Source organism: Schistocerca gregaria, chromosome 1 (genome assembly GCF_023897955.1).
Source record: "Schistocerca gregaria isolate iqSchGreg1 chromosome 1, iqSchGreg1.2, whole genome shotgun sequence".
Classification (NCBI taxonomy): Eukaryota; Metazoa; Arthropoda; class Insecta; order Orthoptera; family Acrididae; genus Schistocerca; species Schistocerca gregaria.
This window is the reverse complement of record NC_064920.1, coordinates 1,014,510,904-1,014,582,992: the sequence shown is the minus strand read 5'-3', so window position 1 is coordinate 1,014,582,992 and position 72,089 is coordinate 1,014,510,904.

Here is a 72,089-nt window from a genome sequence, read left to right as displayed (position 1 = left end):
TGATATTATGAAATTTGATCCCCCTTTACATCAAGCCTGGAGTGGTACGCAGATTACAGTGCTCAAGAAGAGCAAATGTTTGAAGGGACAGCATGAAATACAGCTGTCCATCTCCTTTTTGTGGAAAACCACTTTTTTCTTAAAGTATGAACATGAAATCTGTGATCTGGAGAGCTGATTGGCGTTCCAAGTCGCTACCACCCAGAACCTCTTTGAGCATGTCTTGCAGTGGTCACACTGCGAAAGATGGTTATCCAGGCTTTTGACTAATTGCAACATTTATGTGAATAGCAGTGCGTGAGATAATGTCACAAATAAGTAAACAGAGCTTACCCCACTAACTAAGAATAAATTAATTTCAGCATTCATCGTGTATAATACACAATGTTACATGAACTTGTACCTGTCAGTTTCTGAAGGAGCACAATACTGGCAAAAGGCAACAATTTCAAATCACATTATTATATAACTTAGACTTCCAGTGGGAGTGTAGGCAGTAATCACGTATATTACAAACATTATTACCCTAAAATCTTGTATACAGACTGCTCAAACATCGGATACCATACAATGTAATACGCAGGAACTGTCATATACCTTCCAAAAACAGAAGAAATAGTTCCATATAACACTGGTGTTATGTTACTACACTGGCTCGATATAACCATGGACAATGGAAGATATAGAATTTTTTATAGTAAACAACCATTGGTACATTTTTGCAACCACTAATACCTGTATGAAAATGTCAAACAAAATGTTCATTCAGAAAGTAACAGTATAAATTACACAAAAGGAAAGACAATTCGAGATTCTGTTATAGTATAAACCTACTATTTAAATTATGGGCGCTGTATCACTAAAGCTACTTAAATAATGAGTTAATTCGCAGGTACCATTAGCCTGGAGATCGAGCACTATTTTCTCTAAAGCATATAGACAGCCAAGCAAATGTAAATGGTGAACAATATTGTAATTATATGCTTCTTGCTCATTTAAGAGAATATAACTAACGGAAAAAATCAGAAATGTACTTGGTTAAGTTTAGGACTACAGTGAAGTTTTTCATAAGTTTTATGTTAAAAACTTTTATCCATTTAGATAATTCGGAGCTGTTGTTCGACAATACATGAACATTTGAATGGTAGTCTCTAAAGAGATATAATTTTCACCGACAATAACACTTTGAAGTGTTGTTATCATACAGTCTAAAACACAGTTACTAATCAGTTATATAGTGCTTGGATCTTTGGCCATAGTCCATTTAATTACAAACATTAATAACCTAAAACTCAGTAGGCGAATGGCTTCTCACATACCAAACAATGTCAAAATATTTTTATTTTTTACTTGATCTATTCCTCATCTATTTAGTTGATATCACATGTATATTACATACTTCGTTTTTATTGGAAGTCTTTCCATGATGACGGTAGATATGAACCAAAACTGCTAAAGAATAAAGAATAATTTGACTTGTAAATAATAGATTTCAGCTATCAGTCGTCCTTTGGAATGTAATACAGCTGCATATTGTATCTACCACATAATACGTTTATTGTTTGTATAAAAGGCAACATGTATTTCAGGCCACTGATGATGCTTCCCAAATAACAAAAAGCGAAACGAGTGGGGCAATAAACAAACTGCCTTCATTAAGTAGCATAGACGCTACATACCTCCACGAATTTAGAGCAAATAAGGAAGAGGGAAAACAAAAACAAAATGAAGATAATGTAAATGGTTTATGACTGTGATTTAAGTTCTTACTGTAACATGATCTTGGATTGATTTTTTCTCAGTTTGTGTAACTTATGCTTCACATTCTGAGTGAGCATTTTGTTCTGATCTTTTGATTCAATATTTGTCTTTGTACAAATGTACCAATGGTTACCTATTAGTAAAATTTGAATTCTTAACAGTGACCATGCTTATAGTGTGCCAGTTCAGCAACACAATACCAACGCCAAATAAGACTATTTGTTCTGCATTCAGTAACATGTACTACAATTCCTGCAGATTACTTATCCTATGTTGTATGATACCAAGTTTAAGTCAACTGTCTATTGAGTTTTTGGTTAATCAATGTTTGTAATATAAATGATTAATGCCCACATCTAATTTATATGGCTACTGATAAGCACTAATGGCCTTAGTTGTACAATAATACGATTTTAATGGTTACCATTTATCAATATTATGCTCCTTTAGAAATTAACAGGTATAAGTTATGCAACTTCATACACTACACACAATGTATGATTAAATTATTTTGTTCTTAATAAGTGCGCTTAGCCTTACTTCTTTAATTTTGATGTAACCTCATAGTGGCACTTTATACATAAATCATGTATTTATCTGACGTCTATGTTAGAGATTATTGACTGATTGTTTACTAAGGTTTTGTCTTGACATTTACGATTTATGTAACATTAGAGACTTCTTGGTGGAAACTACACTTCTTATCAGATGTAAGCGAGTATATTATACTTTAGATGTTCCATTACTTGTGAGGATAACTCTCTGAGTGATAATTTCTCGTGTTTTCAGGAATACTATATGGCTTCACACTGTGTAACATTGATACATTGTATAAGATGTTATTCAAAGATGTACCTATATTATTTCCACTTCTCTCTTTTCTGACAGTATATGTCTTTGTGTATAATTACATCGAATATGTTAGGCAGTACTTTGCATTGTATTCTTTTAAATTCTTATGTATGCACACGATTTTTGAAGTTCTCTGTTTAAATTATATCAGTCCTCACACCATTTCTTTCATTCTCTGTTGTAAGTTAGTGTGGGTCCAGTTTTATACTGTTTAGGTTCATGGTGTATTACTCATGTTTAAGTAGGCATCTTGTAACAGTGATGATTTTCAGTTCGTCTATAGCAAAGGTGAATTGCTTAGCCATCTGATGTACTGCTTTTGCAAGTACTTTCACATAATTACTTGACCTATTTTGTAAAACTGTTTACTTGATCTTATGTGTACATTATAGAGGGTGTTACAAAAAGGTAGGGCCAAACTTTCAGGAAACATTCCTCACACACAAATAAAGAAAAGATGTTATGTGGACATGTGTCCGGAAACGCCTAATTTCCGTGTTAGAGCTGATTTTAGTTTCGTCAGTATGTAGTGTACTGCCTCCATTCACCGCCAGTTGGCAAAATTGAAGGAAGTTAATGTTGACTTCGGTGCTTGTGTTGACATGCGACTCATTTCTCTACAGTACATCAGTACGTAGCATCAATAAGTTAGTGTTCATCACGAACGTGGTTCTGTAGTCAGTGCAATGTTTACAAATGCGGAGTTGGCAGATGCCCATTTGATGTATGGATTAGCACCGGACAATAGCCGTGGCGCGGTACGTTTGTATCGAGAACGAAGGTGTCCCGACAGGAAGACGTTCGAAGCAATTGATCGGCGTCTTAGGGAGCACGGAACATTCTAGCCTATGACTCGCGACTGGGGAAGACCTAGAATGACGAGGACACCTGCAATGGACGAGGCAATTCTTCGTGCAGTTGACGATAACCCTAATGTCAGCGTCAGAGAAGTTGCTGCTGTACAAGGTAACGTTGACCACGTCACTGTATGAAGAGTGCTACGGGAGAACCAGTTGTTTCCGTACCATGTACAGCGTGTGCAGGCACTATCAGCAGCTGATTGGCCTCCACGGGTACACTTCTGCGAATGGTTCATCCAACAATGTGTCAATCCTCATTCCAGTGCAAATGTTCTCTTTACGGATGAGGCTTCATTCCAACATGATCAAATAGTGAATTTTCACAATCAACATGTGTGGGCTGACGAGTTCCGCATGCAATTGTGCAATCACGTCATCAACGCAGATTTTCTGTGAACGTTTGGGCAGGCATTGTTTGTGATGTCTTGATTGGGCCCCATGTTATTTCACCAACGCTCAATGGAGCACGTTGTCATGATTTCATACGGGACGCTCTACCTGTGCTGCTAGAACATGTGACTTTACAAGTACGACACAACATGTGGTTCATGCACGATGGAGTTCCTGCACATTACAGTCGAGTGTTCGTACGCTTCTCAATAACAGATTCGGTGACCGATGGACTGGTAGAGGCGGACCAATTCCATGGCCTCCACGCTCTCCTGACCTCAACACTCTTGACTTTCATTTACGGGGGCATTTGAAAACTCTTGTCTACGCAACCCCGGTACCAAATGTAGGGACTCTTCGTGCTCGTATTGTGGACGGCTGTGATACAATACTCCATTCTCCAAGGCTGCATCGGCGCATCAGTGATTCCTTGCGACGGAGGGTGGATGCATGTATCCTCGCTAACGGAGGACATTTTGAACATTTGCTGTAACAAAGTGTTTGAAGTCACGCTGGTACATTCTGTTGCTGTGTTTCCATTCCATGATTAATGTGATTTGCAGGGAAGTAATAAAATGAGATCTAACATGGAAAGCAATCGTTTCCGGACATATGTCCGCATAACATATTTTCTTTCTTTGTGTGTGAGGAATGTTTCCTGAAAGTTTGGCCGTGCCTTTTTGTAACACCCTGTATATTACATTTTTGTTGATAGTCTTTCTGTGATGATGTTTGCTACGGGCCAAACCGGTAAATCATAAAAAATAATTCATAGAGATGATGACTAAAGTGCAGTTATTAAAGTTACTGGCAGCTGTAACAAGTAACCTCCCTAATATGTTAATGAGCTGTCATTATTTGGAGACCCACAGCTGAATCTGGCATGTAAATACAATCTCAGTCATAAGTCAGCATGTACTGCAGTAACCTGTGTTTTCTTTCCTTTTCTCAATGAGAAAATGGAGGTCTGTCTGCCAGTAAACATCACTGTCATATCACACAAAATGCTCAGCTGAGCCTTATGCTTGCATGCATACTACATTTTGTATAAGACTGATAAACAAAAATCTTGATCATGATATAGGTGGGATGTCCTTCTAAAATCTACCTTCAGAGACTTTACGAAAAGTACTCGATACTACCCTCGCATGCGCAACAGCTTTAACTGATTTCGATTATGTGTTAACATAAATTGTGCGTTACCTTAAATTTACAACTCTTTCTGGACGTTAGCGTAAATTTCGATCGTAAATCTCCATGCGTCGTAGTCTGTGCTCATGTTCATCATGGGAAATGGACCAATTGCAGAAGACGTAGTAAATCATAGTCCTACCTCCCACGTAACCATTCGTCTTCTTTTCACTGTGGGCATTCGGCTGAAATGAGTAATCGTCGATGCTGTAAAGAGATTTCTTTATACAATAAGACGAGTAACTCTCTTGTCAAATATAACTAATTATTAATGAAGATGGTGGGATATTAAAGCAGTTGGCAGAGGACTATGAAGCGTAACTAAATACAAGAGCAGAATTGAATACTTCAGATGCAAGTATTTTCTGAATCTATTGAAAACAGTAGCCATAAATCGTATGTTTTGAAGATATTCTGTGTAAATCTGCTTGGAAGATTACAAAAGATCTAATTTGCACAGCAGCATGACACTCCTACATTTCACGAAGAATCAAAACATCCTTTCTGGGCAAAGATCACCAATGTTGGCCTTCAAGGGAAAATTTTATTTTACTCTTAGGATCATGTACTGCTCGGCACCAGAGAAGTTCCAATAAAAATAAAACAAAGAAATCAGTAAGAAGATGATCATCTTCGAAACTAGCTGCACGAACTCCGCTTTACTCCTAAATGTTTTGTGAAGCTATCTGGTCACCTTCTATAATGTTTTCGTATCTCCTGGCTACGTGTAGAGAACATCCTTGAGTCATCTACTACCAGCTGCCCTGATTATATGTCCCACTCATCGCCATTTCATTTTCGTGGCAGTCATTATCACGTCTTCAGTTTTTTCCTCTGTTATCAATTTGTTTCCCTTTCTCCCATAGCAAATCTAGACATACAACTTCCCATCACTCACTCAGCAGCTCTCCGATTTTGAATGAATTTCTGATTGGAAGTCAATGTACATAATTATGGAAACAGCTTTCAGCCTTGAAAAAATGAAGATTTTTACTGTAACAAGCACATATGTTTCGGTGAAGTTTCACCATCCTCAGGTGTACGTTGAATTTTCTTAACATTACATGATGATGTTTGTGTAGTTATCTGTTATTTGTATCGCGGCTGATATTTTGCTTCAGTTTCTTCGTCTACAGATTTTGTTGTTTCCACGTTGGCGTGCTTGTGTGGAGACTACTTGATAACACACACTGTGTCACAATTTGCGAGATATGCATCTCTTACGCCGCGCAAATGACAGACAGTTGCACAAACATCCGTATACAACATTAATAAAATAAAATAAATCCCCTGAAAACGGTGAAATTTCAGCAAAATGTGTATTGGTGATAAACGAGAAAATTGCGTTTGCTCACGGTAGAACCTTATTTCCATGATTATGTACAGAAAGCAAGCATGGACAAAATATAAGTTTCAACCACAAAATGAAAATGTCTTACTACCATAAATCTAAAGTATCTGGTATCTGTCTGTCACATATACACCAGACGTTGAAATTTACAAAAAGAACTTCAGAATATTTTTACTTTTCCGTTTGTTTATGTTGCAGACCATCCAGTCTTCAAGGCGTCGAAAAGTAACCAACTGGTTGTGTGTCTGCGTTGTTAATTTACAGTATTTTGTCCTCGGTTTGTTAATGATTCATTACTTGAATCTCATTACAGTTACTTTTCAAGCCCTCTTTCAGACTTTTACAACTAATGTGTTGAATGTATTGTCGAGGTTTACAGGCCTCATCAACCAAACGAGATATGCTCGGATACGTTCAGCTTTTATTTCTTTTGCTCCTTTTCCCAGCGCAACGACCTGAAATCTACCTCTGTAACTGTACAGAATAATTTTGGTGATACAGAATCTCCTTGGCTGACTTATTTTTCAATACTGAATTTACCACTATGGTATAAAGACCAACGGATGCTGTATCACTGAGTTATAACAAAATAATAGACATAGGCAGTATGAATTTATTTATGTAATTATCAGGTTCTGTGGGGCCATGTAAACCAAAGCTTCTTGATCATAGAACTATTTAGTACATAGTTTACTGAATGTTAATTAGAAAATGTATAAACCAAAATTAATTAAGAATAATAAAACATGAAAAATTTATGAAAGAAAATAATTGTAAATATCGCTTTACAGAGGAATGTTTTTAAGTACTGCAAGAAACTCCTGTAAATATTAGAAGTAGTGCGCCACAAACTAATACCTCAATTATATTTGAAGACATGGGCTTTATCAGTCCATTTTTTTTCGGTTATGCTGGAAGCTTATTGAAAATTAAAGCTCTAGAATATTGCATATCTTTCTATACAATGCTCAAGGAGGTGTTATCCAAGTGCATATCGTTTACCCGTCTAGTATTCACTGAATTAATGCTGGAGTTTGTTCTGAATGAGTTAATATTGTCAACAATAAACCCCATGATGGGCTATATGTACAGGAACGACCGAATAATAATTCCGTGACACTTGAACAGTGACCTACACGAAGTTCTAGAGCTGACACCACTGATCAATCTGACCATGCATTCCTAGACAAAACATATTCTTGGTGAGTAAATGTGTTGCCCCAAAAGACAGTATAACACCGTACTCACAATAAACGCATGTGTCACAAAAAGAGCGATAATTTTTGTGCCATCAGTCGTATTTCGTGGACGACCATTGACAGACAATAAAAAAAAAAGTGAAGGTTCCAAAACAGAACCGTGTGGCACCTGTCGCTGTGGTAAGCGGTGGAAGCGTGTACTGAAGTTCTGTATCCACCTGACCCTTTTCGGCCAAGCCCACAGCACACGTGCAGCGGCCTACACACGTTGTGGCTGTTGAGGTGCGCGGCATGTCGTCAAAGCGAAGGCAGCCGCTCCAGCTACTGACTGTCAGCGGTGATAGATCCGCCTGATAGCCTATCTCTTATCGACGGCAATAAATAACCCTGCTGTCAGCGAGCAGCAAATTAACACGTGGAAGTCTTGCTACAAAGTGAACTACAGCTCCTAGTTGTTGGTGGGCTTCCACATCAGCAAGTTACTTTCTAAGAAAAAAAAAAACGTAAATACTTTTCCGGTTTGAATGTATATCCCTCCATCAAACACTTCTAGATGTATCGTTGCTTTACTACGCTGTCCACCAGATAAAAGACAAACTAAGAAATGCGTTTTGGCATTTAATCATACAAATTAGTAAAACACAAACGTATGCAATTGACGAAGCATAGCCTCGTTTAGCAGATATTTTGAAAAGTCTGTAGCCGAATTCACAGAAATGTGGAAGCATAGTATATTATATAGCCTCTTCATACTTTAACAAGGATACAAATACGAAGGTGCGACGAAGCTTCGAACTTCATCTTTCATTTGCGCTACTATTTGGAGCAAAGTACATTTATGTCAGCTTATAAAATGGTTTTGGAACGGGCCTTTACTGTGAGTAGGAACTTCGTTTCTGGTGCTTGGTTCATTGATTCATCTTTGCGTTTCAGTACGCCTGTTTCACATTCGAACCGTAGGGCTACAGCTGCCGAATGTGTAGTACAATTTAAGCTGTGTTTCCCTTTTCCCCAGTTTTCTGCATAATGTGGCAGATATTTTAAAACGAAAAATCGTTATTTTCTCAGTGTTCTGGTCTTATTTTCTGAAGGTGTTGCACAAAACCCCCCCATGAACCATGGACCTTGCCGTTGGTGGGGAGGCTTGCGTGCCTCAGCGATACAGATGGCCGTACCGTAGGTGCAACCACAACGGAGGGGTATCTGTTGAGAGGCTAGACAAACGTGTGGTTCCTGAAGAGGGGCAGCAGCCTTTTCAGTAGTTGCAGGGGCAACAGTCTGGATGATTGACTGATCTGGCCTTGCAACATTAACCAAAACGGCCTTGCTGTGCTGGTACTGCGAACGGATGAAAGCAAGGGGAAACTACAGCCGTAATTTTTCCCGAGGACATGCAGCTTTACTGTATGATTAAATGATGATGGCATCCTCTTGGGTAAAATATTCCGGAGGTAAAATAGTCCCCCATTCGGATCTCCGGGCGAGGACTACTCAGGAGGATGTCGTATCAGGAGGAAGAAAACTGGCGTTCTACGGATCGGAGTGTGGAATGTCAGATCCCTTAATCGGGCAGGTAGGTTAGAAAATTTAAAAAGGGAAATGGATAGGTTAAAGTTAGATATAGTGGGAATTAGTGAAGTTCGGTGGCAGGAGGAACAAGACTTCTGGTCAGGTGACTACAGGGTTATAAACACAAAATCAAATAGGGGTAATGCAGGAGTAGGTTTAATAATGAATAGGAAAATAGGAGTGCGATAAGCTACTACAAACAGCGTAGTGAACGCATTATTGTGGCCAAGATAGATTCGAAGCCCACACCTACTACAGTAGTACAAGTTTATATGCCAACTAGCTCTGCAGATGATGAAGAAATTGAAGAAATGTACGATGAAATAAAAGAAATTATTCAGATAGTGAAGGGAGACGAAAATTTAATAGTAATGGGTGACTGGAATTTGAGTGTAGGAAAAGGGAGAGAAGGAAACATAGTAGGTGAATATGGATTGGGGCTAAGAAATGAAAGAGGAAGCCGTCTAGTAGAATTTTGCACAGAGCACAACTTAATCATAGCTAACACTTGGTTTAAGAATCATGAAAGAAGGTTGTATACGTGGAAGAACCCTGGAGATACTAAAAGGTATCAAATAGATTATATAATGGCAAGACAGAGATTTAGGAACCAGGTTTTAAGTTGTAAGACATTTCCAGGGGCAGATGTGGACTCTGACCACAATCTATTGGTTATGATCTGTAGATTAAAACTGAAGAAACTGCAAAAAGGTGGGAAATTAAGGAGATGGGACCTGGATAACCTGAAAGAACCAGAGGTTGTACAGAGTTTCAGGGAGAGCATAAGGGAACAATTGACAGGAATAGGGGAAATAAATACAGTAGAAGAAGAATGGGTAGCTCTGAGGGATGAAATAGTGAAGGCAGCAGAGGATAAAGTAGGTAAAAAGATGAGGGCTGCTAGAAATCCTTGGGTAACAGAAGAAATATTGAATTTAATTGATGAAAGGAGAAAATAGAAAAATGCAGTAAATGAAGCAGGCAAAAAGGAATACAAACGTCTAAAAAATGAGATCAACAGGAAGTGCAAAATGGCTAAGCAGGGATGGCTAGAGGACAAATGTAAGGGTGTAGAAGCTTATCTCACTAGGGGTAAGATAGATACTGCCTACAGGAAAATTAAAGAGACCTTTGGAGGGAAGAGAACCACGTGTATGAATATCAAGAGCTCAGATGGCAACCCAGTTCTAAGCAAAGAAAGGAAGGCAGAAAGGTGGAAGGAGTATATAGAAGGTTTATACAAGGGTGATGTACTTGAGGACAATATTATGGAAATGGAAGAGGATGTAGGTGAAGACGAAATGGGAGATACGATACTGCGTGAAGAGTTTGACAGAGCACTGAAAGACCTGAGTCGAAACAAGGCCCCCGGAGTAGACAACATTCCATTAGAACTACTGACGACCTTGGGAGAGCCAGTCATGACAAAACTCTACCAGCTGGTGAGCAAGATGTATGAGACAGGCGAAATACCCTCAGACTTAAAGAAGAATATAATAATTCCAATCCCAAAGAAAGCAGGTGCTGACAGATGTGAAAATTACCGAACTATCAGTTTAATAAGTCACAGCTGCAAAATACTAACGCGAATTCTTTACAGACGAATGGAAAAACTGGTAGATGCGGACCTCGGGGAGGATCAGTTTGGATTCCGTCGAAATGTTGGAACACGTGAGGCAATACTGACCTTACGACTTATCTTAGAAGAAAGATTAAGAAAAGGCAAACCTACATTTCTAGCATTTGTAGACAATGTTGACTGCAATACTCTTTTTCAAATTCTAAAGGTGGCAGGGGTAAAATACAGGGAGCGAAAGGCTATTTACAATTTGTACAGAAACCAGATGGCAGTCATAAGAGTCGAGGGGCATGAAAGGGAAGCAGTGGTTGGGAAAGGAGTGAGACAGGGTTGTAGCCTCTCCCCGATGTTATTCAGTCTGTATATTGAGCAAGCAGTAAAGGAAACAAAAGAAAAATTTGGAGTAGGTATTAAAATTCATGGAGACGAAGTAAAAACTTTGAGGTTCGCCGATGACATTGTAATTCTGTCAGAAACGGCAAAGAACTTGGAAGAGCAGTTGAACGGAATGGACAGTGTCTTGAAAGGAGGATATAAGATGACCATCAACAAAAGCAAAACGAGGATAATGGAATGTAGTCAAATTAAATCGGGTGATGCTGAGGGAATTACATTAGGAAATGAGACACTTCAAGTAATAAAGGAGTTTTGCTATTTATGAAGTAAAATAACTGATGATGGTCGAAGTAGAGAGGATATAAAATGCAGACTGGCAATGGGAAGGAAAGCGTTTCTGAAGAAGAGAAACATCGAATATAGACTTATGTATCAGGAAGTCATTTCTGAAAGTATTTGTTCGGAGTGTAGCCATGTATGGAACTGAAACATGGACGATAAATAGTTTGGACAAGAAGAGAATAGAAGCTTTAGAAATGTGGTGCTACAGAAGAATACTGAAGATAAGGTGGATAGATCACGTAACTAATGAGGAGGTATTGAATAGGATTGGGGAGAAGAGAAGTTTGTGGCACAACTTGACTACGAGAAGGGATCGGTTGGTAGGACATGTTTTGAGGCATCAAGGGATCACAAATTTAGCGTTGGAGGGCAGCGTGGAGGGTAAAAATCGTAGAGGGAGACCGAGAGATGAGTACACTAAGCAGATTGAGAAGGATGTACGTTGCAGTAGGTACTGGGAGATGAAGCAGCTTGCACAGGATAGAGTAGCATGGAGAGATGCATCAAACCAGTCTCAGGACTGAAGACAACAACAACATTGCACAAAAATATTTAAAAACCACACCGCCGATATGGTTGTGAGAAGCGATGAAACTGGAAAGTAATTCGATGTGTATTTTCTGAGACGAACTATAAACCAATACCGAAACAAATAGAGGAAACATGTAATGAGAATGGCTGGAAATTTTATACTAAATTTTGCTGTCCTTTATATTGTGTAAGAGTTCTCAAGGGGTTCCGTAGAAGGTGGTGGGCAGTTAACTGAAGCTAATCAGGTAACCTCATCCTGGAAGCTGACCGTAATAGGTCCTGCAATAGATCACACATAAGTGAAATTAAGAAATAACAGTTTTAGATAGTATGTCATTACATATAAGTTTACAGAAATTAGGGATGGGATTACAATCCTATACACTAAATGTGATGGACTGCAACTACATCATTTATTGCACTCAATTAGGAGTCATTCTAGAGTAATGCCTATGAGCTTTAATGTATTTTCGTATCAACAGTTTGTAGGGAGTGTGTCAGAACCCTCCATTACATTGAAAACAATATAGCCAACTTGACGCTATTCTTGGCATTGTGAAGATTGGAAATAAATAAACACTCAGATGTCGATAGTAACAATGTGAGAGAGCGATGTGGATGGCTGTACCGATTGTTCTCGCACATTCTAATTTCTACCGTTCCTCTAATAACAGAATGGATGGTGATAAAAGTACTTTGGGAAAATAAACGAGGGCTGTGAAAATGACAGCAGGTCAGATTTCTAAAGGGTGGAAGTTATCACACGGTTATCGGACTCAGTTTGACAGGAGATGTAGTGTAGGGGATTTGAGACGAAATCATTTGACAATCAGATGTTCTGCACAAAAGCAGCGTGACTAGGAGATTTATTTTCGCTTCATTTTGAGTCTGGTCTCTGAGAAGCTTAAACCGAGGGTTGATGAAAGGACCTAGTTCACCAACTTGTATGAATTCAGTTGCATTATCACGAGCCGCATACACTTATTCAAATACCATTGTATGTATCAGACCTCACTACCCTTCGTCTGTATCCATTAACGGCAGATATTTAATGAAGTTCAATCACACCACCAGTGTGGTCGACAGTTACCACCACAACCCGAAGACTAAAATGAGTCACAGCCTGCTACCACCAGCATAAGGAATAAGGCAGTCGATAGTGAAGTGTGCGAGCACGTTAAAATGGAAGCCGTCGTCCTCTTGTATGATGCGTCCTGTCGCAATATCTGTCTTACTAATATGCCGGTCTCTTCATGTCACAGCAGATCTTATATTCAACATCTTCAATTAATTCTTGTATCTATTCCAGTCTCTGTCTCTCCTCACAAATTTTACCCTCTAGCATTTTTTCCTTCATTCTTTTGGAGGCATCAGTCCTTTGATTCGTTTGATGCTGCCCGCCAAGAATTCCTCTCCCGTGCCAACTTTTCATCTCAGAGTAGCAGTTACATTCATCCTCAATCATTTGCTGGATGTATTCCAGCCTCTTTCTTTTTTACCTCTACAGTTCCCTCTAGTATCGTGGAAGTTATCCCCAGACGGCAGATGTTCTATCTTTCTGTCCCTCCTTCTTCTCAGCGTTTTCCATACACTTCTTTCCTCGCCGATTCTGAGCAGATCCTCCTAATTCCTTACCTTGTGAGTCCACCTGATTTTCAACATTCTTCTTAGCGCCACATCCCGAATACTTGGACTCTCTTCTGTTCCCGTTTTCCCACAGTCCATTATTCGCTACCGTACAATGCTGTGTACCAAAGGTACATTCTGAGAAATTTCTTCCTCAGATTAAGGCCTACGATTCAGACCAGCAGACGTCTCCTGGCCATACTGATCTACTTTTTATGTTCTCTTTGATCCGTTTATCACGGGCTGTTTTGCTGCCTATATAGCAGAATTCCTTAACTTCCGTTTACTTCGTGATCACCAATTCTGATGTTAAGTTCCTCACTGTTCTTATTTTTGGTACTTCGATTTACTCTCAGTCCATATTCTAAACTGATTAGATTGTTGATTCCATGTAACTGATCCTGTAATTCGTCATCACTTTCATTGAAGACAGCAATGTCATCAGCCAGTTCTATCACTTACATCCCGTCACCTTGAGTATGAATCCCAGTCTTGAACAGTTCCTTTATTTCAGTCATTCCTTCTTCGATGTATAGACTGAACAGTAGTGGCGAAAGACTCTACTGTCTTACACCCTGTTTAATCCCAACACTTGTACATATCGTTCATTACTCGTTTTTCCCTACAGCCTACCCCTATTTCCACAGAACTACGAAAACCTTGCATCGTTTTACCTTGTCGAATGCTCTTTCTAGGTCGAAAAATACTGTGAAAGAACCTTGATTTTTCTTCAGTCTTCCTTCCGTTATCAACCGCAAGGTCAGAACTATCTCTCTGGTGACTTTACCTTTCCTAAAGCCAACTTGCTCGTCATCTAGTAGATCATCAATTTTCTTTCCCATTCTTCTGTATATTATTCTTGTCAGGAACATGGCTACATGAGCTCTTAAGTTCATTGTGCGATAATTCTCGCACTTGTCAGCTCTAGCAGTCTTCGAAATTGTATGGACAATGCTTTTCCGAAAGTCTGATGGTACATTGCCAGTTTCATGTATTTTACACACCATTGTGAATTGTCATTTTGTTGCCATTTTGCACAACGATCTTAGAAATTCTAAAGGGATGTTATCCATTCTGTCGTATTTTGTCTTAAGTCATCCGAAATTCTTGTAAATTCTGGTTTTAATACTGGATTCACGCTTATTTCCAAGAATGATTACCTATTGAACGCGCGGGTCCCCAAAGATACACTCCTGGAAATAGAAAAAAGAACACATTGACACCGGTGTGTCAGATCCACCATACTTGCTCCGGACACTGCGAGAGGGCTGTACAAGCAATGATCACACACACGGCACAGCGGACACACCAGGAACCGCGGTGTTGGCCGTCGAATGGCGCTAGCTGCGCAGCATTTGTGCACCGCCGCCGTCAGTGTCAGCCAGTTTGCCGTGGCATACGGAGCTCAATCGCAGTCTTTAACACTGGTAGCATGCTGCGACAGCGTGAACGTGAACCGTATGTGCAGTTGACGGACTTTGAATGAGGGCGTATAGTGGGCATGCGGGAGGCCGGGTGGACGTACCGCCGAATTGCTCAACACGTGGGGCGTGAGGTCTCCACAGTACGTCGATGTTGTAGCCAGTGGTCGGCGGAAGGTGCACGTGCCCGTCGACCTGGGACCGGACCGCAGCGACGCACGGATGCACGCAAAGACCGTAGGATCCTACGCAGTGCCGTAGGGGACCGCACCGCCACTTCCCAGCAAATTAGGGACACTGTTGCTCCTGGGGTATCGGCGAGGACCATTCACAACCGTCTCCATGAAGCTGGGCTACGGTCCCGCACACCGTTAGGCCGTCTTCCGCATCGTGCAGCCCGCCTCCAGTGGTGTCGCGACAGGCGTGAATGGAGGGACGAATGGAGACGTGTCGTCTTCAGCGATGAGTGTCGCTTCTGCCTTGGTGCCAATGATGGTCGTATGCGTGTTTGGCGCCGTGCAGGTGAGCGCCACAATCAGGACTGCATACGACCGAGGCATACAGGGCCAACACCCGGCATCATGGTGTGGGGAGCGATCTCCTACACCGGCCGTACACCTCTGGTGATCGTCGAGGGGACACTGAATAGTGCACGGTACATCCAAACCGTCATCGAACCCATCGTTCTACCATTCCTAGACCGGCAAGGGAGATTGCTGTTCCAACAGGACAATGCACGTCCGCCTGTATCCCGTGCCACCCAAAGTGCTCTAGAAGGTGTAAGTCAACTACCCTGGCCAGCAAGATCTCCGGATCTGTCCCCCATTGAGCATGTTTGGGACTGGATGAAGCGTCGTCTCACGCGGTCTGCACGTCCAGCACGAACGCTGGTCCAACTGAGGCGCCAGGTGGAAATGGCATGGCAAGCCGTTCCACAGGACTACATCCAGCATCTCTACGATCGTCTCCATGGGTGAATAGCAGCCTGCATTGCTGCGAAAGGTGGATATACACTGTACTAGTGCCGACATTGTGCATGCTCTGTTGCCTGTGTCTATGTGCCTGTGGTTCTGTCAGTGTGATCATGTGATGCATCTGACCCCAGGAATGTGTCAATAAAGTTTCCCCTTCCTGGGACAATGAATTCACGGTGTTCTTATTTCAATTTCCAGGAGTGTATAGATATCGAAAGTGTGACTGTATGTTGACCACACGACTGTGATGGCGAACTATCGATGCAGTTTCCAACTTTCATTAGAGCAATGACAAAAGATGAATGTTTATTAAACTACAATTAGTTACAAATATAAGCAGTTATTCATTTTACTCGCCAGACACATCTCCTTCATTCATTATTCATAGTGTTGTATAAACCGTTGGCAGCATCCATTTTTCAACGGTCGTTGTCTCTGTTATTTCCCAGTAGTTGTGTGCGATTTGTCTATTTCGACAACCTTGTTTTGTCCACCGACTGGAACACTCTCGTTTGTGACTGCCGCGTAACAGCCTTCTCTGTAGAATCCGTAATGTCGCACACCTTGTTCGTGGACAATTGCGTTTCACAAACTATCGCTCTTACCCATCAAGAAAATAAAATGGTGCTCTTCTCGATGGGTAACTTGTTCTTCCTTATAGTTGTTCTCTTTTGGTACTGGGTGCAGTACAACGTCAAAGGGAAATCAGCATCCCCATTTTTCTTACGCAGTTTCACAGAGTTGAGTCTGTGACATTCTGCACAGTTCCCTCTATCCACATTAGGAAGCAATACAAAGTCCCAACACAATTTCAAACCACTTTGCACATTACATAACCGAGGAACTAGAATTCGTCATGTGAGACTAACGGCACTCTAAACTGCAATGCTCTCGCTCACTGATATTCATACCCGAAAACAATAAACTATGTTCCCACAGTAACGCACGGAACATTTACCAGAATTCGCGTAACCAGAGTCGTGTAGTCGACATAGTCTCACCCTCGATATATATCGTTTAGGGCCGCGCGTTCGATAAGCGCATTCTTAGAAATTACCGGATCCCTATCACTTCCCTATCGACTCCCTTTTCTTCTTCTGTCACATTCTCAGACAGGTCCTCACCCTCAAAGAGGCCTTCAGTGCACTCTTTCCACCTATCCACACTCTCCTCTGTGCTGAATAGTGGAATTCCCATTGCACTCTTAATGATACCACCTTTTATTTAATTTCATCGAAGGTTATTTTGACTTTTCTGTATTATGAATCAGTCCTTCCGACAATTATTTCTTTTTCGATTCGTTCCACATTTTCCATGCACCCATTTCGCCTTAGATTCCCTACAATCCTATTTATTACATTGCTAAGTGACTTGTATTTCTGTACTCATGAATTTCCTAGAACAGTATCTGATTTCTCAGTCTCTGCCTGCCTGTGATGTAATCTAACTGGAATCTTTCCGTACCTTCCAGACTTTTCCAAGTATACTTCCTCACCTTGTGATTCTTGAACAGAATATTCCCTGCTACTAGCTGAAATTTATTGCAGAACTCAGTCTTTTCTCCTCTGTCATTCCTGCTACCAAGCCTATACTCTATCGTAACCCCTTCTTCTGTTCCTTACCCTCTAACTACATTTCAGTCCACCATGATTACTAGATTTACGTCTTCCTTTACGTGCTGAATGATATACAGGATGTCCCAAAAAGAATGACCCTACTTCAAATAGAATTATTTATTAGGAAGAAGGTCTTAACACCAACAAATTTCATACTAAATTACTCAGAAAAGACAGAAGTTTACAAACATCCATCATAAAAGTTCAATATGTCCTCCATTGGCTGCACGGACGACATCTAGCCGATAGCCGAATTCATACCAAACTGAGCGTAAGGTCTCTTCTGTCACTGAAGCTACAGCAGCTGATATTCTGGTTTTTAGTTCATCAATGTCACGAGCTAAGCGAGGAACGTAAACACAGTGTTTAACATATCCACACAGGGAGAAATCACATGGTGTTAAGTCAGGGGACCAAGGAGGCCAAGAGTGTAAAGCCTGCTCTCGCGGTCCTGTGCGCCCTATCCAATGTTGACGCACGTTGGCATTGAGGAAACTGCGCACTTTGTTGTCCCAGTGCGGTGGTGCTCCATCTTGCTGATAGATGAAATTCTCAGAAACAAGTTGTGGGAATAACCAGTGCCATAGCATTGCGAGATATGATTCTCCTGTTACGGTTTCTTCCTCAAAAAAGTAGGGTCCATAAACCTTGATTTGCGAAACAGCACAAAAAACATTCACTTTTGGTGAATCACGTTCATGTTCAATTGTTTCATGAGGATTTTCGACCAACATATACGCACATAATGATGGTGAACCTTACCGCTAATATGGGAAGTTGCCTCGTCGCTGAGTATCAACCGCGACATAAAAAGTGTCATCGTCTATGTCCTCTAGGATAGTATTGTTAAAGTCCACTCTCTCCACTTTTCCAGTATCTAGAAGATCTTGTACCAGTTGTAATCGGTATGGTTTGCGGGCTAAACGACGCCGTAACACACGCCACATTGTCATGCGCGGTAACACAAGTTCTCGGCTGGCACGACGCGCAGACTTGCGGGGGGCCTCCGCCCAAATGCTCGTCGGATTTATTCCACTGTTTGTTCAGGAACGCGTGGCCGGCCAGGACTTTTGCCTTTACAGAGGCACCCTGTTTCTTCAAACTGTTTATACTACCGTCTTTACCAGGTGGTGACCTGGTAAAGATAGCTACTCAAACTGGTGGCACTAATGTACATTTCGTGCAACGGTTTCAGCATCATGAACTGCTTCATCTTAATGAGGCTGTTATGCGCGCTAACATGGGGCTGGGGAGGCCGTTGATGGCAGAAGGCATGGGTCACATTTCGGTGGTGCCAGCTGAGTCTATCAGTAGATGGGGTTTCACTAGGCTTGGTCTGCATCTCAATAGGTATGGGAAGGGGAGGCTGGCAAAGCTTATAGAAGACAGTGTAGTGGGTGGTGGTGGGATCACTCATGGAAAAATTCCTGTAATAGTTGGTGTTAGAGCTGCACCTTTTTTGGATTGAAGTCAGCTGATAGTTATACCTGCTTAAAGGAAGACCCTCTAACAAAGGGCTTGCCTTCAGAGGATGTAATCTTTCTAACTTGAGAAGGAATTAGCATATTTCATCAAAATACTCTCCTGGAAATTGAAATAAGAACACCGTGAATTCATTGTCCCAGGAAGGGGAAACTTTATTGACACATTCCTGGGGTCAGATACATCACATAATCACACTGACAGAACCACAGGCACATAGACACAGGCAACAGAGCATGCACAATGACAGCAATAGTACAGTGTATATCCACCTTTCGCAGCAATGCAGGCTGCTATTCTCCCATGGAGACGATCGCAGAGATGCTGGATGTAGTCCTGTGGAACGGCTTGCCATGCCATTTCCACCTGGCGCCTCAGTTGTACCAGCGTTCGTGCTGGACGTGCAGACCGCGTGAGACGACGCTTCATCCAGTCCCAAACATGCTCAATGGGGGACAGATCCGGAGATCTTGCTGGCCAGGGTAGTTGACTTACACCTTCTAGAGCACATTGGGTGGCACGGGATACAGGCAGACGTGCATTGTCCTGTTAGAACAGCAAGTTCCCTTGCCGGTCTAGGAATGGTAGAACGATGGGTTCGATGACGGTTTGGATGTACCGTGCACTATTCAGTGTCCCCTCGACGATCACCAGAGGTGTACGGCCAGTGTAGGAGATCGCTCCCCACACCATGATGCCGGATGTTGGCCCTGTGTGCCTCGGTCGTATGCAGTCCTGATTGTGGCGCTCACCTGCACGGCGACAAACACGCATACGACCATCATTGGCACCAAGGCAGAAGCGACTCTCATCGCTGAAGACGACACGTCTCCATTCGTTCCTTCATTCACGCCTGTCGCGACACCACTGGAGGCGGGCTGCACGATGTTGGGGCGTGAGCGGAAGACGGCCTAACGGTGTGCGGGACCGTAGCCCAGCTTCATGGAGACGGTTGCGAAGGGTCCTCGCCGATACCCCAGGAGCAACAGTGTCCCTAATTTGCTGGGAAGTGGCGGTGCGGTCCCCTACGGAACTGCGTAGGATCCTACGGTCTTGGCGTGCATCCGTGCGTCGCTGCGGTCCGGTCCCAGGTCGACGGGCACGTGCACCTTCAGCCGACCACTGGCGACAACATCGATGTACTGTGGAGACCTCACGCCCCACGTGTTGAGCAATTCGGCGGTACGTCCACCCGGCCTCCCGCATGCCCACTATACGCCCTCGCTCAAAGTCCGTCAACTGCACATACGGTTCACGTCCACGCTGTCGCGGCATGCTACCAGTGTTAAAGACTGCGATGGAGATCCGTATGCCACGGCAAACTGGCTGACACTGACGGCGGTGGTGCACAAATGCTGCGCAGCTAGCGCCATTCGACGGCCAACACCGCGGTTCCTGGTGTGTCCGCTGTGCCGTGCGTGTGATCATTGCTTGTACAGGCCTCTCGCAGTGTCCGGAGCAAGTATGGTGGGTCTGACACACCGGTGTCAATGTGTTCTTTTTTCCATTTCCAGGAGTGTATAAGAGGTATTAGAGATAAACTTAGTGAACGCCTTATAGACGTTGACTCTGAAATTATTGGTATATCGGAGCACCACTAATATAATTTGACAATTGAGGGGCTTCCTTTACCAGGATACAGATTAGCTGGCTGTTTTTCAAGGAGTTCCTTGCGGGCTGGGGGAGTGCTATGTACGTAAAAAACAGTATTCCATTTGAGTCCATAGACGTATCATGGCACTGCACTGAACAGATATTCGAATGTTGTGCAGGTGCCGTTGAATTTAGTGAAACTAAGCTTCTAATTGCTGTCGCTTATAGGTCCCCTAACTCAGACTTCAGAGCATTTCTGCTTAAGCTAGAGAGGGTTCTTGATTCACTTTGTATGAGGTACCAGAATTAGTTATTTGTGGTGACTACAATATAAATTTTGTATATGATGGTGTACGAAAACGGATGTTGGTAGATCTCCTAAATTCATATGATCTGATGCAGACTGTGTTTTCTCCAACTAGGGTGCAGGGGAACAGTAGCACAGCCATAGAGAATATTTTCATTCATTCGTCATTACTAGATGGGCATTCAGTCAGTAAAAGGATGAATGGCCTTTCAGACCATGATGCACAAATTTTAACATTAAAAGTCTTTTGTACTCAAACAAATGTCACATATAATTACAAACTATGCAGGAAAGGTAATCCAACAGCAGTAGAGAGTTTTTTAAACCTTGTCAAGGAACAAGAGTGGCAGGATGTTTATAGTGCCGATAACAGAGATGATAAATATAATACTTTCCTTAGCACATTTCTCATGCTCTTTGAGAGCTGCTTGCCATTAGAACGTTCTAAACGGGCTACTAGCAATACTAGGCAGCCCGGGAGGCTCATAAGGGAATCATGTAGAACAAAGCGGGAATTATATCAAAATGTTAGAAGTAGTCACAATCAAGCAACAATAGCCCATTACAAACAGTATTGCACGCTGCTTAAAAATGATATCAGGAAAGCAAAGAGTATGTGGTATGCAAATAGAATAGCTAATTCACAGGATAAAATTAAAACCATATGGTCAGTTGTGAAGGAATTGTCTGGTCAGCAGCTCAAGATCGACGATATAAAGTCAGTTTGTAGTAAAAATATTTCTGTTACTGATCAATCAGGTATATGTACAGTACATGTATGGAGTGTGGCCATGTATGGCAGTGAAACATGGACGATAAATAGTTTAGACAAGAAGAGAATAGAAGCTTTTGAAATGTGGTGCTGCAAAAGAATGCTGAAGATTAGATGGGCAGGTCACATAACTCATGAGGAGGTATTGAGTAGAATTGGGGAGAAGAGGAGTTTGTGGCACAACTTCACTAGAAGAAGGGATCGGTTGGTAGGACATGTTCTGAGGCATCAAGGGATCATCAATTTAGTACTGGAGAGCAGCGTGGAGGGTAAAAATCGTAGAGGGAGACCAAGAGATGAATACACTAAGCAGATTGAGAAGGATGTAGGCTGTAGTAGGTACTGGGAGATGAAGAGGCTTGCGCAGAATAGAGTAGCATGGAGAGCTGCATCAAACCAGTCTCAGGACTGAAGACCACAACAACACCAAGCTGGTGAATTAAATAAAAATTTTGTTTCTACAGGGAATCATACAACTTCCTTGGCAAATGCCTTTCCGAGATTGATGTCTGAAATACTCCTCTGTGAAATAGACATGGTGGAGATTGAGTCAATAATTAAATCGCTGAAGACCAAGGACTTTCATGGATCTGATGGAGGGCCTCGCAGAATATTGAAGTACTGTCTGCGCATGTTAGCCCTGTATTTAGCCATATTTGTAATTTTTCCTTTAGGAATGGTCAGTTTCCTGAACGATTAAAGCACTCCGTAGTAAAGCCGCTTTATAAAAAGGGAGAAAAGGATAATGTAGACAATTTAAACCCACTGCTATGACATCAGTGGTTGCTAAAGTTATTGAAAAGCTGTGTATGTAACGATAATTGATCATTTTACAACGCACGATTTCTTATCAAGTGTACAGTTCGGCTTTAGAAGTCGTCAAACAACAAAAAATGCTGTATTATCTTTTTTCTGTGAGGCATTGGATGGGTTAAACAAAAGGTTGCGAACGCTAGACATATTTTTTTGATTTAATTAAGGCGTTTGATTGTGTTGATCACAAAATATTGCTCCACAAGTTGGATCATTACTGAATGCGGGGAATAGCTCACAATTACTTTACTCAGCAGCAAAAGATCATTATTCACTATGTTGAGAATGGCTTTGATGTGGGGTCTCAGTGGGGTACAGTTAAGTCGCATGTCGTATGGTATTATATTTTGCGGTAACTCTTCCCATTCTAAAAGGATATTTTTGGCTCAGAAACGGTCGGTTCGGGCAATAAATGGTGGAAGTTCACGAACCTCTTGTCGACCCTTGTTCACGAGTCTGGGTATTTTGACACTGGCCTCTCAATATACATATTCCTTACTGTCATTTCTTGTTAACAATATTAGCTTATTCCCAAGAAATAAGCAACTTTCACTCAGTTAATACTCAGCAGATATCAAACCGGTATTTGGATCGGACTTCCTTAACTCTTGTGCAGAAAGGTATGCAGTTTACTGCTGCATCCATTTTCAATAAGCTACCGCTCGAATTAATAAATCTTAGCAGCATTCCACGCGCTTTCAAATCGAAACTGAAGAGTTTCCTCATGGATCATTCCTTCTATTCTGTCGAAGAGTTCCTTGAAAAATTAAGCTGATTCTTGTTGATTTGTTGACTGCGTTTACTTAAACTTTATGCACTGACTTTTTTCGGGTTCATAAACATTTTATTTTTATCTGTTATTAATTTTTGTTGTAATTTCATGTACTGACATGTTCCATGACCTTGGAGATTTGCTCCTCAATTTGGTCCTACGGAAGTTGACGTGTAAATAAAATAAAAATAAAATTATCTGTCGATACACATTCTGTGTCTTTAGTGCAGTGGTTTCTATTGCCTTCTGCATGCTCATGCCGTTTATCGTTGCTGATTCTTCAGCGTTTTAGGGCCAGTTTTGGTACATCAAGGGCACGAGAGTGCCCTGTACCTATGTTTCCTCCTCCGCTCTCTTTGGTAAGTCTGATGATAGAATGAGGGTGACGTCTTATCTCGGAATCTTCGACTGACATTTTTGGTGGTTTTTATGCAGACGTGAAGCAGTGCAGGGTTCCCTTCCGACTAGTCAAAGACGCCGTCCTTTGCCACGATTAACAGACCTCTGACACTATTAGCCCGGTTTTCCCGTACCAAATTGTGGAAATCTTTTTTTCAGCAGTTATAAACGTATCATTGAGCGACGCTGAATCCGAATTTGAAGTTTTCTACCTCGTAGAACGTCGGCTTCACAACGAAAAAAACTCAAAATTTAGCACTTTTTTCAGTTTCCCGCTTGCATCTCGAAAACTATGCGTTTGTTAAAGATGGGCACACTACACAAAATTAACACAGATAAAATTTCCTAAAAAAGGCGCTATTTGGGTTCGATTTTGTGACGAGCGGTGTTGTTGCTAGATCGCGCTGAAAAGCAGTGCTTTTTTGGCCTTTTCTGTAATAACGTAAAAAGAGCCCATTCCCACTCGCTGAAACTCAGAAAATGTGCATGTTCCCAACGAAACCCCTAAAACAAGCGGAAGTAGGTTAAATTTCCTCCGAGAAACGTGCCCAACATTCAATATCAATAACCCATAACAGAGGAGGGAGCAAAGCGAAAATTACGGAAAATGCCTTCTGTGCCCTACAGCCTGCCTCTCTCCCGTCAATGCTTTACTTTCGGACCATAATTCTAAAAGAGGTTGTTTTTAATGAAATTATGGGAAAGCATGTTCGATGCAAACATTAACAGATTATGTTTACAGCATATTATATAGATGACACTGAACAGAAAAATGAAAGTGAAATCTGTACGTAGTAACGTACATGTGTCGTGAAACCAGTGAATGTGGAGCCCAGGAGTGTGTCATGACTTCGAGTACGTTCTTCATCTCAAACGGGAAGAAGGCACAGAATAGGAATACAGGAGATAGATAAGCTGTGTAGGTAACTATCGGTGTATGAAGAAATACCCGCATGATGTCATGTGTGGAGTTATCTTACTCATATCTGTTTGGCTGTTTGTGGCCCAGGCAATATGTCTTGGACCAGGTGAAGGATTTTGGGCAATGGAACGTCCAGGCAGAGCGTCAGTGGTTGTTGGAAGGTCCAGCGTGCATTTCACTGACAACAAATCACCGCCATTTGCGATGTCAGTGGCGCCAAGCGAGAGCTCATTGCATAGCAGGTTGGAGGTCTCTTTTGTTTCCTGATGAAAGCTGGTTCTCCCTCAGTGGCAGTGACTGCCGTGTGTTGGTTAGAAGGAGTCCAGTTGAGGCCTGCAACGAATCTGTGTGGTAGACAGGCTGGACCTAGATCTGGAGCTATGGCGCGGGATGGGATTTCGTATGACAGCAGGAACACTCTCGTGGCTATCCCACACACCCAGACTGCAAATCTGTACGTCAAGTTGGTGATTCGATCTCTTGTGCTGCCATTCGTGAACAGCATTCCAGAGGGTTTTCTCCAACAGGATAACGCTCGCCCATGTACCATTGTGGTAACCCAACCGATATGTTGCCTTGGCCTCCTCGATCACCAGATCTGTCTCCATCAGAGCACATGTGGGACATCATCGGACGACGGCTTGAGCGTCTTCTCCAACCAGCATTAATATTAATGGTGCCTACACTAACCGACCAAGTGCAACAGGCATGGAATTCTTATCCCACAAACTGACATGCGGCACCTGCACAACCCAGTGCATGCACGTCTGCATGCTTGCATTCAACATTCTGGTGGTTACACTCTTTATTAACGTCCCAGCATTTCGCATTTGCAGTGGCTTATATCTCACTTACATTAACTTGTGATCTTTCAATGTTAATCGCTTAAGTATATCACCTGTTGTTGTTGTAGTTTTGGTCTTCAGTCCTGAGACTGGTTTGATGCAGCTCTCCATGCTATTCTATCCTGTGCAAGCTTCATCATCTCCCAGTACCTACTGCAGCCTACATCCTTCTGCATCTGTTTTGTGTACTCATCTCTTGGTCTCCCTCTACGATTTTTACCCTCCACGCTGCCCTCCAGTATTAAATTGGTGATCCGTTGATGCCTCAGAACATGTCCTACCAACCGATCCCTTCTTCTAATCGAGTTGTGCCACAAACTCCTCCCCAATTCTATTCAACACCTCCTCATTAGTTATGTGATCTACCCATCTAATCTTCAACATTCTTCCTTAGCACCACATTTCGAAAGCTTCTATTCCCTTCTTATCTAAACTATTTATCGTGCCTGTTTCACTTCCATACATGGCTACACTCCATACAAATATTTTTAGAAACGATTTCCTTTTACTCGATGTTAACAAATTTATTTTCTTCAGAAACACATTCCTTGCCATTGCCAGTCTACATTTTATATCCACTCTACTTCGACCATCATCAGTTATTTTGTTCCCTAAATAGCAAAACTCATATACTACTTTAAGTATCTCATTTCCTAAGCTAATTCCCTCAGCATCACTAGATTTCATTCGACTACATTCCATTATCATTGTTTTGCTTTTGTTGATGTTCATCTTATATCCTTCTTTCAAGACATTGTCCATTCCGTTCAACTGCTCTTCGAGGTCCTTTGCTGTCCCTGACAGAATTACAATGTCATCGGCACAAACTCCTCTTCTCCCCAATTCTATTCAATACCTCATCATTAGTTATGTGATCTACCCTTCTAATCTTCAGTATATCACCTAGACAAAGGTATTCATGAAATTTTATTACTCTACAGTAATTAATTTTTTGGTGTTGCGAATTTTTTCCCGCCAGTGTAAGATAAACTACCCGAACCGCAGCTGTAGTACATGAGACGTGGAACGCCAGATTCCTCGTTTGGACGGCGTGCCAGCGCGCCGACAGGCTGGTGGCACATGTGGAAGCGGCGACGGGAGTAACGGCGATGGATGCGTGGCGGTCCGGACAGGTCATTGCCGTAAAGCCCGGCGCGTGATTGGCGCGTCCGTCAATCACTGTTGGAACTGCGGCGGCGGCTGCGGCAGCCGCGGGAGCCGAAAGCAGGGAGCGGGGATATTGATGACTAATAAATGACGGCCACCAGAGCGGCCGGCCAGCCGATTTACAAGTCAATGCGGCGCCGCCCACAATGAGCCATTGTGGCCGCCACAATGGGCGCGGAGCGTGCCTTCTGCAAACACCGCCGCCGCCGCGGCGCGTCTGGCCGCCGCCCTGCGAGGTCAGAGGTCGGAGCTACTGGATCAACTGCAGCGTTCTGGCTGGGGAGGCGCGCCACCAGCGTTGCCCGGCGCCCAGTGTACTTGTCTGGACAGGGGGGGACACCAGTGACACCCTGCCATAAGACTGCGCTTCCGAAAAGGAATGGTCTCATATTGAGCGGTAATGTTCTGCTGCTTGAATAACAAACTGACTGACGCTGGCCGTAAGCGTCAGGGCATAATATGCAGACAGCCAGTGGTGATAAAACCGTTTCTGAAAAAGAAATTTTTTAATCTCGAATACACTGAGGTGACGTGGGATAGCGTTACGCTCACATTCAGATGGCGGAAGTATTGCGCACACAAGGTATAAAAGAGCAATACATTGGTCGAGGTGTCATCTGTACTCACTTGATTCACGTGAAAAGTCTTGCAACATTATGGCCGCACGAGGGGAATTAACGGACTTGGACGCGAAGCGGGAGCTGGAGTTAGACGCATGGGACATCCCATTTCGGAAATATTCCGAGGTAAACAGTGTCAAGGGTGAGCCGAGAATATCAGATTTTAAGCATTACCTCTCACCACCGAGCGAGGTAACGGAGTGGGTAGCACACTGGACTCGCATTCGGGAGGACGACGGTTCAATCCCGCGTCCGGCCATCCTGATTTAAGTTTTCCGTGATTTCCCTAAATCGCTCCAGGCCAATGCCGGGATGGTTCCTTTGAAAGGGCAGGTCCGTCTTCCTTCCCCGTCCTTCCCTAATCCGATGAGACCGATGACCTCGCTGTTTGGTCTCTTCCCCCAAACAATCCAATGCATTACCTCTCGCCACAGACAAGGCAGGGACCAACGGCCTTCACTTAACGAGCGAGAGCTGCGGTGTTTCAGCACAGTTGTCAGTGTTAACAGAGAAGCAAAACTGGGCGAAATAACCGTAGAAATCAATGTGAGACGTACGACTAACGTATCCGTTAGGACAGAATGGGGCCCTTAGGATTGACATTCTGTGGCGCTGACCACTCAGCTACTGGTGGCGGACTATGGACGGCTATAGAGGCAGCATTGCTCAATATTTCTGCAGACCATGCCATGTCGAGTGACTGCACTACGCTGGGAGAAAGAGGTCCGACACGATATTAGGAGATGTCCCACCACTTTGGTCACCACCGTTTATTAATGTACGTGCATCAACTTCCCACTCTGCAGCGGAGTGTGCGCTGAAATGAAACTTCCTGACAGTTTAAAACTATGTGCGAAACCGTTACTCGAACGTGGGACCTTTGCCTTTCACGGGCAATTTTTCTGCCGACTGACAACGCTCACGCTCTTCTCTTCACCCCCCCCCCCCCCCCCCAACATTCCCGATCATCACCTCACAGTTGTATCTATCTCCGTCAGAACGTTAGCTCCTACATTCATTCTGGAAACAATCCCTTAGGCTGCAGCTAAAAACAAGTCGATCATGTTCTTTAATCTCAGATTTTGATGAATCTTACGTATGTTGTACAAGGATCAGTCCTAAGTACCAGGCTAGCGGCAATCCATGGGACGTCCGCTAGTTTCCTAGAAAATCGATGTTTAAGTTTTATAGGTAATCTCTATACCTGTAATACGCGACATAGCGCAACGGCTAAGGTTTACAGCTATCACGCTGACAGCCTGGTTTCTAATCCTGTCTGTGCTTTTTTGTTTTTTTACAATTTAATCACAGAGAATATCATTAAATAGTGTAAGTCGTGCAAAATTATTCAATAATGGTCATTTACGCCATAGTAATTTAATTAATTAAGCATTCATTACGTCAAACTTTCTTCAAATGTGTATTCCGTTTGTCAGAGGCTAGATTATAGAACCGCCTTACTCGCTATGGCTTGCATCATTTGCTTTACTATAGCAAAATTCCGGATGGTATTTGTCGTACCAACAGAAATGAAATTCATAGAGCACCATGCACATTTAATTTTTGGCATACGGATTTTTGAGAAGCGAAACCGAAAAACAAAGTTCTTTTAAATTCGAAAAGATTGTTCTTCACTTCATAAACTTCGTTGCGAACCATGCGTAATTGATCATTCATTTGAAAGAAGGCGCACTAAACTGATGCAGAATTAAAGAACGTATTTCTAAAGAAACTTCACTTGATGCGATTCCTCTACGTGTTATTCTAAAGTTGGCAGAATTTTGAATTTTTCTCATGAAAATTGTAACCCGTCAAAATAAACATCACAGGTTTAGGAAAGTGGAGTGCAATTGGATGAGATAATTTTATAGTGCAGGTGCTTGCCTTTCTTCCATCTACAATTATTTGACTGTAAAGTATCTGATCATTCCATTCCCCAGATGAATCAAGTGTGCGCTTACCAAAAGTGGTCCAACGGTTCTAGGCGCTTCAGTCCGGAACCACGCAGCTGCTACGGTCGCAAGTTCCAACCCTCCCTAGGGCATGGATATGTGTGATGTCCTTAGGTTAGTTAGGTTTAAGTAGTTCTAAGTCTAGGGGACTGATGGCCTCACATGTTAAGTCCCATAGCCCTCAGAACCATCTGACCCATTGATTCAGCTAACCAAAAAAAAAAAAAAAAAAAAATGTTCAAATGTGTGTGAAATCTTATGGGACTTAACTGCTAAGGTCATCAGTCCCTAAGCTTACACACTACTTAACCTAAATTATCCTAAGGACAAATACACACCCATGCCCGAGGGAGGACTCGAACCTACGCCGGGATCAGCCACACAGTCCATGACTGCAGCGCCCTAGACCGCTCAGCTAATCCCGCGCGGCCAGCTAACCAAAAAGGTGACAGTTTAACTACGCATCGCTAACGGAATAGCCATTTGAAGGTAATTTGCTGTAACGATTCATGTATTAATGACATTAGTGCTGAGAAAATGACTATTTTTTTATAATTTTCCGTAACATATACAGGGTGTTACAAAAAGGTACGGCCAAACTTTCAGGAAACATTCCTCACACACAAAGAAAGCAAATATGTTATGTGGAAATGTGTCCGGAAACGCTTACTTTCCATGTTAGAGCTCATTTATTACTTCTCTGCAAATCATATTAATCATGGAATGGAAACACACAGCAACAGAACGTACCAGCGTGACTTCAAACACTTTGTTACAGCAAATGTTCAAAATGTCCTCCGTTAGCGAGGATACATGCACCCACCCTCCGTTGCATGGAATCCCTGATGCGCTGATGCAGCCCTGGAGAATGTCGTATTGTGTCACAGCCGTCCACAATATGAGCACGAAGAGTCTCTACATTTGGTACCGGGGTTGCGTAGACAAGAGCTTTCAAATGCTCCCATGAATGGAAGTCAAGAAGGTTGAGGTCAAGAGAGCGTGGAGGCCATGGAATTGGTCCACCTCTACCAATCCATCGGTCACCGAATCTGTTGTTGAGAAGCGTACGAAAACTTCGACTGAAATATGTAGGAGCTCCATCGTGAATGAACCACGTGTTGTGTCGTACTTGCAAAGGCACATGTTCTAGCAGCACAGGTAGAGTATCCCGTATGAAATCATAATAACGTGCTCCACTGAGCGAAACTAAAGTGAGCTCTAACATGGAAATTAAGCGTTTCCGAACACATGTTCACAGAACATCTTTTCTTTATTTGTGTGTGAGGAATGTTTCCTGAAAGTTTGGCCGTACCTTTTTGTAACACCCTGTATTATCTGATGGTATTCCGTACGACGAAATAGAACAAAATACACAAGTGGGATGTGAACCCGAACCGGCTGTGTAATAGCCGCTAACCTTAGCGCTGAGCGTCTTTCGCATAGTCGTAAAAGGGCTAACATTACATGTACAAGGAATACACATAAAACTTCAATATTTGGTTTTCTCTGAAACTAGAGGCCGAAGTATGAAAAGCCGCTGGCCAGGTATTCAGGACAGGTCCCTCTGCAACGTACCTAAGAATCATCAAAATCCGTTACTAACAGGACTGATGGTCCCTTTGTAAGCCATGTCTCTGCATTGTCGTTTCTTCCAGAGGAGTGCTAGCCCCTTAAGTTACCTGGTTGAAGTTTGGAAGCTAGGAGATCATGTACTGGTAGAAATAAAATTGTCAGGATGGGTCGTGCCTCATGGTTGAATAGCTCAATGGGTAGAGGAAACGCCTGCAAATGGCGAAGGTTCAATGTTAGAGAACTGATGGGCCATAAACAGTTCAGCTAAGAATAAAATAGATTTTAAAATGTGATAGTACAGAACAATGCCGAAGATTGGTTGCATAGATCAAATAACTAATTGGGAGGTTGTTGTTGTGGCCTTGAGTAACAACTGCGACGTATATCCACATGAATCTGTTCATGATTTTCATTCCTCCTTCTGCCTCTACACTTCATATCCCAACACTTCCCTCCGTTTCAAAACTGAAGGTTCCTTCATGCCTTAGAAATTTCCTATGAAACAATTCCTTTTTTTTAATCGGATTATGTAATACATTTCTTTTTTTTCTCAGTTCTATTCAGTATCTCCTCGTTAGTTAGTCTATCTACCAATCCAATCTTCAGGATTTTTCTGTAGCACCACATTTCAAAAGCATGTATTCTCTTCCTGTCTAAACAGGTTCTCACTTCCGCACAAGGTTACCCTCCTGGCAAATACTTTCGGAAAAGCCCTCTAACATTTAAATTTGTATTATATGTTGGCAGATTCCTCTTTTCCAGATATGTTTTTCTTTCGATAGCCATAGTGCGAATTCGGACAAAGTTAATTTATGGTACAACATGATTATAAGAAGGGATCGCTGGACAAGACATATCATGAGGTGTTAAAGAGAATTCAGTTTAATAATGGAGCTAAATGGTGGGGGTTAAAACTGTAGAGGGAGACAAAGGCTTGAAAACAGAAACCAGATTCAAATTGATGTTGGCTCCAGTAGCTGTACAGAGATAAGGAGACTTTTACAGGACAGATTAAGGAGCTGCATCAAATCAGTCTTCGTACTGAAAGCCACCACAACAGCAGCAAACATTGAAATCAAATGTTCAAATGTGTGTGAAATCTTATGGGACTTAACTGCTAAGGTTATTAGTCCCTAAGCTTACACACTACTTAACCTAAATTATCCTAAGGACAAACACACACACACCCATGCCCGAGGGAGGATTCAAGCCTCAGCCGGGATCAGCCGCACAGTCCATGACTGGAGCGCCCTAGACCGCTGAGCTAATCCCGCGCGGCAAACATTTAAATGCTTGAGGTAAGGATTTGTGTGTTTTTGTTATCATCGAGGGAAAGGAAAACATTTAAACCTCGAGGAAGAACAATGCTTTCAAGAGTATCCCAAATATTACCATGAAGAAGGAACTCATCAACGAACACTGTCACTTCATTTTGTTTTCAATTTACTGCCATATTATATGAAGCCCCGTGCCTTGAGCCTTAAACGGCGCTACATTTACAGCTATAGTCCGTAAGAGACCTTACGGTGTGTGGCGGAGGGTTCTTACGGTACCGGTACCACTAACATCGCCCATGCTCATATTTGTCGCGATATTGGCAGGTAGCATCGGTGAGCACATTACTTTCATATTTGAGTGAAGTCGTGTAGATCATGAATGGGCAATTATTTTGGCTCGGAGGCCACTATGTGGAAGTGACGCTTAGCAGAGACAAAAACAAATGGCTCTGAGCACTATGGGACTTAACTGTTGTGGTCATGAGTCCCCTAGAACTTAGAACTACTTAAACCTAACTAACCTAAGGACATCACACACATCCATGCCCGAGGCAGGATTCGAACCTGCGACCGTAGCAGTCGCACGGTTCCGGACTGCGCGCTTAGCAGAGAGCTGCACCTTTTATAATGATTGTATTCATTAGTTAACTTTGCATCTCAGAAAAGAAATAAATTGTACCGTTTTTTACATTTTGCTAATTTCATATCATCTACATCTCAAAGCACATTTAATTTTAGTAGCAGTTTAATGTGACAAATGTAGCCTGTCACACTTTGATACAAGTTTCTTTAAACAGGAATGAGACTGTTTGCTGAGATTCTCATCACAACTTTCAAGTTAATGTTTGTCAAAGAGCATCAATATTTACTCTTGTTGATCTTCAAGCAAGAAAAATTTTGCTCACAAATATTTATAGACCCAAATATGCAGAAAATTTTCCCAGCAAAATTGTTGTTACATGGAAATTTTTCAGATGACAAAGATTTGTAATAAACAGCCAATGTCACATCATTAAACGTTTCTTTCACAGTGTGATCTGACCTTGTATCAATAAGATCAAGCGGCAACTCCGCAGTTGCTGTGTCATTATCAGCAGTGATGGCATAAGGAAGCAAATTTAATTAAGGCGTAATTTTCTTCAAGTCTGAAATTGTCTTGCGAACTCATCCTCCAAACTCTGCAGATGATCTCTAATCTCATCAGAAACATTTTCATGTACTTTCTGTTTTCCTAATAACTAGAAATTACAGAAATTGCCGTCACCTGCTTGCCTTGCAAATAGACCTACTTTTACTTTGAATGATTTTACATTTGTCCACAATTCGTGAGTAAATAATCTTTCCCCTGTAATATCAAGTTCAGTTCATTCACTTTCTCAAACACATCACTGCAAAGATCATCGCATATCTCAACTCCCCGCATCTTATTTCTGTGACAAAATCAGGAGATATTTCCTTCGTGTTTAGAAATAAGAGAATTTCATTTTTTAAGGACCAGACACTTTTTAACAATTTGCTGACACTCAACTACTTCAGACTATTGTGGTAAATTATGTTTTGATTTACTGCCCCCACATGTTCAAGAAGCTTTCGTCTTCCTTCGATTTACTCTCAAACCATACTCTGTACTCATTAGACTGTTCATTCCATGTAGCAGATTAGCCGGCATGGTAGCTCAGCGTGTTCGGCCAGAGGGCTGCCCACCCTCTGTAATTAAAAAAAAACTGAGTAAAGGAATCAATGGTCAACGTGAATGGATGTCTTGTGACGTCCGCGCAGACCAAACGCAACGAGCAATACCGAGCAAAAGAAAACAAAAAATATGGTCAGCTTGACGGATTGTCAATCCTCTGAGCGCGGGTTCGATTCCCGGCTGGGTCGGGGAATTTTCTGCGCCCAGGGACTGGGTGTTGTGTTGTCCTCATCATCATCCTGTCATCCTCATCGACTGCAGGTCGCCGAAGTGGCGTCACATTGAAAGACCGGCACCCGGCGAACCGTCTGCCCGACGGGAGGCTCTAGCCATACGAATAAATAAATAAAAATGTAGCATGTCGTGTAATTCTTCCTCATTTTCACTCAGGATAGCAATGTCAGCAGCGAATCATGGCACTGACATCCTTTCACCTTGAATTTTAATTCCACTTCTGAACATTTGTTTTATTTTCATCATTGCATCTTCGATGTACAGGAGCGAAAGACTACATACCTGTCTTACACCCTTTTTAATCCGCGCACTTCGTTCTTTGTCGCCCACTTTTATTATTCCCTCTTGGCTCTTGAATATATTGTATATTACCCATCTCTCCCTACAGCTTAACCCTATTTTTCTCAGAATTTCGAACATCTTGAACCATTTTACGTTGTCGAAGGCTTTTTCCAGGGCAACAAATCCTATGAAAGTGTCTTGATATTCCTTTAGTCTTGCTTTCATTATCAACTGCAACGTCAGAATTGCTTCTCTGCTCCCTTGACCTTTCCTAAAACCAAACTGATCGTCATCTAACGCATCCCCAGTCTTGTTTTCCATTCTTCTCTATAATATCCTTGTGAGCAGTTTGGATGCATGAACTGTTAAGCTGATAGTGCGATAATTCTCGCACCTGTCAGGTCTTGCAGACTTCATAATTGTGTGGATGATATTTTTCCGGAAGTCAGGTGGCATGTCGTCTGACTCATACATTCTAAACAACAACGTAAATAGTCGTTTTGTTGCCACTTCTCCCAATGATTTTAGAAATTCTGATGGAATGTTATCTATCCTTTCTGCCTTATTTGATCTGAAGTCCTCTGAAGCTCCTTTAAATTCTGATTCTAATACTGCGCCCCCTTTTTTTGGTCATCAGTCTACTGACTGGTTTGATGCGGCCCGCCACGAATTCCTTTCCTGTGCTAACCTCTTCATCTCAGAGTAACACTTGCAAACTACGTCCTCAATTATTTGCTTGACGTATTCCAATATCTGTCTTCCTCTACAGTTTTTTCCCTCTACAGCTCCCTCTAGTACCATGGAAGTCATTCCCTCATGTCTTAGCAGATGTCCTATCATCCTGTCCCTTCTCCTTATCAGTGTTTTCCACATATTCCTTTCCTCTCCGATTCTCCGTAGAACCTCCTCATTCCTTACCTTATCAGTCCACCTAATTTTCAACATTCGTCTATAGCACCACATCTCAAATGCTTCGATTCTCTTCTGTTCCGGTTTTCCCACAGTCCATGTTTCACTACCATACAATGCTGTACTCCAGACGTACATCTTCAGAAATTTCTTCCTCAAATTAAGGCCGGTATTTGATATTAGTAGACTTCTCTTGGCCAGAAATGCCTTTTTTGCCATAGCGAGTCTGCTTTTGATGTCCTCCTTGCTCCGTGCGTCATTGGTTATTTTACTGCCTAGGTAGCAGAATTCCTTAACTTCATCGACTTCGTGGCCATCAATCCTGATGTTAAGTTTCTCGCTGTTCTCATTTCTACTACTTCTCATTACCTTCTAAATCGACTCCTGTTTCTTCCTCTATCACATCAGACAAATCTTCCCCCTCGTAGAGACCTTCAATGTACTCTTTCCAGCTATCCGTCATCTATTCTGCTTTAACAGTGAAATCCTCGCTGCACTCTTAATGTTACCATCCTTGCTTTTAATTTCAATGATGGTTGTTGTGTACTGTCTGAAAGTGGGGGAGACCAGTTCAGACGACTAACAGACGATCACTGCAGCCTCCTACGGCAATTTCTTGGGGCATAACCTTCGGTCGAAAGTCAAAACAACCCTCGGACGAAAGTTATGGCCTAAGATATTTGTCAGTAGTAGGCTGCAGTGACCGTCTGTTAGGGCACATGAACTGGCCTCCTGTACTTTCAGACAGTACACACTGCAACTGCCTCACTGCACTGCTTCAGGTCACCTTCTGCTATCAGCTACAGACATCATGCATGCCATCTAACACATCCTTCATGTTACAGAACTCTTTCCACTGCTTTTTATCATTATCATCCTCATCACCTTGTTCTCTAGTACATTGTTGGCCAGAAGACTTTTTTGGTGGTTTAAACAGTGACTGCCATGCCTTGACCACCTATTTGCCGGCCGGAGTAGCCGAACAGTTCTAGGCGCTACAGTCTGGAACCGCGCGACCGCTACGGCTGCAGGTTCGAATCCTGCCTCGGGCATGGATGTGTGTGATGTCCTTAGGTTAGTGAGGTTTAAGTAGTTCAAAGTTCTAGGGGACTGATGGTCTCAGCCGTTAAGTCCCATAGTGCTCAGAGCCATTTGAATCTTTTTTTTTTTGCCACCTATTTATTATTGACATGTTACACTTAGTGACTAGGATATGGCGAACTTTGAATTAAGGTACCGAGTTTTTAGTAAGCATGACTCTGAGTTGCCGTTATCAACGCTGTTGTCACTGTCAGCAGTGAACTTAAGGGAAGTTCTTTAGTAAGCGTTGGCGTTGTTATCAAAAGTGTACATAGACACTGAAGTTTTAGCAAGCTTCGTTTGAAGATGATTATCATTCAGTCTAAACCTGTTATCATAAAATTGTGCCTCAGTAGGCTGGGGGGGATGGGGGGGGGATGGGGGGGGGGGGGGAAGGAGCCGCGCGGTTAGGCGCCTTGTCACGGTCCGCGCGGCTTCCCCAGGTCGGAGGTTCGAGTCCTCTCTCGCGCATGGGTGTGCGTGTTGTCCTTAGAATAAGTTAGTTTAAGTAGTACGTAAGTCTAGGGACCGATGACCTCAGCAGTTTGTTCCCATAAGACCTTAACACAAATTTCCAATTTTCATAAAATTGTAATTTTGTTTTATTGTGAACAACAAAACAAATTAATCAGATCGCTGTATCTCCGTCAACCGACTTCGTTAAGTGTTACAAACGACGCTCGTATCTATGCTGAAGAACTGTCTGAAAAAATCTGCAGAAATATTCTACGAAATCTTGATTTAAAAAAAATGGTTCGAATGGCTCTGAGCACTATGGGACTTAACTTCTGAGACCATCAGTCCCCTAGAACTTAGAACTAGTTAAACCTAACTAACCTACGGACATTACACACATCCATGCCCGAGGCAGGATTCGAACCTGCGACCGTAGCGGTGGCGCGGTTCCCGACTGTAGCGCCTAGAACTCCTTGGCCACCCCGGCCGGCCATCTTGATAAAATTTCATGTTTTGAAGAGACTGGCATTCGGTAATGTAAAACTCAGCACTTCACAAGACAAGAAGAACGGAGTCTATGGCTGCAGTATCAACGATTAACAGGTGTAATCAATCTGCTAATACAAATATTCGGGTCTAACAACTTTTATGGTTAAGTAAGGGAACAATCGTATAGGCTCAGTAGCGGGTAAAGCAGGTGGCAGACAGGAAAATTTTCAGTCTACAAAGGTGACTTTTCACAAAACACTCGTAGGATCCGCTATAGAACATTGCTCAAGAGTGTGGGACCTGTAATAAATAGGAAGATAGGCAACTGTAGTGGGGAAGGCAAACCAAAAACTGCGTTTTACTGTCAGAACGCTTGTTAGAGGATGCAGCACATCTATTAAAGCTACGCCTACACTACTCTAGTCTGTCCTCTTTGGAATATAGCTGCACAGTATGCAATCCTTGACGGAGGACGTAGAAAAGTACAAAGCTCGTTTCGCATTATCGAGAAATAGGGGAGAGAGTGTCGCGGATATTTGTGGGTTGGGGTGGCAATCATTGAAGCAAAGGTGTTTATTATTACGGCGAGATATTTTCACGAAATTTCAGTCACAATCTTTCCCCTGCGAATGCGAAAATACGTTGTTGATTCCATATAAATAGAAATAAAGGGCCATTGCATTGAAATAAGAGAAATCAGAGCTCATAGGGAAAAATTGAAGTGTCTATTTCTCCCCCGTGCTATTCGAGAGTGGAACGGTCGAGAGCAGCCGTTGCGTGAACCTTCTGCCGAGCCGTTAAAAGTAATTTACAAGGTAGTTACGTAGACATAGATGTAGAATGGCAGCACGAATGGTCACAGGTTTGTTTGGCCCATAGCAGAGCACCACAGGGACGCTGGAAAAAGTAACTGGCAGACGATTAGAAACAGAAGAAAACTATCCCGTGAAATCCTAATAACAAAGTTTCATGAACAAGCTTTCAATGATGAACCTAGGAATATACTCTTATTCCTTAAGTATCGCTTCTGTACGGCTCGCGAAGACAAGGTTAGACTAATCGCAGCGCGCACAGGGGAGCTTAAGCAATTATTCTTTCTGCGCTTCATATCTGAATGAAACGGGAAGAGACCCTAAAAAGTAAGCACACGTACATGAAAATATAAATTAAAGAGCACTCAGATGTAGATTCACGTGTAAGATCCTCCCTTTCTTTTAGCCCGAAATGTGTATCCCGGAACGTGCGCTAAATAAGAATGCCCTCTTTTATATTTTTAACACTATATGACTGCGATATTTGAAGATAAATACACTGACAGAAAAAAGCGCCATACCACGAAGGGGTTGTGCGACATAAACGAAAGTTAGTAGACGGGTTTCTACATCTGAAAGATGATGTCTCTTCAAATTTCGTGCCTGTCGCATAAGAATGGCACTAGCTGCGCCACTATGAGGATGAAAAACATGTTTGTCATAAATACAAGCTGTAACTGTCTTGAGCGTTAGTTACCTATGACATTGGACGTGGAGAGTTGATCTTAGTAAAGAATGCCTTTAGGCGACAAAGACGCCATTATCAGCATCTCATTGAGTTAGAACAAGGTCGTGTAATAGGGCTACGAGAATCTGGATGTTCCTTCTAAAATACTTCAGAAAGACTTGGTAGAAACGTAGCCACTGTACATGACTGCTGGCAGCGGTGTTTACGGGAATGTGCGATCACAACAAGACCAGGTTCTGGACGCCATGTGGGAAGACCATTGTGTTCGGCGTATGGCTCCGGAGCATCGTACTGCATCCGCAGCAGCGATTTGAACAGCAGTTGGCACCGCAGTGGCGTAACGAACTCGTTACGAATTGGTTACTTCGAGGCCAGCTCTGAGCCAGACGCTCTGTAGCGTACATTCCACAGACTACAAACCACAGCCATTTGCGAATTCAGGGACGTCAAGTGAGACCACATTGTAGGGCAGAGTGGAGGTCTGTTGTGTTTTCTGGTGAAAGTTGGTTTTGCCTCGGTGGCAGTGACGACCGCGTGTTGATTAGAATGAGGACAGAAGAGGGCCTGCAACCATTCTCTCTGAGTGCTAGACAGACTGGACCTACACTGCAGTTATGCTCTGTGGTGTGATTTCGTATGACAGCAGCAGCACTCTCGTCGCTATCCCACTCACCCTGATTGCAAAATTGTACGTCAGTCTGGTGCTTCGACCTGTTGCGCTGCCTTTCATGAACAACATTACAGGAGGTGCTTTCCAACAGAATAACACTCGCCCACGTACCGTTGCTGTAGCCCAACATACTCTACGGAGTGTCGAAAAGTTATCTTGGCTTGCTCGATCACCATACGGAACACCATCGAAGGACAACTCCAGCGTACCGAGCGAGGTGGCGCAGTGGCTAGCACACTGGACTCGCATTCGGGAGGGTGACGGTTCAATCCCGCGTCCGGCCACCCTGATTTAGGTTTTCCGTGATTTCCCAAAATCGCTCCAGGCAAATGCCGGGATGGTTTCTTTGAAAGGGCACGGCCGACTTCCTTCCCCGTCCTTACCTAATCCGATGAGACCGATGACCTTGCTGTCTGGTCTCCTTCCCCAAAACAACCCAACCCAACTCCAGCGTAATCCTCAAAGAGCACTAACCTTCCCTGAATTGACAGACCAAGTGCAACAGGCATAGAACTCCAGCCAACAAACTTACATCCGGCACCTGTACAACACAATATATGCACATTTGCAAGCTCACATTGAACGTTCTGGCAGCTACAGCGGTCAAGAATGAATCAAAATTTAGCATTTGCAATCGCTTCTCTCGCGCTTTCATTAACCTGTGGTCTTGGAGCATGAAACACTTAAATATGTCACCTAGACAAAAGTATTTTCAAAATTTCATTATTCTACATTAGTTATTTTTCGGTGTTGCGACGTTTTTTTCGTCAGTGTATAATAAGAAGCGTGGGATTAGCTTACATCCTCAACGTCATAATAAAGGGCATAAATGACCATTTGACTGAATTTCATTAGGCGTTACTAATTGGTAATAAGCTCATGGCCTTACCTTAAAGACGTGTAACTCGCCATATAGCCACTTCCCGTGCAGTGAGCGCCATGGCTCATTTTGTTCACCTGACTTTTTTGTTTAGAAATCTGAAGCTGAAAGACACAAAGAAATCACGTCATTTATAAATTAACGAACCACCAGCTCTCTCACTGCATCTCCAGCTGATGACTTACCTTGTGGCCTGAAAAACATTCAAAGAAGTGTACTATCGACTGCACCTTTGATAAAAATTGGCACAGGCAGATTGGTGGCTCTGGAGAAGACGGAAAATCTACCATACTACTTGTGATAACTCAGTGTAGACTTCAAAGTGCATACTCTATCGGAAATATATCAGAATCGTTAAACAGTGACAAAATGTCACGAATAAGCTATGTAAACTTGAATTGTAGAGGGTAGAATTTCATTTAAAGCTCAAAACCAATAAATCTGAAGACAGCTATCGAGAAACTCAGTAGCGAGTTGTGTGCACTGTCAAAATAGGCTCAGGATATACGATAAAATTCAATCCATCCGTATCCCAAGCGGCATTTGTTGGTTATTGTAAGCTCAGTAGTCATCCCTGCAATCTTTAACCCTGAATGGGACAAATATCAACAACTCACCTTCGACAAAGAGTCTAAGAATGATAACAGACGAAAAAATAAACTGGTCTGAGCACGTAAATGCAATGTGCAAGAAGGCATCAGCGTCTCCCCTTGCCCTTCCCACTTAACCTGAAAAAGAAATTTGTGCAAAACACACTTGTAATTATTGATTACAGTGATGTCATCCTCCAAGATATTTGTCAGGAAAACTCAAGGCAGCTGTAACGGCTTATGGATGCCTGTGTTCGTTATATTCATGATGTTCCACTCTACGACCATATTTGATCGTCATATGCACAGATATCATGGCTACCTCCAGACAAGCGCAGAGATTTCCGTGCCTTCCGTCTTCTCTACTGTCTTACCAATGAGTACTGTGCCTCAGATCTGTTTTCGTCCTTAACGCTCTTGTCTCAACAACATCTACAACTACATCTACATCCATACTCCGCAATCCTTCTTACGGTATGTGACGGAGGGTATCATGAGTACCTCTATCGGTTCTCCCTTCTATTCCAATCTCGTATTGTTCGTGGAAAGGAAGATTGTCGGTATGCCTCTGTGGGGACTCTAATCTCTCTGGAAGAAACACCCACTCCCTTCAGAGCAAAATCATGTTTGTCTCACGGCAACGCGCAGCCACTTTCTCGAAGTCCTTCTCAGTAGCGGAAACCCGGCCCTGGAATAACCTCCCGCATTATATTAGAGAATTGAATAATATCTCCAGCTTCCGAAGGAAGTTAACGACCTAGCCACTAAACCAACAGTAAGAATTACCATTCTCCGTACACGCACCCGTTACCCCTGTACACCCCTCTTTCCAATCTGACCTTCCTCTTTCCCACTATTCTCAGCCCATATGGTCTCCTTAACTTTTCTTTCCACAGCACTCACTATATCAGAAAACCCTTATTTTTTACACCTATAAATTCTTCTTATAACTCCCATTATTATTATTGATATTATTGTTATTATTATTATTACTATTAACATTATTCGCAACAGCAACTGCAGTAGTACAGGTACTGAAAGTATTAACTTTAATAGTATATGGTCACTATAGTTTACTCACACAGCCACTTCAAACTTCCAAATCGTTTTAACACTATTTGTCATATTAAAATTGTTGTTTCTTAGGTAACTATGATTTAAAAACGGTACTGTATGTGTGAAACCCTGGCCCGATGTAAGAGAGGGAATGATGGCCCTAACCAGATTAGGTAAACAAATAAATAATTTGGCAAGGATGACAAACGCAACATTCGTCCTTGGAACACATGGTACAATAAATAAATCACCACAAATGAGAAGTTTGAACAAAAAGAATTACTTATGCAAAAGGAAGTAGATTAGATTAGATTAGTTTTCGTTCCATAGATCCGTGTTGAGAAGATCCTCGTGCATGTGGAACATTTCACCTTTTTTTATTTTTTTTAAGCTGAAATAACAATACTAATAGTATAAATATATACAACACATCATTTGTTTCTATTAAAAAACTCTTCAATGAGTAGTGGACCCCTTTTTAAACTAAAGTAAGTGCTTTTAAGTCCTTGTGCAGTTCATTTTTGTTCCTGGTATTGTATGTATGAACTGAGCTGTTTGTTGGAAAAAGAGATATATTATTTAGGACAAATTTCATTAACGACTAAATATACTGAGAGGCAGTAGTTAGTATACCCAGTTCTTTGAAGAGGTTTCTACAAGACGTCCGTGAGTTTACTCCACAAATAATACGTATTACACGCTTTTGGACTCTGAAAACTTTTGTTTGACTTGAAGAGTTACCCCAAAATATTATACTATATGACATTATGGAATGAAAGTAGGCAAAGTACGCAAGCTTTTTCACTTTTATGTCGCCTATGTCTGCTACCACTCGAATTGCAAATACAGATTTGTTAAGGCGTTTCTGCAGTTCTGTGGTGTGCTCTTCCCAACTGAATTTATTATCAAGTTGTAATTCCAGGAATTTAAGACTGTCAACCTCTTCTATCTGCTCTTCTTCGTACTTTATGCATATGCTGGATGGAAAGCTCTTACAGGTTCTGAATTGCATATAGTGAGTCTTTTCGAAGTTTAATATCAGTGAGTTGGCTTTAAACCATTTATTAATATCCATGAAAATATCATTAGCAGATCTTTCTAGAACTACACTCGACATACTATTTATTGCAATACTTGTGCCATCTGCAAACAAAACGAACTGTGCTCCTGGCAGTGTAACTGATGAGAGATCATTAATGTACACAAGAAAAAGCAATGGCCCTAAGATGGATCCTTGTGGGACACCACATGTAATTTCTTCCCATTCTGATGATGACTGATGACTTAATTCACTAGTCCCTTGCACTGACACCCTTTGTTTCCTGTTAGCGAGGTATGACTTGAACCATTTTGCAGCACTGCCTGTGACACCATAGAATTCTAATTTATTTAAAAGGATGTTGTGTTTTACACAATCGAATGCCTTTGACAAATCACAGAAAATACCTGCTGCTTGTAACTTGTTATTTAATGAATTAAGTACTTTTTCACTGTAGGTGTAAATAGCCTTTCTATATCAGAACCCTTCAGAAATCCAAACTGTGTTCTTGATAATATGTTATTTGTGGTCAGATGGTTGAGAATCTGCCTGTAGATTACTTTTTCTAAAATTTTTGAGAATGCTGGCAAAAGTGAAATCGGTCTGTAGTTTGATGGCATCTCTTTATCCCCTTTCTTGAATAGAGGCTTAACATCTGCATATTTCAGCCAGTCAGGAAATGTCCCAGTTATAATTGACTGGTTACACAAGTAACTTAGAATTGCACTAAACTCACAAGAACATGCCTTAATTAACTTTGTTGATATTTCATCATAACCACTAGAATGCTTTGTTTTTAAAGATTTTATTGTGGAAGTTATTTCTTTTGGTGATGCGAGTGACATATTCATGTTCCTAAAGCTATTTGTAAAGGCTAGTTTCAGATATTCAAGGGCATTATTTAATGATCCTGACAATCCCATTCTATCATTATTGGATATAAAGTACTTGTTAAATAGATTTGCTACACTATGCCCATTGGTTACTAATGTGTCATCTACCCTTAGTGCTATTTGCTCCTGTTCCTTTCTAGTTCTACCAGTCTCCTCTTTCACTATATCCCATATTGTTTTTATTTTGTTCCCTGACATTGCTATCTTCTTCTCGTAGTGTATTTGTTTAGATGCCTGAATTACTTTTTTTAATATTTTACAGTATTCCTTGTATTTAGCTAAATCATCAGCATTGGAGCTATTCTTGGTCGATAGATACATTTTCCTTTTTGTCTTACAGGAAATCTTGATTCCTTGTGTGATCCATGGTTTTATTATAGACTTCTGTTTAATTTGAGTAACTTTTAGAGGAAAACAGTTTTCAAACATGGTACTGCCATTGTTCATGGATGTGTTATATTTTTCATTCATGTCATGAGCACTATAAACATCTTTCCAGTTCATATCTTTGAGTAGTTTTCTAAAACACTCAATTTTTGGTTGATTGAAAACTCTCCTGTACTCAGATTTAGCAGTCTTGATAATCTGCTTAGAATTTACATCTAAAACAAGAAGCTGCATATCATGATCTGATAGTCCATTTATTACAGGTTTTATGATATGATTTTGTTCCTTTGATTTGTCTATAAAAATGTTATTAATGGCTGTCCTTGAGGATTTAGTGATCCTAGTTGGAAAGTTTACAGTGTGAGTTAGATTGAAAGACAACATTACTAGCTGCAGTAAATGTTTACTGGAAGATTGAATTAGAAAATCTGTATTAAAGTCACCAGCAATCAAAATTTCTTTGTTTCTTACTGTTAAATAACCCAAAAGAGCTTCTAGATGATTTATGAATAGATTATAATTTCCTGCATGTGCTCGGTAAATAGTTACTATTATATAGGATCTGTTATGGAACTCTACTTCTGTTGCACATGCTTCTAGATGCTGCTCTAAACAGAATTTATTAATGTCAATGTTCTTGAATTTATGGCAGTTTTTAATAAATGTGGCAACTCCTCCCTCCATATCTACTCTGCAGAAGTAGGAAGCTAGCTTAAATCCTGAAATGTCTAACATATCTATACCAGTGGTCACTTGATGTTCAGAGAGGCAGATTATGTCAATTTCGTTAGATGAATTCATTTCATCGATACAAATGAGTAGTTCATCAACTTTATTTCTGAGTCCCGGAATGTTCTGGTATAATAAAGATAACTGATACTGCATACTAATGGGATTATAATTGCTTTGGTGAAGATGAACTGGCAGTTTCTGATTACTTTCTGTTAAACATTGTTTAAATGGAGGCTGTATGCTAAAATCTGACTTCTGTTCATCTATTTTCTCAAACTGAGTCAGTCTGTCAATCTCTCTTAAGACTCGTTTTCTATCCCCCTTCCCTATCCCAAAAAAGGCATCCCTCTGACACCTGTGACCACTGGTATTTTCCCACTTGTGACAGTGTCCCTCCTTAAGTTTTCTGCAATCAAGCCAGACAGTTTTCCCTTCCCTTTCCTACTGAGGTGAAGGCCATGCCTAGTGTAGTCCCTCCTATAAATAGCATCCACAGGAATCAAACCAATATGAGACCCTATATCCGTCCTAAGCAGCCACTCCAACTCCAAGGTCACCCTCCCTACAGAAGACTTCAAATGAGGCCGATCATGGCGCCTCAACACAGACACAAATCCCACACTCGTATGCTTCGTTGCTGATGCTATCTTCACCAGGTCACTCTCTATGCTTACACGATTCGCTAATCAGGGGTGTAATGAATTAGACTGACCTGATATTCAGATACATTAAGCAAACCCAATTCAGTACGAAAACTGACCACCTCACCAGACAATGAACATATCGTTTTAACGTAGAGGGCGTGAACAAAAATGTGAAAACATCATAAATGGAGCATACTGCCATGCATAATACGTACAGGAAACCCGTTGCCATACGGAACACGTTCCAATCGTCCCTGAACGGATAAATACAGGTCCTTTACGGTTTTGAAAGCAATCTGATACCATTCGTCCTGCAAAATTGTGGACAGGTTAGGTAATGATAATGGAGGTAGATAATAGTCACGTATCCCTCTCTCAAAAGAAGACCACAAAGGCGCAACTATTGAGATCAGGTGCATGTAGTGGCCAGGAGATATGCGACAATTCATCTTCGTATCCAGAAAGCCTATCGTGGTTGATTCGAGCTGCGAGAACAGGGGCCCTGTCGTCTTAGAACACAGCATCACAATTGGGGAGTGAAAACTATACCATAAGATGGACCTGATCGGCAAAAATGGTTACATTGGGGAGTGAAAACTATACCATGAGATGGACCTGATCGACGAAAATGGTTACATAACTCTTGGTAATAATGGGAACTTGCTGAGTGACCGTGGGGTACCTCGAATAAATACAATATGGCTGCCCAATACACCACTGAATCCCGGACGCATTTCACTCTTGGAACAGTGTCTGAACAAGACTCAACCCACCAACTGACGTTCTTCTTTTATTCCGCAGTAAGGTTTATGACTGCGGCACCACGTTTTCCTGTGACAGACATGTGCGTCACTGATGAGTGGTTTTGGAATTCGAGCTCGCCCTGCATTTCATTGCTATGGGGCTTCCTTCGTGTTGTTTCGGTGCTGACAGAGCTTGCGAACGCGACATTCAGTTCTGCAGTGACTTTTGCAACAGTCGTCATCTTATTTTTCGCCATAACTCTCTTCGATATCCGTCCGTCACGATCACTCAAAACACACTTTCGTCCAGGTTGTGACTTGGCGGATCATGTTTTTCCGCTCACTCCGGATGTGGTACAAATCGTTGACATGGTGCCTTCTGAAACACCGGCGCTTCGGCTACCTAAGTTACGAAAGAACCCACCTTACGAGCGTCAACAATTTTTTCACGTTCGAAATCACTTAGCTCCGACGCAGTGCACTGACAACCACTGAGGGCACTTTCTGACCTTGTCTGACACTTGCGACCTACTGAGTGCATTGAGCAGGTGTCGTTCATGGTCAAATACAACAGCACAACCTGGGGGCTCGGCTAGCACGTGCATTTTTTTTTTTTTCAAGCAAGCTTTAGTCGCCGTGTTTCCATATTTTTGTCCAACCTTTGTAAACAGGCGCTCACTGAAGATCTAGAGATGTCGTGAATACATCTACACCAAGTCTTGCAAAGCAGAAGAGATCTTAGGCAAATACACTCCTGGAAATGGAATAAAGAACACATTGACACCGGTGTGTCAGACCCACCATATTTGCTCCGGACACTGCGAGAGGGCTGTACAAGCAATGATCACACGCACGGCACAGTGGACACACCAGGAACCGCGGTGTTGGCCGTCGAATGGCGCTAGCTGCGCAGCATTTGTGCACCGCCGCCGTCAGTGTCAGCCAGTTTGCCGTGGCATACGGAGCTCCATCGCAGTCTTTAAAACTGGTAGCATGCCGCGACAACGTGGAAGTGAACCGTATGTGCAGTTGACGCACTTTGAGCGAGGGCGTATAGTGGGCATGCGGGAGGCCGGGTGGACGTACCGCCGAATTGCTCAACAAGTGGGGCGTGAGGTCTCCACAGTACATCGATGTTGTCGCCAGTGGTCGGCGGAAGGTGCAAGTGCCCGTCGACCTGGAACCGGACCGCAGCGACGCACGGATACATGCCAAGACCATAGGATCCTACGCAGTGCCGTAGGGGACCGCACCGCCACTTCCCAGAAAATTAGGGACACCGTTGCTCCTGGGGTATCGGCGAGGACCATTCGCAACCGTCTCCATGAAGCTGGGCTACGGTCCCGCACACCGTTAGGCCGTCTTCCGCTCACGCCCCAACATCGTGCAGCCCGCCTCCAGTGGTGTCGCGACAGGCGTGAATGGAGGGACGAATGGAGACGTGTCGTCTTCAGCGATGAGAGTCGCTTCTGCCTTGGTGCCAATGATGTTCGTATGCGTGTTTGGCGCCGTGCAGGTGAGCGCCACAATCAGGACTGCATACGACCGAGGCACTCAGGGCCAACACCCGGCATCATGGTGTAGGGAGCGATCTCCTACACTGGCCGTACACCTCTGGTGATCGTCTAGGGGACACTGAATAGTGCACGGAACATGCAAACCGTCATCGAACCCATCGTTCTACCATTCCTAGACCGGCAAGGGAACTTGCTGTTCCAACAGGACAATGCACGTCCGCATGCATCCCGTGCCACCCAACGTGCTCTAGAAGGTGTAAGTCAACTACCCTGGCCAGCAAGATCTCCTGATCTGTTCCCCATTGAGTATGTTTGGGACTGGATGAAGCGTCGTCTCACGCGGTCTGCACGTCCAGCACGAACGCTGGTCCAACTGAGGCGCCAGGTGGAAATGGCATGGCAAGCCGTTCCACAGGACTACATCCAGCATCTCTACGATCGTCTCCATGGGAGAATAGAAGCCTGCATTGCTGCTAAAGGTGGATATACACTGTACTAGTGCCAACATTGTGCATGCTCTGTTGCCTGTGTCTATGTGCCTGTGGTTCTGTCAGTGTGATCATGTGATGTATCTGACCCCAGGAATGTGTCAGTAAAGTTTCCCCTTCCTGGGACAATGAATTCATGGTGTCTTATTTCAATTTCCAGGAGTGTATTTATAGTACGAGGTAGAAAGTGACTTCAGTTCTACTTAACACCTTACTCAACCATAGCAGCGTCTCTGCATACCAGCCCATGTGGACTGACAACACCTTATGTGCTTTTAAAGTAAACGTTCCCAGCGAACCAATCGGCACTTTCGCCCTCGACTAGGTGCAGAAACACCTTGTGATTCCTTAAATACTCCTGCTGAGCGTGTCAAACACAGCTATGCTTTCAGAGGTCGATAGCTCGATACAGAAAACATCTTTGCAGAGTGTCTGAGATTTAGACTACGCGAAAGAATAGACTCAATACTGAGAGTTGCAACTGTGACAGAATTCTGTGACGCGTTGGCCGCTCGTCGCGTAGTTCCGACACGCGTATTCCGCTAGTGACGTCGGTCGCGTATGCGAACTGCAGCGTGGAGGGTGGCAGCCGGCCGCGGTTCACAGGCGGGGGTAGCGGGCAGCCCGTTGCCATGGCGACGGGGGGCATCCATCTGGGCGCGTGACAGCGCGCTCGCAATGATATGACGTCGCGCAGGGGAGGTGGTCGCCAGCGGCGGCCACACGGCACTTGCTCCCGCTGATCACAAAATCGCTCTCGCTTGTTCACGCATTAACTTGCGTGAAATATATGGCGTCAGTTACATGTTTTTCTACTCTTGTGCTTCTCGCACACACGCTGCGAGGTAACAAATATAGAAAATATAGAAATGAAGCCACCCATGGCCACTGTTTATTTCAGCCAGAACATGGGGGTTGAGAGCCTGTGATTAATGTACAAAACTAGACGCTCACATTTCATCCGCATCTGCGGGAGACATCTTGAGAGAGTAATCGACAACTGCACTGAAAGCTCCACATCTCCATCTAGCTGCGGAAGCTACCTCATGGTGCTTCGCAGTGTAGCCTAATGAACAAGATACTAGCGTACGGAATATCAGATCAACTGTGTGACTGGAGTGAAGCGTTTCTAGCAAACCGAATACAGCAAGTCATTCTGAGCGGAGAGAAGTCTTCAGATGTAAAAGTAACTTTGGGTGTACTTCATACGAGTAAAATTGTAAATTCGTGGTAAGATTTTATGGGACCAAACTGCTTAGGTCATCGGTCCCTAAGCTTACACACTACTTAATCATACGCTATGGACAACACCAACACACACACCCATGCGGGAGGACTTGAAACTCCGAGAGGGGAGGGCGGAGCCGCGAGACCCCGGACCAGACGCCTCAGACCGAGTAGCTACCTCACGGGAACTCCAGAGGAGTGTTATAGGACCATTACTTTTTACGATGTATATAAATGACCTAGTGAATAAAGTAGGGGGTCTCATGAGACTTTTCGCGAATGATGCTGTTGTACATAGAGAAGGCGCGACACTAGAAAACTGTAGCGATGTGTAGGAAGACATGCAGAGGATCGACCCTTAGTGCAGGAAGTGGCAATTGACTCTAACCATAAACAAATATATCGTACTGCGATTACATAGACAGAAAGACGCTTTATAGTACGGTTACAAAATAGCAGAATAATCACTGCAATCAGTTCGTCTCATAAAATATCTAGGAATATTTGTACAGAGCGATTTGAAATGGAATGACCACATAAAATTAACCACGAGTAAGGCAGATACCAGACTGAGATTCAATGAAGAATCCTTAGGAAATATACCCCAGGAACAAATGACGCAGCTTACAAAACACTCGTTCGACCAATATTTGGACACTTGAACACTGCTCGTCAGTATGGGACTGGTACCAAATCAGGTTGACGGGGGAAATACAGAAGATTCAGAGAAGGTCAGCGTGTTTCGTTACAGGTTCAGTCAGTAAACACGAAAGAGTCACAGAGATGATCAAACAACTGCAGTGTCAGACGATGGAAAATCAAATGGCTCTTAGTAGTATGGGATTTAACAGTCCCGTAGACTTAGAACTTCTTAAAGCTAACTACCCTAAGGACCTCACACACATCCATGAACGGGGCAGGATTCGAACCTGCGACCGTAGCAGCCGCGCGGCGACGGACTGAAGCGCCTAGAAACGCTCGACTACAGCGGCCGGCTCAGAAGATGGAAGAGAGGTGTTCTGCATCACGCTGTGGATTATTATTAAAGTTCCGAGAGCGAACGTATCTAGAAGAGTCAACAAATATAATGCTTTCTCCTATGTGTATCTCGCGACAAAAATCAGAGACATTCGAGCCCAGTCGAAAGCTTACCGGCAGTAACTCTTCCCGTGACCTATTCGCGACCGGAACAGGCAAGGGAGGACGTGATAGTGGTACACAAAGTACCGTCCGCCACACTCCGCAAGGTGGCTTGCAGAATATAGATGTAGATGTAGATGTAGATGTAGATGCAGAAGTAGATGATGTGTCGCTGAAGGCACTTCGTGTACCACACTTCCTTCCAGCATTTCCTTTTCCAGTCTCGAATGGTCCATGAGAAGAACAATTGTAAGCTCGAATATGTCTCTATCTACATGGCCTTTTCGCGAGTTGTACTTAGGAAGCAGCAATATACACTCCTGGAAATGGAAAAAAGAACACATTGACACCGGTGTGTCAGACCCACCATACTTGCTCCGGACACTGCGAGAGGGCTGTACAAGCAATGATCAGACGCACGGCACAGCGGACACACCAGGAACCGCGGTGTTGGCCGTCGAATGGCGCTAGCTGCGCAGCATTTGTGCACCGCCGCCGTCAGTGTCAGCCAGTTTGCCGTGGCATACGGAGCTCCATCGCAGCCTTTAACACTGGTAGCATGCCGCGACAGCGTGGACGTGAACCGTATGTGCAGTTGACGGACTTTGAGCGAGGGCGTATAGTGGGCATGCGGGAGGCCGGGTGGACGTACCGCCGAATTGCTCAACACGTGGGGCGTGAGCTCTCCACAGTACATCGATGTTGTCGCCAGTGGTCGGCGGAAGGTGCACGTGCCCGTCGACCTGGGACCGGACCGCAGCGACGCACGGATGCACGCCCAGACCGTAGGTTCCTACGCAGTGCCGCAGGGGAACGCACCGCCACTTCCCAGCAAATTATGGGCACTGTTGCTCCTGGGGTATCGGCGAGGACCATTCGCAACCGTCTCCATGAAGCTGGGCTACGGTCCCGCACACCGTTAGGCCGTCTTCCGCTCACGCCCCAACATCGTGCAGCCCGCCTCCAGTGGTGTCGCGACAGGCGTGAATGGAGGGATGAGAGTCGATTCTGCCTTGGTGCCAATGATGGTCGTATGCGTGTTTGGCACCGTGCAGGTGAGCGCCACAATCAGGACTGCATACGACCGAGGCACACAGGGCCAACACCCGGCATCATGGTGTGGGGAGCGATCTCCTACACTGGCCGTACACCTCTGGTGATCGTCGAGGGGACACTGAATAGTGCACAGTACATCCAAACCGTCATCGAACCCATCGTTCTACCATTCCTAGACCGGCAAGGGAACTTGCTGTTCCAACAGGATAATGCACGTCTGCATGTATCCCGTGCCACCCAACGTGCTCTAGAAGGTGTAAGTCAACTACCCTGGCCAGCAAGATCTCCGGATCTGTCCCCCATTGAGCATGTTTGGGACTGGATGAAGCGTCGTCTCACGCGGTCTGCACGTCCAGCACGAACGCTGGTCCAACTGAGGCGCCAGGTGGAAATGGCATAGCAAGCCGTTCCACAGTACTACATCCAGCATCTCTACGATCGTCTCCATGGGAGAATAGGAGCCTGCATTGCTGCGAAAGGTGGATATACACTGTACTAGTGCCGACATTGTACATGCTCTGTTGCCTGTTTCTATGTGCCTGTGGTTCTGTCAGTGTGATCATGTGATGTATCTGACCCCAGGAATGCGTCAATAAAGTTTCCCCTTTCTGGGACAATGAATTCACGGTGTTCTTATTTCAATTTCCAGGAGTGTATTTGCTGATTCTTCTAGGAAGACGCACGCCTATCAGATACGGATGCCTGCATGACGGGCAGGTTTCAAGGATTGGTCGAACGACGGTTTTGTAAGCTACCATTTTCGCCGATAGACTACATTTCCTGAGGATCATTGCAATGAAACCGTCTGATATCTTCCTTACCTTTTTTTCCTTTTTTCCATTTTAAATCGCTTCTTAAGCATACGCCCAGATATTTAAAGGATGTAGCTGCTTGCTTAGGCAACACTGTATTCATACAAGGATTTCGGAAACAAGGCCATCGTTTCCGAAAAAGGAAGGAAGGAAGATAAGGGTTTAACGTCCCGTCAACATCTAGGTCATTACAGACGGAGATAAAGCTGGAATTGTTACAAGGACGGGGAAGCAAATGAGGCGTGTCCTTTCAAAGGAACTATGCCGGCATTTGCCTGGAGTGATTCAGGGAACTCATGGAAACCCAAATCAGGATGGTCGGAAGCGCGTTTGAATCGTAGGCCTCCTGAATGCAAGGTCAGTGTGTTAACCACTGCGCCACCTCACTCGCTTGCCTTTTCCAAAAACTAAATGGGGAAACATGTACAACTTGTAAGCTAACCCTTGCTTGTTGAATTCTTGAAGACGTATAGAAATGTATACAGAAAGTAGCCCTGATCGATTGACCTGTTGTATCATGTAGTTCTGACCCAGAAAACTTTATTTACCACTACTGTATCTGATTGAGTTTTTAAGAACAGAAGCACAAGGGATAGCTTACATTCCACAGCTGTCGTTCTATGGGCGTAAATGAATATTTGAACTGAACTTAAGTGATCGCACTATCTATCAGCAGGTTCGTGACCTGATTTACAAAATACGTAAATACCCCATGTCATAGATAAAGGAAGTGCAATGAGCATGCGTGCCTCAGACAGTGCTCTTAACACTTTTCCGTACAAAGCCCAACATAACGCGCCGGAACTAATACCTTCAGAAACCTGAAAACTCGTGCAGTGAAACAAGGCATAACCGTGCGCTGTTCAAATAAATGTGATTGTGAAGGCAAAAAAATGGTTCTGAGCGCTATGGAGCTTAACATCTGAGGTTATCAGTCCCCTAGAACTTAGAACTACTTAAATCTAACCAACCTAAGGACATCATACGTATCCATGCCTGAGGCTGGATTCGAACCTGTGAAAGAAGCGGTCGCGCGGTTCCAGACTGTAGCGCCTAGAACCGCTCAGCCACTCTGGCCGGCTGTGAAGGCAGATAATTCGAATAAACGCGCTTTCTAAAGACAGATGCCCATAGAAGAACATTTATAATAGTTCAAGTGCAGAGTGCGCAAAGTAAAGGACTGTTAACGTCGAATCATTATCAACTAGTAATCTTATATTATGAATTAAAAACACACAACAGTTGTACCATGTTCTAGAATATTTATTATTATTTGCTACACGAACCGGTTTTCGGCTGTTACGCCATAATCAGTTACAAAGATAAGTGTGTGGTGCAGTGAAATTTTGTTGGATCAACGATATTAAACTAGCGCATCTATGGAATATTTCCTTTTCCAGAGGTGACAAATAGTAATGTTAGAATTATGAATAAAGAAAGAGGGATTACTTAAATGTAAAAACAGTGTTTCAAAATTGTCTATGAAGATTTCAGCAAGGACTGGACTGAGGGGGGATCCCACAGCTAGACCATTCAACTGTTTGTGCATCCTGCCACTGAAAAGGAAATAATTTTGTGTTGGAAAGGTTTCTGTAACCAACCTTCTTTCACCTGTGACAACTGGGTTAACTCCTGGTGTATCTAGTAAATCCGTGGGAATGTTCAGGCACTCCTCAACAAGTGTATTAGTGAATAAGTTGCTAACATCAAAAGAAACCAGCTTGGCTTTAGGAGGGCTTTGCATGTCTTTTAACTTGTTCACTAATTCAATTGAATTACTAATACCATGAGTGGATTTGATCTTATTTTTTACCCTGATCAGGTCATTTAACTCTCTGCCTAATTTGCAACATGGAGCTGTGAGTGTAGACGCCACAGGACAGATTGGGATGTTATCTTTATAGAGTTTAGGGAGGCCATTAAGCCTGAGAGCAATAGGATTCATGTAGGTGAGCAAGAAGGCATCAATTAAAAAAATACTGTTTATAATCACAGTTGATTCATGCACCTGGTTAATATCACTATTACATCTTACCTGTTTCTAATTTAGGACTATTCATGAAAAGATTATTTTTTTCAGCCACATCTTTGGAATAGGTCACCAAGGTTTATTGTTCAGTTATTTTATTCTACGTTCAACTGTTGCAATTTGTCTATAGTTAATTAGTTAATGTGTGACATACTTAATCTTAGTTAAATAATCTTACATCGCATTTACACTGAAAGAATCCCTCTTGTTTATATCCAATTCTGACATTAACGTTTTTCGTCTCTGGAAATGGAAATATCTGTAGATGCACTAGTTTAAAATCTTTGATCCAACACCACTTCATTGCACCACAGACTTATTATCTCTGTTCCTGGTGAGGGCGAAACATCCGAAACAAATAATATATATCGTAAAATATTACACAAGTATTGTGTGTGTTTCATTCACAACGTACAAAATATTCTACCAAGAACCGATGGAACAATCAGTCAATGCTATTAGAAATCTATGAGTTGAAATGAAATGTTAAATGATAGAAAACTTAAGTGCCATGTAATCCAATTATTCAAAACCACGTAAACATATTACACATCATTTCTTAGTTGCATAAAACACGCAGCAAGTATACCAGATCTCCAGTTATTATGTGAACAATGCTACACACGATACAAAACATCTCATGAGCTAGACCGAATGGAAGAGTGAATAATCTGATGTAACTACTTTTCGGATTGAATTTGTATTCCGAACCAGAGCCGGTGACGAAGGACGGCAGCTAAATGAAGAGCATGCTTCCGCTCACGGCGTTCATCCCAATCTCGCTACTAAATCAGTGAAAGTTTGACCTTGAATATAAATACTTAACGAAATCACTCTGCAAATAAGCAGTGCCGATGGATAACTCCAATAATGTGAACTTCCTCACCAAACGGGTGGCATCATACGGCTCTCCTACGCCGTGACCAGCATACCACAGACATGTTCAAACGTTTTACGCAGAGATCCTTGCCTGGCGGGAAACGCTGTGATTGGCGCACTGTACCGGAACCGAAACGTATGACTTCCATAAGATTAAAAGACTATATTAACCATAGAACATACATAACATAGACCGCGGGTGCCCCTGTCTCTGCCGCATTAACGCTTGAAACCAATATATGTCACGTGACTCGGGGCAAAAAGCCGAGTTCCTGTCATTAAGCACAGTTTGAAGTTGAGCTGACAGCTACGGTTTCTCTCATTTCCGGCTGAAATCAAGTATTGTTCAACGAACTGTATTACAGCTCTTATACATGTAGTAGAGCAGTTAACCTAGTTCCTCCTTAACTCCTGATAATAAAGCAGTGGTCATCGTTTTTACATGTGATCAAGTTGAAATGTGTTGACAGTTCTTTTAACAAGCGATAGAATGACTGTTCTTTAGTGACTGCTTGTTGGTATTTGCCCTGTGAATTCTTATAGTTCGCCGCTTCCACAGGAGTGGAAGACCAAATAACAATTTCGAAAGCAGCATTAGTTTTCTAACGATGCCACAATAATACGTGTGAAATGCTTGAGTAAGCTTTTGTAAGAAAGGAAATTCTTTTATGTGCATAATGTCAGGTATTTACACAAAATAAGCACGTATGTTTTCTGACTTTTGCTTCATCCAGTACAGATACCGAAACGATATCAAGATAGGACGCGTAACTTACTACATAACGTTGATTAAACTGGTGTGGTGAGCTAGACATTAACGATAAGTCTTCTCAAAATTTAAGTAATTCACCAAGTTTTACATCCAAAGACCAACATTCATCCTAGCTTGCAACTTATGGAAATACCTCTGCAAGCATTTTAAAGTAATTCACTTACACAACTGAGATTTTCGTCACTTTACCTAATCTGCAGGATACAAAATAAGGCTAATCTGAGCATAAGTGAAAGTATTTACCTCTGCATCTAGTAAAAAGCACAACATTTGATCTCCAACAAAAATTTCTGTGCGCTATAAATGCTTAATGACATGCTTGAATTCGCTCCCCGAGCCACGTGACTTAGATGTTGGTTTCAGTAAAATGACGTCATGCGCCGTCTGTGTTACCTATGATCTATGATACTAACTGACCAAACTGATTGCTACAAATCTTTGGCACAGAATACCATCTTTGATTAGCATCAGCGATAACTGATTCGCGAAATAAAGTGATAAGTATATTAATGTGTCGGCGAAGTGTGAGTGATTCACGAGCAGTCTTCGTGGAGCGATGCATTTCGTTTTAAAATATGGAATTGGAATTGTATTCATGCTCAGAACATACGAAGTAGGATATTGAGCTACACTACATTACTTTGCCAAATAACTGGCAACCCCACATGATACATACTTCACATAACACTTAATAATGAGATTGAGTATTCCGAATCTAATTACGTGCAGAAATTTAAAACAGAATGTTCTAACAGTCGCTCTGGAAGGGTTACTCACTGGCTTTCTTAAGTCTAGTTCCCAAAAGTTAGACCAGTGTCCATTTGTGCATCTCTGCTCATTCATCGTCATTCAGCACGCGTAAAACGTTGGCGAAGAATTACGTGTTAAAGCAAAATTTGACTGTACTTTCAGAAAGCAGATTGAGCACACACGGAAGATGAAGGCAAAATGCGTCTTGTACTGAGAATTCCTTATGTTAACCAGAAATATTGTCATCTACGAGTTACAACTCGTATTGCTGCGCGAATCTGAAAAAAGAATCTCTGTCGTGGTATCTGAATGGAGTGCTGTTACAGAGAGATAATACACGCCTACAGCCTTTTAACGTGGTAAAATCAGCTGGTCAGTAGCTCGCTTGTGACGCAATTTCATCCTCCATATTCTATCATCTTGCGCTCTTAGACTTCCACATCGTCTCTTATCGATCTAACAAATATCAAGAGAAATCTTTCTGGAAGCCCGAAGAACCGTCGATGCAAGTTCGTTTTTTGCACAGGTAATGATGCTTCGTTACTTCCAGAGGTAATGGAGGCAGTTAAGAAAGGAGTATTTCTTACCCAGTTCCAGAAAACTAACGAAAAAGGCTATCGAAGCATCTGAGATTCGGTGTTGTATAGAAGACTACAGGAAACTAAGGGGTCTGGTAAGGAAACGAAGGAGGAAGTTCTCCACTGAACCCACGAGGAAATTAATGTCTGCAAAACAATAGCTAACAGGAGTGACAAGAAAAGAGGTTATTTGTTAAGAAGTCAGGAACTCTCTTCCATGTACTGTACGAAAATACGGGGTCTTGAAGCTCTAACCTGCTATGCGGAGACTGTGACAAGAGGGGAAGTGATGGGCCATATCAAACCAGGAAAAACAATAATATGTTCATGAGAGAGAGACATGTTTTCATTTTTATCTTAGCAATTCTGTGTTTTGAAGTAACTACACTACTGGCCATTAAAATTGCTACACCGCAAAGATGACGTGCTACAGACGCGAAATTTAACCGACAAGAAGAGGATGCTGTGATATGCAAATGATTAGCTTGTCAGAGCATTCACACAAGGTTGGCGCCGGTGGCGACACCTACAACGTGCTGACATGACGAAAGTTTCCAACCGATTTCTCATACACAAGCAGCAGTTGACCGGCGTTGCATGGTGAAACGTTATGGTGTTGCCTCGTATAAGGATGAGAAATGCGTACCTTCACGTTTCCGACTTTGATAAAGGTCGGATTGTAGCCTATCGCGATTGCAGTATATCGTATCGCGACATTGCTGCTCGCGTTGGTCGAGATCCAATGATTGTTAGCAGAATATGGGATCGGTGGTTTCAGGAGGATAATACGGAACGCCGTGCTGGATTCCAACGGCCTCGTATCACTAGCAGTCGAGATGACAGGCATTTTGTCCGAGGAGAGCTTCTGTAAAGTTTGGAAGGTATGAGACGAGATACTGGCAGAAGTAAAGCTGTGAGGACGGGGCGTGAGTCGTGCTTGGGTAGCTCTGTTGGTAGAACACTTGCCCGCGAAGGGCAAAGGTCCCGAGTTCGAGTCTCGGTCCGGCACACAGTTTTAATCTTCCAGGAAGTCTCATCTTATCTACATGGCTGTAACGGATCGTGCAGCCACGTCACGATCCCTGAGTCAACAGATGGGGACATTTGCAAGACAACAACCATCTGCACTAACATTTCGACGACGTTTGCAGCAGCATGGACTATCAGCTCGGAGACCATGGCTGCGGTTACCCTTGACGCTGCATCACAGACACGAGCGCCGCGATGGTGTACTCAACGACGAACCTGGGTGCACGAATGACAAAACGTCATTTTTCGGATGTATCCAGGTTCTATTTACAGCATCATGATGGTCGCATCCGTGTTTAGCGACATCGCGGTGGACGCACATTGGAAGCGTGTATTCGTCATCGCGATACTGGTATGGGGTACCATTGGTTGCACGTTTCGGTCACCTTTTGTTCGCATTGACGGCACTTTGAACAGTGGACGTTACACTTTAGATGTGTTGCGACCCGTGGCTCTACCCTTCATTCGATCCCTGCGAAACCCTACATTTCAGCAGGATAATGCACGACTGCATGTTGTAGGTCCTGTACGGGCCTTTCTGGATACAGAAAATGTTCGTCTGCTGCCCTGGCCAGCACTTTCTGCAGCTCTCTCACCAACTGAAAACATCTGGTCAATGGTGGACGAGCAACTGGCGCGTCACATTACGCCAGTCACTATTCTTGATGAACTGTGGTATCGTGTTGAAGCTGCATGGGCAGCTGTACCTGTACGCGCCATCCGAGCTCTGTTTGGCTCAACGCCCAGGCGTATGAAGGTCGTTATTACGGCCAGAGGTGGTTGTTCTGGATACTGATTTCTCAGGATCTATGCACCCAATTTGCGTGAAAATGTGATCACATGCCAATTCTAGTACAATATATTTGTGCAATGAATACCCGTTTATCATCTCCATTTCTTCTTGATGAAGCAATTTTAATGGCCAGTAGTGTATTTGAAACGCTGGCGCTTTCGGTGATTTGATCGTGGATGAAAGAGAGGAGAAATTATGATCAACCATTAAACGAGGCACCTGGCTGCGCTACGTGTTCCTGCCTCTTCGCGATATGAGGGGGCGTCCATTACTGTCGAACGTGATGGTTTTGGCGGTGCAGCACGTATTATGATATGGGGACGCGATATGTTGCACTGGCCATCAGATCTTAGAAGACGGTACAATCTCCGGTCAACGTCACTGAGACACTGTTTTCCTTCCCCAAGTTCATCTTTGCAGGAATGCGTTCGGCCCTGCGTTCATTTTCATGGATGATAATGACTGACTGCATTGAACAGCGCAGGCGGAGGAACTCCTGAACGAGAGGGTATTCGGAGAATGGACTGGACTGTCCGCTACTCCGACTTAAATCCCATCAGGACTTATGGGATGTTTTGGGGAGACGTACTGCCGCGCTTCTACACACACAAACGATCATCCAGCAACATTGTCAACCGCGTTATGGTCTCGTAACACGAGAACTCCTTACAAACCTTCTGGCTAGCATGGGAATAAGCTGCAGAACGTGCATTGCCGTCCGTCGTGATCACACAACTTACTACGGACCATGTCCCGCTTTTGGTAGTGTCCAGGGCACCATCATAAATCACTGTGACTGCAGTGTAATTATTATAAAGTGTCTTTTCTGTTTGTCTCATCAGGTATTTCGGAAATTTCCAAGAATGATTGCCTATCGAAGTCGCGGGGTCCAAACGATACATATCGAACGTGCGATCGTAAATCTATCATGTGACTCCGGTGGCGGGTGTTGTGAATATGTTTACAGTGGTTACTGCGGCAACGACAAAAGAAGAGCGTTACAAAAATACTTGTAGTTGCAAAGAAGACCATTACGGTGGTCTGGATGGATGATTTGGAAGAGTCGATCCATGTCTTCTTCCTGATACTCGTTCGTTTTCCGCACTGTCCGCAACGAAATTGTAACGGTATTTTTGGAATCGAAGCTGTTCTTACGAAGTTTTTACACACTTCACACCACCACAGTCTACACAGACCCTTCTTTCCTCGTCCGGTAGTACTCCATATTTGCGACAAGAAGTCGAACTATTTTCTACGCTGCATGAACATGAAATTAGTTTTTCCACGTGAGAGAATCCGCCGAAGAAATGTCAAGAATACCAGACATCCCGCTCACTAACGACATAAATAGTCTGGGTTTCCCTAGCAACCCACAAACAATTCGCGGAGGTATTTAATTTAGAGCAACTAAGGGAATGACGGAAAACAGATAAAAATAACGATCACAAATAATTGATCACAACACCCGCCACCGGAGACTCATGATCGATTTACGATCGCACGTTCGATATCTATCGTTTCGATAGGCGACTTCGATAGGCAATCAGTCTTGGAAATTAACCGTATTTCTTTCAATTACCTGCTGTACTATACCGTAGCAGATCTTTCTGTGTTTGGCCAAGTTTCATCGAACTATGTTGCTTGGCACTGACACGCAATGCAAAAGTTAGTTTCGTTCTTAAGTTTTGCATCTCATTGTAATACCATACTGGGTAAGTTGTCATCTTTCGTCTTTCGCTATCCCAGTCACAAATGCAAAACATTCACATACGATGTGGGGTCAGATAATGGCTGTAAGTGTTTCCTTCTTGTTTCTTATTCTAACAAAGAGTTTTCTCACTGATGAATCGTTTAAAGTAGCGGGAGATATATTCCGTGGGTGTAATTGTCTTCTTGCTGCTTCTCTCGAAATCTATGGTAGGGTACAGGTCGTAATTTAGCCATTTTGAAATGAAATGAGTAGCAAGTGAAAGTATGAGACAGGGAAATTTCATTAAGAGAAATTAAAACCAAAAGGACCAGTATATCAACTGTCAAGGGAGATAAATTGTCGCAATTTAAACATGAAAAGACCGAAGGAAAAACATGATAGATGTTTCGTTATTTTAAACGTAATTCTGAGATTAATTAGTAGTGTTGAAATACAAAGATAGGGGTGAAACCAACTCCGAATGCATAAAATTCGGAAATTTGTGGCTTTACGTAAACATCAGTTGTTTTACAATTTATAAATTCCACGTATACATGTCAGTAGAGTAATACACCTGCAGAAAGACGTACAAATCTGCCGTTCAATCCGTATACTGTACCTCTAAAATTGTATTTATATTCTCAGGGGAGACACGAAAGTAGTTCCATTAGTATAATATAACTGGATTATGCCCTATCCGAATTATACGCTAAATGAGGCCTATTCATGCTTGTATTAGCGAAAACTAACTGCCATAGAGTTGAAAATTGTGTATTATGGTGCTGTCCGTGGCTGTTGCAAATTTAGTCCCAAATTATAAATAGACATGTTTGATCGGAAAAAGTTCTGGTGGTTAATCATGCCATGAGAACAATGGTACTATGTCCAAACTTCTGGGAAACACACCTGTGTCTACAGTAACATTACACTGTCGGTAAATCAGTATTTTTAAGCTGGGCAGTGAGTCGTGCTTCGGTAGCTCAGATGGTAGAGCACTTGCCCGCGAAGGGCAAAGGTCCCGAGTTCGAGTCTCGGTCGGGCACACAGTTTTAATCTGCCAGTGCGAGTGAATCTGCCGCTGCAGAGTGAAAATCTCATTCTGGAAACATCCCCCAGGCTGTGGCTAAGCCTTGTCTCCGCTATATCCTTTCTTTCGGGAGTGCTAGTTCTGCAAGGTTCTCAGGAGAGCTTCTGTAAAGTTTGGAAGGTAGGAGACGAGATACTGGCAGAAGTAAAGCTGTGAGTAGCAGGCGTGAGTCGTTCTTCGGTAGCTCAGATGGTAGAGCACTTGGCCGCGAAAGGCAAAGGTCCCGAGTTCGAGTCTCGGTCGGGCATACAGTTTTAATCTGCCAGGAAGTTTCATATCAGCGCACACTCCGCTGCAGAGCGAAAATCTCATTCTGGAGAGTGAGTAAAGTCAGGTTTAGCAAATACTATCTTGAGTGAGGAGCAGAATCTACAAAAAGCTATATAAAGTACGTTTTTATGACCCTACCAAAACAAAACAGTCGCTAGCGTTATGTAAGTCTGAATAAAAACATCGGTGGCATCACCAAATGCTTAAAGGTGTATGGGAGAAAGGATAAATAAATGTGTATACAGAGAACATTTTCTCTAATATTTAAGTCATTTACGTTTAGGCTTACAGTATTCGCCACTATAAAATGGTTCAAATAGCTCTGAGCACTATGGGACTTAACATCTTAGGTCATCATTCCCCTGGAACTTAGAACTACTTAAACCTAACTAACCTAAGGACATCACACAACACCCAGCCATCACGAGGCAGAGAAAATCCCTGACGCGCCGGGAATCGAACCAGGGAACCCGGGCGTGGAAAGAGAGAGCGCTACCGCACGACCACGAGATGCGGGCGCCACTATCAGAGCAGATACAAATATTACAACGGAGACAGGCCGAAGGGATGTTCGACTACAATATTCACTTTGTTCCACTAAGTTTCGGGTGTGCAGCCGCAAGAATTCTCCTTCTAATATTTCGGCAGACACAAAGTAAAAGTGATTTTTCGTCCTCCACTCAAGACAGCTGCACTCGTGTGTTCCGTCGAAGATTTTTTGCTGCTCCGAAAATCTGGAGTTTACAAAATTCCATGTGAATGTGGCCTTCCTTAAATTGGACAAACAGCTCGTACTGTCCAAGAAAGATGTACAGAACACCGTAGGTACACACGACTTTAACAACCTAACAAGTCGGCAGTGGCAGAGCACTGTATTGACACTCGCCACAGTATGTTGTATGACAACGTCGAAATTTTGGCAACTACATCATCTTTTGGGACTCGATAGTGAAGGAAACAATTGAGATTCGCTTGACGACGAATTTAATTAATAGAGATAGTGGTTTCAACCTTGATAAATCATATAATCCCCCACTTGGTGTAATAAACTCGCAAAGACGTCGTCACAGTGCAGCTCACAATGATATATCGACATGCCAACACAGATCGACTGCGGAGTCATAGATGTAACTGGTGCAATTTGCACGTCTCTGACGCCGACCAACGTCTCTGGTGCATTTGTATCTGTGGCCGCATGCGCAGTTGCGCGGTACATGAGTATAAAGGGACGAAGTGAGCACTGGAGTGGCAGTCTTGTGGCTCAATGTGAAGATGGTTGAACGTTATACAGCCGAAATATTGGAAGAAGGAGGAGAATTCTTGCGGTTGCGCACCCGAAACTTAATGGAACAGTCTTTGCGCCGCCAAAACCTGAAGATTCACATCAATATTCACTTTGTTCATTTTCGCTCGACTCGTACCAGCGCCAGGGAGCAGTAGCGGCCTCCTGCTACCGTTTGTAAGCAAGCGGTATATGAATTTACTGTTCTTTTCTTTACGACATCGGGGTTCTTAGAGATGAGTAGCGAGTAGGAAAGGAAACAGTAGTTATCAGTTTGAGAATTCATCACAGTAATCACCTGGAGGATCCAGGGAAATTCGAAGAAAACCCTAATCAAGAGCTTCGGAAAGGGCTTGAATGCTTTTCCTCTGAATATATCATTTTCATTGTTATGCCAGTTAGAGCCTTCTTTCCTCCTCAGTTCTAGCCAATGCATCCTTATCAGTTATGTGATCAACCCAGCTAATTTTCAGCATTGTTCTGTAGTACTACATTTCGAAAGCTTCTGTTCCCTTTCCTGCCTGTACTGTTAATTGCCCATCTTTCACGTCCCTACAAGACTACACTCCAGACAAATGCCTTCAGAAAAGACTTCCCAGCACTGAAAAATTATATTCCATGTTAAATTTCGGTTTAGTGCTACGTTTCCTCATCTCATTCCCCCAGCAAGGCCGGATTTAATTCGACTACATCCCATTACTCTTGTTTTGCTGTTGTTAGTGTTAAATCTACCTTGCAAGACACAGTCCATTCCGTTTAGTTGCACCTACAAGTCCTTTGCTATACCTGACAGAATTACTACTCATCTCCCTGAACTTTAATTCCTTCTCCAATTTTTCCTTTGCTGCTACCTCCACGCATAGAGTGAATAACTGCCGGGATAGGCTACAACCTCCTTCACTCCCGTCTCAGTCACTGCTTCCCTTTCATGACTTTCGAATGACTACCTTCTGGTTTCTGTACAATTTGTGTATAATGTTTCGCTCCCTATATTTGATCCATGCTACCTTTGGAATTTCAAAGAGTGTAATCCAGTAATAAACATAGGTTTACCTTCTTTTAGCCTGCCTTTTAAGAAACGTCGTAGGATGAGTATTACCTCGCGTGTTCCAACAGTTTTCTGAATCACAGACTGACCCTCCCTGAGGTCGGCTTCTATCAATTTTTCCATGCCTCTGTAAATAATTCGTGTCAGTATTGTGCAAGCCTGACTTACTGAACTGATATTCAGCAATATACTCACCTGTCAGCAACTGCTTTCTTTGGAACTGGAAGTATTACATTCTTCTTGTAGTCTGAGGGTATTTCACCTGCCTCATACATCTTGCAACAAGGTGGAATAGATTTTGCTCAGACAGGCTCTCCCAGCAATAGAAGCGGTCTTGTTGGAATGTCGTCTACTCCTGTAGCTTTGTATCGACTTACATCTTTCAGTGTTTTGTAACATTCTTTTCACAGTATCGTATCTCCCACCTCATTTTCATCTACTTTCTCGTCCCTTTTTGTAATATTCCTTTCAACTCCATTCCCCTAGTGCAATCGCTCCATATATTCCTTCGACTTTTCACCTTTCCCTTCTTTGTTTAGTACTGATTTTCCATCTGAGCTATTGATATTCATACAGCTGCTTCTCTTTTCTTCAAAGGCCTCTTAGTTTTCCTGTAGGCGGTATTTATCTTTCTCCTAGTTACACGTATTTCTATACACCTACATTTGTCCTGTAGCCTTTCCTGCTTAGCCATTTTGCACTTTGTTAATCTTACTCTTTAGACGTTTGTACTTTCTTTCGCCTCCATCATTTGCTGCTTTTTTATACTTCCCCTTCATCAATTAAGTTCAGCATCTCTTGTGATATCCAAGGATTTCTAGCAGGCCTTGTCTTTTTACCCATTTGATGCTCTGCTGCCTTCACCATTTCATCTCTCGGTTAGTTAGTTAGTTATATGTTGCTAGATCATTTGAACGACTCTTTTACCGACATGATGTGGAATGAGTCAGCTTACAGGATATGTACACATGATTAGTGCTAACATAGACGAACACATCATTTTATTCCTACTCATGCAGCTGCACTTAAGAACAAGCATTTTTTTTTTTTTTTTTACTGGCTACCAGCTTCTAAATATAAATGTTTCAGTGGAGTAGAAGGAGTCGTCGAGGAGAAATGATTTTAAAAAAACTCGCTTAGCTACCTGTCAGAGTTTTTATGTCATTGGGAAAATGATTAAAAAAAATTGTTGCTGAATATTGAACTCCCATCCGAGCCAGTGACAGTGATGTGTCCATCACTGTTGTTCTCAAACGGTGATGGATTATTTACGACGATTGTTACGGCGCAGTTAAAATTGTTAGCTCCTTGAAGAGGTACCTACATGACGTCCGTGGGTGAACACTACATATCATTCTTACTGATCGCTTTTGTGCAATCAGTACTTCCTTTCTAAGCGATCAGATACACCATAAAATTATTCCGCACGACTTTTCTGAATAGAAATAATCAGAATATGTCAGGAAGTTGATGGTCTGTTTTCGAGATTAGCAATTATACGAGGAGCAAATGTAATTGAACTTAAATGTTTGAGAAATTCAGTAATTTGCGTCTTCCACTTCAAGTTTTCATCAGTATATACACCCGAAAATGTGAAGCAGTCTACCATACTTACTGACTCCCGCTCATTTGCTACATCAATTGTTGGCGTGACTCTACTTGTTATGCAGAACTGAATGTAGTGTTTTCTTTTTTTTTTCAAAATTTAGGGAGAGTCCATTTACAGAAAGCAAGTAATAATTCTTTGGAAAATATCATTTACTAACTATTCTGTTGTTTTCTCTCTAATGGGATTTTTAAAATACTACCATCGTCTGAAAAAAAAAAATAAAAGCTATACATTTGTCTTCTACTGTATTTCTTTCAAAAATGGTTCAAATGGCTCTGAGCACTATGGGACTTAACTTCTGAGGTCATCAGTCCCTTAGAACATAGAACTATATAAACCTAAGTAACCTAAGCACACCACATACATCCATGCCCGAAGCAGGATTCGAACCTGCGACCGTAGATGTATTTCCTTCTCATCCGTCAATCAATTGTTGGCTAATACTCCCTCTCAAACCCTCAACTACCTTTGATTGTTTTAAGTTATCAGGTCCCATCACCTTACTTTCCTATCTTCTTCAGACTCTTCGGTTTCAATTTACAGTTCTACTGTCAGAGTCAACACCTGCCCCTGAAAATGCCTCTAAGTTTAAAATCTCCGTCTTACATTACTTAATCAGTTTCAAACCTCCTAGTGTTCCGCACCACATAACAATGGCCCTGAGTTAGGGATAACTTGTATCTTCATTTGGCCAACCATTAACAAGGGTTGAACTTCGAAACATCGGTTTCAGGAAGACTCCCTCCTGATCAGTACACTACAGAAAGCAATAACGGTTTCGGTGCCGGCTTTTGTGTGGTAAAGCGCAGAGGCATATCGTGATGCAGTGCGATCGTCCGTGGAAATTGCGTTAAGTGGCCAGGCGAAGGCGTGGGATCCAGACAGGTGCGGACCCGACGAATAGCGTCGCTGGCGCGTCCGCCTTCCCTGCTGTCATAAGGCGTCCATCGCGAGGCTAATGTTGCCATTAATCTGCCATCTATCGCTGTTCCCTGCAGCGTGAATATCAGCCGACAATGGGGAGCCGTCGCTCCGACACGGTGAACAAAGAATGCTTCCCGATAACGTCTTGTTCGTCTGCCTTTCCAGTATTCTGCAAGAGTGGAAACCCGTAACCCACGCCTACGACAATTTAAAGAATCGAATTCCCGTGTATAATGACGCAAAAATTGCAACACCAAGAAGGAGTTGTGAAATATAAACGAAAGTTGGCAGGCGTGTTTCTACATCTGAAAGATGGTGTCTATTAAAACTTCGCGCCAGTCGCTTAAGAGAGACACTAGTAGCGCCATTATGAGGATGCAAATCAGATTTGCTTTAAAAATGCATGCTGTAACGATAGTGAGCGTTAGCTACCTTTGAGAATGGATGTCGCGAGTTGATCTTGCAACGGTACTTTCGCGTTCTCGCCAATACGGTACCAGAACGTTTAAGTTGTACCACTATAAAGACGGAAGGTCCGCGATTGGAAATGTCAGAACTGTGTAGTAAGTAGCGGCAAGAACACCATCACAAAATTACGCGGCACTAACAGTCCAAACCATCGGCTCTCGGAGAGAGATTTTATCCGTGTTCAAACTAATGGTAAAGTATCGAACTAATTTTCTCCGAATCATACAGTTTGTGGGAAAAGCAGTGAGAGTAATTACTTTTGGAAACCTTTTATCAGACAAAGCCTGTTATAACAATAAACCGTTTCGCTTAATAAAACGGCCGCCAGCCCAAATCGGACACAGTGTCTACACAAAAAAGTCAATTTTCGACACTGAATAAATAACAGCTTTCACTTACTACGTAATTCAAACACAACCACTTAATTTCCATTTACTACGGTCACTTGGCAGTAAGTACTATTAATCCCACATTCTGTTACTTACGGAATTTATCACTATACTTCAGGAATTATTTAAAGAAGACACACATATGTTTCAACAAGGAAAAAAATTAAATTATAGCTATCATTCATATGACCAAAACTATTACTTAACACGACTAAATTTCATTTCTTTAGGACTGTTATTTGTTAATGTTTTACTAACACCAATATTTGTCTGGCTTCCTTTGACATTGAGAAACAACACGAACAATTACTGTTAAGATTGTTGCAGTTAAACAATTATATAACTTTACTTTGAGAAATGCTATTGAAAAATAATCCTCATTGCCACGCAAAGCGGTGGTCCTTAAACTGATACTTGCAAACTTTAGTAATTAATTATGATTTTCAGAATTTACAACCAAAACAGTACTAATTCCAGTAATTTACTATTATTCAAGCTTCAATAAACATCAGGATGCTCGGAATAAATTCGTTTAGGCAAGGACCCTACTGAGAGTAAAATTACAGCTAAACACAGAGGTACATTTAACACTTATATTCCACTAATTGAAGATGTATGGTTCATACTGTGATACACTTCTAAATAAAGTACTTTGCCTGTTGCTGATGTCGGAGGTAGCGTGAGGCGCTGCTGCGTAGTAACATTGCGCAGGTACGGCTCTTGATGTACATAGCTCTGTCTTCCTCTTGGTGGCGACGATAAAATTGCAAATTTCTGAGCTATTAATTTATTGCCGTACTGCGCCAGTCATGTAGAACACGTCCGAGGCCAAAACCCAGTCTTGCAGGTAAATTTGGGGCCTCTAGTGCTTGACCAATGTAATGCGTGTTCACCACTTGCAGGGCAGCTACCGACTCCCTGAGCCACTTGGGCGCCAATTCTCACTCGCGCGCCCCACCACCTTTTCCATTCCACCACAGAACGGAGTTCCGTTCTGCCTATGATCCCTATACCTTTTCAATTTACACTTCTGCTTACAAAAACTCTAAGTATGAGCCATCTACAATTGCATGACGGCATATACATACAAAACTGACATAATTAATTACAATTCTACTTGAAATATTACATAATTATTTACAAAATATTTTTTAATACATTTATTCCACATACGTCAAAGAGGTCATTGTTAACAGATAAACTACAGTTAACCAAAACCGAGCGAGGTGGCGCAGTGGTTAGCACACTGCACTCGCATTCGGGAGGACGTCGGTTCAATCCCGTCTCCGGCCATCCTGATTTAGGTTTTCCGTAATTTCTCTAAATTGCTTCAGGCAAATGCCGGGATGGTTCCTGTGAAAGGGCACGGCCAATTTCCTTCCCCATCCTTCCCTCACCCGAGCTTGCGCTCCGTCTCTAATGACCTCGTTGTCGACGGGACGTTAAACACTAATCTCCTCCACTTAACAAAAGCTTACTCTCGTTACAGTATTTGCTTAATTTTTCAAAATTATTACTGAACAAAATATTTTAAAATATACATATTAATGGCAGTATTATATTTACAATAGCATTACAATCTTAGTCAAGAATGCCTTTAAGGCGACAAAGACGCAGTTATCAACAACCCATTGAGATTGATCGAGGTCGTGTATTAGGGTTACAAGAAGCTGGATATTCCCTCTGCGATACTGCAGAAAGTCTTGGCAGGAATTAGCCAATGTACATGATTTCTGGTAGCAGTGATCTCGATAATGTACGGTAACAATGAGACAGGGCTCCAGACGGCCATATGGCGTTACCGAGATGGAAGATCAGTGTCCCCGAAGTATGAGTCTGGGGAATCGTACTGCATCTGTAACAGCGATTTCAGCAGCAGTTGGCACCACTGTGACACAACGACTTCAGTGGTGACAAATGAGAGCTAATTCGTCTGATGTTTCGACCTGTTGTGCTGCAATTCATGAACAGCATTTTCCAACAGGATAACACTCGCCCACATACCGCTGCTATAGCCCAGCATGCTCTACGGAGCGTCGACATGTTGCCTTGCCGTGCTCTGTTACCAGATCTGTCTCCATCCGAGCACATATGACACATCATCGGACGACAAATCCTAGTAATCCACAAACAGCAATAACTGTCCGTATATCGAACGACAAAGTGCAACAGGCACGGAACTCTATCCCACGAACTGATGTCCAACACCTGCACAACACAATGCATTCACGTTTGCACACTTGCATTCAACATTCTGGTGGTTACTCCTGTTATTAACGTACCAGAATTTCATATCTTCAGTCGTGCGTCTCGCACTTACATTAACCTGCGACGTTGCAACGTTAATCACTAAAATGTATTACCTAGACAATGTATTCCAGAAATTTCATTACTCTACATTAGTTATTTTTTGGTGCTGCGGGTTTTTTCCTTCAGTGTAAGCAAAATCCAATTTTCCAGAATCTCATTGTTTATGACTTCACATTTCCTGATCTGTGTGTCGTGCAATGAATTTTGTTGAAAGTTGTTCAGTTCTCTCATTCTCATATATTGGATAAATACAAACAGTGTCGCGAGAGGAATAGTTAACATTCGGGGACATGACAGGAATGATCATTGGAAGTAAAAGAGTCTAGTAAACATGCGCTATAAAACGCATACCTTAAGAGCCTTGATACTGTCAAACGAACCTCTTCTACTGCAAGTGTTATGACCAGACGAAATTACAATTGTCCTGCCACAACGCGGGTTCTTTGATAGCTCTGGGAGATGGTTCATGGGCCTTTAACATACGAAATATTAATTCATTTTACTACATGAATGTTAAAAATATTTACTTAAACTGATACAATCCTTTGCCACAGAAGTGCTTGGTAATTTACAACTGTCATTGACGACTGAATCATCAGTTGATGTGAACAATTACAGCTCTTCTCTCGAAGTACAACATTCAACATTTACAAAAGCACATTTCCATCTGAGACAAATAACTCTTTAGTGCTACTAGATGATGTCGACTGCTTCAGCTGAGTCACGATCTGTGGCAGAATACTTCCACGTTCTACTATATGTTGACATTTGTGCGGAGGCTTTACTGTGCTGAGAGGGAGGATGTATATTCTTCAGCTTCTCTATTCGTCGTTGCCGATTGCAGTGAGACTTCGCTAATGTCTCTGATACCGATGCACGTTACCAACAACGATGTGGCACCGCGATCTTTGGATGATACCTCAGCAAGCTCTTTGCTGTCCATATTTTGGGAGGAGGCGGTGTGGAGCAAAACAAAACAAAAATTGCCTAGTGAACACGGACTTTAAAAGGTGTACCTTAAGAGCTGAAAGCACTTGTGCAGTAGAAAAGATGTGTTGCACAGTAGAGAAGATGAACAAGTGCTACAGCCCATATTTACTAGACTTTTGCTTTCGAATGTTCGTTGCTGTCATATTCCTGAATATTGATCATTCCTCTTGAGATACCTCGTATTCTGTGTAATTTGCGCATCATCACTTACGCTGCCTCAAAACATATACGCAGTCTCAAGCTCCAATACCTGTCTTATTGTTTAAACCTTTAAACTTAAGATTATCCATCTTAATGAGTAGATTGTGTCAACACCTTAAATATGATCAATAATTATCTATGAAATACTGAAAACCAAATTTTTGTTGCGCATGGAAGTCGTTAGATAGACAAACTCCGTGCTGGAAACGTAGAATGCTTTTGTGCAGCAGGGCTTTAAGATACATATTCCGAACGAAAAGGACGTTAGGATTCTATTTATTTCTATATACGAGAAATAGGAAAAAATGCCAAACACCAAACACTGGCTTGCACAGTAAATGCAGGTCCGTATGAATACACTGTTGTTCAATTTCTGCGTCGAA